The 72,089-nt window shown below is 35.2% G+C and overlaps 1 protein-coding gene across 1 annotated transcript; it reads right to left on the reverse strand.

Annotated features, from left to right (window-relative positions):
- Positions 1-12,975: 12,975 nt before the first annotated feature.
- On the reverse strand, positions 12,976-42,727 carry LOC138694615 (esterase FE4-like). Its single transcript, XM_069818532.1, has 10 exons — positions 42,490-42,727; positions 37,454-37,591; positions 34,712-34,868; positions 30,970-31,155; positions 29,114-29,307; positions 24,920-25,088; positions 21,637-21,806; positions 18,629-18,776; positions 14,982-15,111; positions 12,976-13,375 (listed from the first exon to the last, which is right to left on the reverse strand). Exons 1-10 carry the CDS (start codon positions 42,694-42,696, stop codon positions 13,219-13,221), a joined length of 1,656 nt encoding a protein of 551 aa, XP_069674633.1. The 5' UTR covers positions 42,697-42,727; the 3' UTR covers positions 12,976-13,218.
- Between the last annotated feature and the right edge of the window lie 29,362 nt (positions 42,728-72,089).

The raw sequence follows: 72,089 nt of genomic DNA on the forward strand, positions 1-72,089 counted from the left end.
AACACAGAACTGCACGCATTGTATTCTTCACCTGACATAATTTAGGAACATTAAATCCAGACGTTTGAGATGGGCAGGGCATGTAGCACGTATGGGCGAATCCAGAAATGCATATAGAGTGTTAGTTGGGAGACCGGAGGGAAAAAGACCTTTAGGGAGGCCGAGACGTAGATGGGAGGATAATATTAAAATGGATTTGAGGGAGGTGGGGTATGATGATAGAGACTAGATTAATCTTGCACAGGATAGGGACCGCTGGCGGGCTTATGTGAGGGCGGCAATGAACCTTCGGGTTCCTTAAAAGCCATTTGTAAGTAAGTAAGTAAGTAAGTCTGATGTATTATTCTGTATTATATGTTCTGTTCTGTATTATTATATTAATTTGTACTTGACCATGTTATAGCATCTTCCGATGCATTTGAAATTTGAAAATTTAAAATTTGAAAAAAAAACACAAATAGCATGTAAATTCCTTATTTGTTATTCGTAGTTTAATAATAAACATAGCGAAACAAACGGAATGAGACAATTTAAGTAAAGCGTTGTGATATTAAATCCTTAATATTAAATTATATATTTTATATACAAATTATTTTAAGAGAGCCTGCGTTGTTTAAAATGTGTCGTGAATTTTGAATAATATTTAAATGTTACATTTAATTTCTACGTAGCCTACATGCTTTATTTGGATAAAGATACAATGACATAATTAACGTGAATTGGTACAAAAGTGTAGGACCCGAAAATGTGAAAGCAGTGAAAAGAAATATAAGATAGCCTATAGGCAGAAGTGAAAGTTTCATTAAGTTTCATTTTGAGGTTATGTAGGAACGACGCCGCTTAATTTCGTATAATTTCAAAGTTTGAGGAAACTTTAGGCATTGTGAAGAAACGTTGAGGGAGGAAAACAGATACTAATGCGTTGTGGACTTAGTCATATATTAAAAAGATATGTCTGTCTCATGCAATTGAGCGATTTAGCACATTGACCTTTCTCATGTGTGTAGCCATTTACTATGCTATTGTTTGTATTGTGTAAGCTTATAATGAATTGCATAAGTCACGCTAGCCGTTCTCCAAACAGATTGAACATTAGACACAGAATGATATGCTTGACAGTTGTCCGGACGTAATATAATTATTTATACGTGGCATTTGCTTCATTAACCAAGTTCACTTCGTTATCTAAATTGTTAATTGGACCACATGGCCGTGAACTCTGTCATCAGACTCATAATTAAAGAATAAGCAACGCAATACCTATCAATTAAGCAATTACGATACTAATATGATTGTTGACATCCTAGTAGATGTCAATAAGTACTTTGCTGTTGGCATTAATGTGCTTCCGTTGAGCGTTACTAATAATTTCAATCGATTAGCATACAAATACCGGTAACACTGATCAATAAAATTAAACCCTTGGCTATTAAAAGACAAAGGGTGCTATTCATAGACATTTCGCAGCACGCGCTACGAGCGTACTAAGCTAGCCCCGACTATCCACTGGTTACTTGTACAGAATTCAAATCATATCCTATCACTACCACTGGTTTATGAATACGAAAAACGCTGATCATCCATCGGAAACCCGCGCTAAAAATGCCTATGAATACGGCCCAAATAGACTATTATTGATCTTACTGACTTTTCCATCACTCTATGTTCTTGAGTAATCGCAACTCCAAAATATTACAGGAATATCTGCAGGGTGCGAATTATGATATCTGATGAGAGGGGATAGAATCCTAGATAGAGAATACCATACAAAACATTATTATCATTATTATTATTATCATTATTATTATTATTATTATTATTATTATTATTATTATTATTCTCATTCGATACAGCTCAACGCTTGGTCGCACAGAGTCGCTTGTCTTGCATCTTGATCATAACAATAATTATATCTGTGAATAGCCTTAAGATAAGATGTGTAATTCCTAGTTAGCTATTGATTGTTTTCAGCTTCCCAGTGATGATAATACATCAATATTATTTTCTTTGCTTACTTTATACTTTATAAAGTATATTCGTATTGAAACAAATATATATATATATATATATATTTCGTGAAGGGGGATAGAAGTTATCCCTGGCAGGAATGTTAATATGAATTAATGAGACGAGGATAACTTTCCAACAGGGAGAAATCCCCCCGTTCCCCCGTTAATTCGCACCCCGAATATTTGCATTGCTTTATAGTAGTGATTCTTAAACTCAACAAGTTCGAGGACCCCTTTCATAAGATGTCCAATTTGCCGAACTCCTAACTAATTAATATCATACATTTGCTAGACCAAGGTAAGAAAACATTTTCACGTATAGAAACTACACTATCTACCAAAAAGTAATTGGGCACTGTTTTTGCCCCTTTAGAACCTCATGGTACCACCTCTTGTTGCTATAACAGCAGCCACCCTGTCAGGCATGCTCTCCACTAGTTTGTGTAGGATATCCACTGGAATGCGTCGCCATTCCTCTTGCAATATGGCACTCAGTTGGACAATGGAAGTTGGCCAAATTTCCCGAACCTCAATCGCCGGTCCAATTCACCCCAAAGGTGCTCAATGGGATTGAGATCAGGACTCTGTGCAGGCCAGTCCAACCGGTGAACATTATTGTCTGCATACCACTGCATAGTAGCCGCCGAAACATGGCACCTAGCACGTAAAATCCTGGGTGCCCAATTACGTTTTGGTAGATAGTGTATTAATTTACAAACTCAAGTTTATTTTACAAAGTTAAAAAATTGTCTTCCTTAATAACAATAAAGTTATAATTAGCAACAACTAAAATTGAAATTAATAAATATATAATTCATATGGAGCTTCCGGGCTAAGATGCCGTGTTCTACTGGTGTAGATAAGTTGCCACAGGTACCTCTAGCACAGCGATATCGAGGTCAAGAGCACGTGGACAGTTCTGCGTTCGATCAAGCGCTCACTGGTTGCAATGCAGACAGCAACAGAGAATAAAAAGGGGGTGAGCAAATTTAAGTCTATTGGCCTGTCACGCAAGATGAATTAAACTGTTTTTAAATAATAGATAACGTGTTACATTCATACAAGGCAACAAGAAATCAGAACGTGATTTGTAGAGTGTACCTCTATAATAAATGCAAAGAATTATAAACTAGTAGGCTACAATAAATAATAAGCATAGCTTCTCCTTAAGTTACTTTTTCAGATAATAGCTACAATATGATTAATTTTTATATAATTATCTAATAATCCAACTAATATAAAAACACTGTCTTCCTATTTTAAACTTACCAATACAAAAGTGAAAGAAATTACAGGACATTGTGCATACGGAAAAATGAAATAATAGGGTTGCAACAAATAATAAACATAGTTTATTTTTTATCTTAGAGGTTTTAGTAATGACGCCTATCTAATTAAATGCTATGTAACTGTTACACACTTAATAATTTACTTATTATATGAACAGCACATTTCTAGAAACAAATTTAAATTCCTGACTTCTTGTCTAATACAGAACGGTTTCTTCTTGTTTTACCCGACACCAACCTTCTTATGTCCGGCGAAATTATGTTTCCTGCAGCAAGACGTAGCATAGCACGCATATTATCTTAGATAATCTTGGTATTAGTCTTGGTTTTGTGAGGTTCACAAGTGAGGAAAATTGCTCACTTACGTGCTTACTGCCGGATATAGAAATAAGTTGCGCCGGAAATATTCGTACCCTGGATATATTTCCAGGCAAAGCGAACTTCCAACTTGACTCTGTTCACGCATTTCAAAGAACCTGGAGAGAACTTTTCCTCGGCTTAACTAAAGGACATCGCAATGGTAAGGACCATTGTCAAACTGAAAATCTATAGACGACATATCTTCACAATTTTTTAGGCAGAATTCATAACGAATCTATGCTATTAGCATCCATACTTTTGTACTTTATTCTGTAAACTTAAATGCAATGCAGCGAGGAAGAACCTCTACAGTACATCTAAACATATATTTATTACTATTTAATGTCAATAGAATACATTATGTACATCAATTAATAATTTCAGGCGTTTCACATTGCTCCTCTTCGTAACTAAATGTTTTCCATATATCAGCCAAAGAACATTTTCACCTCTTTCACTCATACGAAGTCAGGAGTCCAGTCAGCCTAAAACTTACTGAACGACTTCTTCCTCAATGTGTAATGTACAACCCTCGAGTTCATCAGTTATTTATTACGTGCTATGGGAAAAATGGGGGTGCCGTTTCTTTACCACTAGAGGTGCAAAATCTATTTCATTGTTCAAATATGTAAGTTATATGTAAATCTGGTTTGACATTCAACAGATTTTGATACTTGTTTTCAATGTATTCAAGTCTAGAAGAATACTTTCGCAAAGATATATTGTGCACAAAAAAAAAACTATTAGCCTGATAGGTTTTTCTGCTTCAAGCACAACTAAAATTTAGAGAGATTATCCTGCTTGAAAGTAAGTTTGATAGAACCATCGCATATTAAGTTCTAATTCTGACCCTGTCCTGAAGAAATCAAGGTTTTGATTTTCTGAATTTTTTCACAATGAAATAGATTCTTTATCTAGTCATTTTCTGATTTGGGAGACGGAAAATGAAGTCTGAAACATTCTTTTAGATGTTTACGGTGCACAATAAAATTAACAGTAATGTCAGGCGACAATTTATTATAGCCTATTGTATTATATTTATTTACATTCCATAGTATTCGTACATAACTTCACAGCTACAATATGGAACATGTAAAAAAAATCTTAATGTTAGGCCCTACAAAGTCCTAATTCATAGTCAGAATCTAGTTAAAGCATATACATAAGGATTTTGAAATATACTGAAGGACTTAATAGTACACTAGTGCAACACAAGGGGTTAGTATTGATCTAATTGAAATATACAGGGTGTTTAAAAAATACGGGGCATAATTTCAGGTATGTATTTCTGACATGTACACAATCAAAATAGTTCATTACAACATGTGTCCGGAAATGCTTTATTTCCGAGTTATGGCCTTCACAACATTGAAATTCACCGGAACGTTTTCCTTTCCGCAGGTTGTTGCCGTCAAAGGAGACATTAAGAGGGCACTCTGACAGTTCATTCCGAGGCGAAGGTTACATTCAGAGTTGTGTAGGCGTTAGACTGTGCGACATGTATTCAAATCAAGAGCTGGCAGAGATACACTTCATGTACGGTAAGGCGGACGGCAATGCTGCGCTGGCTCGTCGTTTGTACCAGGAGAGGTACCCACAGCGACAATGTCCAGATCGGAAGACATTTGTACGTCTCCATTACCGTCTGTGCGAGTATGGAAAATTTAACTCTCAAATTTAACTCTCCTGGTTTGGAATGGGGACGACCAAGATCTACAACTCCAGAAGTACAGGAGGAGATTCTGGAGGCTGTGAATATGACTCCTTCTATTAGCACACGAAGGGTAGCGTTGCAAGTCAATGTTGCTCATACGACTGTCTGGAGACTGTTGAAAGAGTATCAATTGTATCCTTATCATTTGCAACGTGTACAGGCCCTATCACCAGCAGATTACCCTGCACGAGTTAGGTTCTGTCAATGGTTCCTGCAGCAGTGTGGTGTAAATCCGAACTTTCCTGCCTTAGTATTATTTACAGATGAAGCACAGTTCACACGAGATGGCATAACAAAATTTCCACAATCAGCATGTATGGGCGTATGAAAACCCACGTGCAACTGTTCCATCTCATCACCAGGTGCGGTTCTCCCTCAACATGTGGGCCGGTATGATTGGTGATCGATTAGTTGGACCCCATGTACTTGTAAACGCCTGCCCAGGCGAACACAAACTTCCTGGAAAACACCATATCTCATGTCTTAGAAGACACTCCACTGATCAATCGTCAACACATTCACTTCTTGCATGATGGCGCTCCTGCACACTTCAGTCGTACGGCTCGCCGGTACTTGGATCGAAGGTTTCTTGATCGATGGATAGGTAGAGGTGGTCCAGTTGCTTGGCCTCCACGCTCACCTGATCTGAACCCTCTCGATTTCTACTTGTGGGGCCATTTAAAATTATTGGTTTATTCGTCTCCGGTGCCTGATTTGGAATCCCTTCGGAATCGAATTGTGGCATGTTCTGAGGACATACGCAATACTCCTGGAGTTTGGGATCGTGTTCGCAGGTCAATGAGACATCGATGTGGGGTCTGTATTCAAGCAGGAAGTGGACATTTTGAACATCTTCTGTAATGACAACGACCTGCGGAAAGAAAAACGTTCCGGTGAATTTCAATGTTGTGAAGGCCATAACTCGGAAATGAAGCATTTCCGGACACATGTTGTAATGAACTATTTTGATTGTCTACATGTAGGAAATGCATACCTAAAATTATGCCCCGTATTTTTAAACACTCTGTATACTAGACGTTAGTAAAGAAAATAATCTTATTGCCACGGGACTGATATAAGAATTTCAATTTTTATCTCATAATGTCATGTGACGATTCAGAAACAAGGAATACTCAGTGCGCAGAAACCAACGGGCCTGATTGTCTCGCGCAGATGACGTATGCTCCAGTTCCCAGCATGCTCTCACGCTTACTGCAGGGGGGTAAGAGGGGTATAGCATGCGCGCCACGAGAAGTTCGAGCTGAGTTTTGCTTGTAAGATACATATAGCTACGCCACGCAGTACTTTTCAATGTTACCTGAAATTTTATCTCTACCGCATACAACGTCTTCAGTCATTGCGCGATGTGAATTTCCAGAAACGGATTATAAGGCTCCAACGGATCACAATAAGTTAGGGCTATATGCTTTTCATACTACAGCTGCAACAGAGAAACAACATGAGCATGGTGTTCTAGCGGGACGGCGCATTGTCTCATTGAGAAAAAATGTTCGTGGATAACATTCAACGTCAATTGGTGAGGTCATGGCTGCCAATATCATGGCGTTCTAATTCTCCAGACGCGACGCTACCCGAGTTCTTTTTTTGGGGTTTAGTGAAGATTGTCTATGCACACGCCCCAGGGATACTGATGATATTAAAATAAAATGTATCGGATTATGAAAAAACTACCCCTGAGATGTTACATCACATGGCGTACGGGAGAAATAAACTTTACAATTTGAATTGTTTTGTGTACGCAATGGTGACACGTTGAGGTCTTATGTGGAAAAAGCCCCATTGTAGAATGTATATTACATACTGTAGATTAGTAAAAAATTAATAGCAACAGTTTTTGTGTTAACAGTGTTCTTCTATTACGTCTTCCCAAATGGATCATCCTGTACTTAGCAGGAGTAAATATTCTAGCGTGCTTAATTGTACATTCTTAAGAAAGACAGAGGAAATATCGTTGTTCATTATGTAGTCGTGGGAAACAAAAGCAGTTGAATATAATGAAGTACTCATAGCAACACTCGTGTGAAGTAATTTGTTAGTCGGCAGCGACATCTGCGTCTTACATTAATAAATCCTCCTCGTGACACTGTCGTTTTCCCAACCCAACTCATTGCAGTTGTTTATGGAGTTACTGTCAGAAAAGTTCTTACATTTTTCAAAATTTCTGTAAAAAGAAAGAAAATAATGTAAATATCACACGTTTAAAAGTGTATACAACATTTTATGCTACAAAATTTTTTCAAAAATTATGGAACTACAAAAATTGACTTAGTTATCTTAAAAATATTATTATGTTCATAATAATAAAGTATTCAATGAGGACTTGCTTTTAATATATTTCGAGTCGTATTCGGTGCTCTGGTGATCCGTGATAGACGTTAGATCTCATATTTTCCGGTTCAGACCCAGCCGAAGAATGAACAAGAAGAAGTGCTGAATTAAAATTATATAATATTGTGACTGCACCAGTTTTAATATACATATTGAAAAATTGGATGACAATAAAATGAGACATCTTCAAATAAAACAGCAGAAATGAAGTTGTTGAGAAAAACAAAAGTTCGTAGAAAATTAGATAAATTCAAGAATAAAGAAATAAAAAAAAACTATAATATATTCAATCAATGTAAAAAAGCTGAACAGTAAATAAACTGTTAGAAAGCTCATTTAAGAGATATGGAGGAAGATATATTGCCTAAGATTCCTCAACAGTATAATCCTTGTGGCAGACGTTATCGATGCAAACCAAGGAAAAGATGGAGTAACTTGTGATGTTGCATTGCCCATTCCCAGCAGCAACAGTAGTGGCGGTGACGACGGCGAGGAAAACCATAGGCCCTACCACTTATATCTACGAATAGGTATTATCTATTCCCAACGTTATTCGGAAACGAGTTTGGAAACCATATATCTGTGTTATGAGATAATTATCTTCAAAATTACTATAATTTTACTCAGCACGAAAAATAATTTAACTGACTTAATTTTACGATGAATTCTTAAGAAACACAGGAAATATCGTTGTTCATTATGTAAACGTGAGAAGCAAAAGCAGTAGAAAGTAATGAATTGCTGATAGCAACGCTCTTGTGAAGTCATTTGTTAGTCGGTAGCGACATCTGCGCCTTATATCAATAAATCTTCCTCGTAACGCTGCCGCTTTTCCAACTTCATTGCAGTTGTTCGGTTGCTGTCAGAAGAATTCCTGTATTTCTTGGTCTATGAAAAAGAATGAATTAGAGAAACCATAGCATGTTTCAATTTATCCACATTATTTTTCCTGTGAAAAAAAAAAATATATATATAAGAAAACTGTAAGAGTAGTTACTTGAAAATTTGCTTATTTTCGAGGGATATATTTAATTGTGTTCGTAATCGTCCTAAAAATCATGGAGTAATATATCGTGAAACAGATCACAAAAGATCGTAAACATACAGAGTAAAAGGAGTATAATTGCATTAATTTTAAGAAGAGAATCTATAAGTTGTAAGTAACCAAACATTCAAATGTCATTAGCCAAAAAATAAATAAATAAATAAATAAAAATAAAAATAATAATAATAATTTGTGCCTGAAACTTGAATCCCATTTATGGTAAAACTATTGGGTATTGAGACGTATGAGTGGTAAGATATCAAAGCGAAGAACAAGCCGAAAAAAAATATTCCTTTGTCATTTCTTCAAAACACGTTTCATTTGAGTAATAGCGTATAAAATTAACGGATTAAAAACGTATTTACAGTGTGGCGGAAATTTAATCTGTTAATTTTATACGTTATTACACAAATGACGCGTTTTTCGAAGAAACGACCAAGAAATATTTTTTGTGCGAGATCGTGCGTATTTGCTTGCTTTCCGCACACAACCAATACGCGGTAAGTGTGAAATACCACATTCAGTATTCCCAACGTAACACACATAACAATTTCCCTATTCTTACCGCTTAAGCGTCATATTCATTTTACTGCTTTAGGCTTTTAACATATTATTTTTAAAGACGTTCAATATAGTAATAATTATAAATTGGAAACTTACCACTGCAATTTCACCTAAATTGCACTGTTAATTATTGTTTTTGAATATTTGCAAAAATTAAGTAAACACTACAACACCACAAAAGTTACTGCATTTGTAATGCAAGTAACATTAAGGAAGCCGTGAAAAAATCAACAAGATTCCAGACTCAACATAGACTGGGGGGAAAAAAAAGACAGACGTATATCACGGCCTGCTGCATTATAGTAAACACAGAAAACATTTTATAGGAACAATGTTGAAGATAGATATATTTGTTTTCCAAAGTTGCCGTCATTGAACAGGAACCAAGGTGGAGATTTCATTGCAACTAATTAGAAATTCCTCTTTCAGGTATGTAATAAACGATCTTCGCACAAAATAATGTACGATACACGAGCGGTATGTTTGTTTTCATGTTCTCGGAAATTAAAAAAGCTCAACTACGTTTCGCTTTTTCAATCTTTTCCTCGAACATGAAAACTTCAACATACCGCTCTTGTAACGCATGTTACTATTCCGTATTCTTCTTCAAATTGATATCCTACCACTCATTCGTCTCAATACCCAATAGTTTTATCTTAAATGGGAGTCAATCTTCAGATACAAATTATGGTTTTTCTTTCGGCTAAACCGTTATTCAATCAAAATGACGTTTGACTTTTTGGTTACTTACAACCTAAAGATTCTGTTCTTAAAATTAATGCAGTTATACTCTTTTCACCCTGTATTTCAATAAAGGTATTGAATACGAGAATTATGAACAAGAAAAATCTTCATTACTCTCATGAAACCGCCATTTGTGTTATTCTCTTTATTATTTGGCTAGGTAATAATTTTATTATGCATGTACTCATGTAAATTTATTCGTAGAAAACTTTGTACACCATGAATTCTTATTCTCTATCTAAACAAGATTTTTGTTGTGAATGTGTAACTGTAGATGTTTTGTGGAAAATGTAAAGTTAATAAGTATGTTTTAGGCAAACAAAGATTTTATTAGTTAACAATTTAGGAAATATGTAATTATAATAAAGAATTTTAAGAAATTTAAGGGGAAGGACCTGCAGGAAATCTTCTTTCTCATATAATTTAAGTGGAGCCTCTATTTCCCTAACATAGTTTCACATCAATGTATGAAGCCATTTAAATATATTTTCACTTTTTTCCTTTATGGTACAGTCACAGACATAAAATGCAATGATGTATCTGCTCTCAAGAGTATCACAGAATCACAAATCTTATCTTAAATGAAAGCTCAAAGACTGCTAATCAATTTTGTTTGATTTTTTTTAGAAATTTTAATTTTTATATTTTTATTTTTATTTTCCTTATTTATGAACAGAAAGAAAAATTGCACGTATATGTTAAATATATTTTTTAAATTTCCAATTTGACAATTTCCTCTTACAGAATTATTAATGCATAATGTGAGAATATGGCCTGAAAATTTTATTCAATTATCTCTATTATTGTCTGAGATATAAAGGACCCGACCTTAAACAACACAACGAAACAAGACACAGTTTTGCCTGACTCAGCTCCCCCAACTCGAGACAAATTCTATTTTACTGACGTCACTCCTATTGACGTAATGAAAGCCATCCGACGCATCAAGACGAAAGCTCAAGGGCTAGACAACATTAGCATATTACTCATACAGAAAATACAAGACATAGTAATACCTACAATTGCACACATATTCAATAGTTCCTTAATCACTTCAACTTTCCCTAAAATATGGAAGCAAGCTTTCGTTCTTCCTCTTCCAAAAGTCAAAGTTCCCACCGACCCGAACGACTATAGACCAATCAGTATCCTGCCAGCCATATCAAAAGCACTGGAAAGAATCGTACACAGACAAATTACTAACTACATGAACGAACACAAACTATTCGACAAGTATCAGTCAGGTTTCAGAGCTGGACACAACACAAGCACTGCTCTACTTAAAGTGACAGAAGACATTCGTGAAGCAATCGACTCTAATAAAGTAACAATACTAACACTTCTTGACCTTAGCAAAGCTTTCAACTCTGTAAATTTCGACCTGCTCACCCATAAATTGAGAAATCTGCATTTGTCAGAGACTGCTGTGAGTTGGTTCGAATCCTACTTACGGGAAAGACAACAATGTGTTGTATCCGGGAATCGAAACTCTTCCTCGTTTAACATAACTTCAGGTATACCACAGGGTTCGGTACTCGGACCATTGTTGTTCACGATATATGTCAGTGATATTACATCTCATGTAAGGCATTGTAACTATCACTTGTATGCTGACGACCTTCAATGCTACATCTCTTCCCGCTTAGATCGAATAAATGACGCTATAGATAAATTGAACAAAGACATTGACTCGATTGTGACATGGACAAAGAAATTCCATCTTAATATCAATCCTGGAAAGACACAAGCAATCATATTAGGACACAAACGGCAAACCGACGCTGTAAAGCACCTCGACATTTCCCCCGTTAAAGTAAGTACAGTGCATATCCCTTTCAGTTCTTCGGTAAAAAAATCTTGGCATTCACATGGATAATAATCTCAACTGGGACATGCAAATCACAGAAACCTGCAGAAAAGTATATTCTATTATTCATGTGCTAAAAAGGATAAATGTTCATCTTCCCTCTTGCTTAAAAAAGTCCCTTGTGCAGACCCTTGTATTTCCCTATTTTGACTATGCAGACATTTTACTGACTGACCTTTCCAGCGACAACAAAATGAAACTTCAACGTGCTCATAATTTGTGTGTACGTTTTGTAAGCAATGTTCGTAAATATGATCATATTACCCCATCCCTGGAAGCAATAGGTTGGCTTAAACTAGATAAGAAAAGAAATTTACATTCACTTCTCTTTCTCTTCGAAATCTTGAACTCTTCTATTCCTTCGTACCTGTCGTCTCGCTTCACTTACCTTTCTTCCCACCACAATCTGAACACACGCTCTCGCCATGAAACAATACTAACAATACCATCCCATCGCACCTCCTCATACTCATCCTCTTTCACAATAGCCCTGCCAAGACTCTGGAATTCGTTACCTGCTAGCATCAGGGAATGTCGAAATAAAATTCAATTCAAACGCAAACTTACTAGGCACTTGGTCAGTAATTGAGACTCGTTCAGACATGGTTTCTTGTAAATAGTTCTTTTAATCTACCACAAAATATCTCAATATCCGGTAATTTCATCACTATAGAATTTTGTTATTGTAGGTTTAATTTGTAATTTAGTAAATACAAAAATATTCTTTGTTCTTAACTTCTACGATAAAATGTCTAGCTTTCATTAATCAGGTATTCTTGTCGTACTTTAATTTTTATTGTAATTGTAAATTTAATATTAATTGTAATCTTATTGTTCATGTTATAGTTGTAATCCCCTGGTAGAGGGGCAGAGAAGGCCTGACGGCCTTATCTCTACCAGGTTAAATAAATAAATCTAAACTAATCTAATCAATACTATGAAGTACTTTTAAGCTAAAAATAAAAAAAATAAAATAATAATTTTGACACATATTTGGTCATTCCTGTAGGTCCTTCCCCTTAATATTCGTAACATATTGTAATACATTTATTAAAATCTGACATGTCAATAGAGGTTTCTTTACAAGAGCTACCGTTACAATAAAATCACGAATAGGTCTAGCCTATATGCGATGAAGCTGGACGTAAGAGCAATCCAATTACAAAGCTGTGTATTGTGTAGATGCAAATGATTATAGGAAAAGTATACTAATTAGAGACTGATACGCATTCTCATTTGAGACAAACAACTACAAACACTGAAAATTTCTTAGCAGTTTATGAATCGAAAACGGAGCTCCATAACTTTCTCCTATCCTCCTTCAGATCCCGTTTCATGCTAAGTTCCTTGTCGATGTTGAGGTAAACAGGATCTTGCTTTGTATATGGCTCCCATTTCACATTGAGCATATCATCCATTGTTGAAGATGGATCCCTGAAAAAAATTAAATTATTACAATGTTTTTAAAGTTGTATTTTATTATTTTTTTCTGGATATATGAGTGGTTAGTATTCCTACATTAGGCGTAAGATTGCGGATTTAAAACGGGATGAGGGCATGTCTATAAAATACTTCGTTATTTTCAAAGATAAGCAAACCCGTAGATGTTTAAAATATTTACTTTACAGAAAATAGCTATGCTACTCATTGAGAAATGTTGAGGCAAATATTTTCGTCCATTTCTTGGATGTGTCAAAATATATCTGTCACTTTTAGTGTTGGTGGTTACGACTTCCGCTTTACGGCTTCCCCTAGTGTAGAATTAAATTCTCCAAACTGCCAAATTAACAGTTCAAAGAATTTTAAATGGCCATAGGCCTATCTGAAGATGTGTTCAACAAGGAATTTATGAGCAAATCTAACTTGATTTTCTCTTTTGCAGTGTGATGATATGACTCATAAGGAGAGAATTTGGAAACCAAAATAATATTTTTTTGTAAACCTAATCTATTCTTCTTTATTGTCTATATGTATATGTATTTGTATGTATATGTATATATTTGTCTTCAAGCAATATACCTTTCGGTGAGGCGGCACTTCACATTATTAGCAAACAGTGCCGTCTCCCCGTTTTGCACGCCTCTCCTGCAAGTCAATTGGGACAGTACAGTACTTATTTTTAATTTATAATTGCAATTCTTCCACTAGTCTTTTCTTGTGTTTCATCAATTCTTCTTCTACTTTACTCCTATATTACTCCTATATTATCATTATACAAAAAAGACTGTAACCCCCCCCTCACTACATCTCTAATTATTTGCACTTTCCACTGCTCCCTTTTCCACATAGCTACTTTTTAGGTCTTAGTTTTCTTCTCTCACGATTTATTTCCCCTCCACACCATTTCCTTAAGTCATTCTGTTTTTTCACCTTGTTTTCCCCTCTTCCTTCATCACTGCTCCCTGAACTATATCCTACTTGCGTTACTCTACTTCTCTTCAGCCTCGATTTAGATCTTAGTTCCTTCACCCGCTTCGGAATTGCTCCCATCTGATGTCCACTATTTCCATTCGCATGCATTGAGATCTTGTACTGCTGAGTTTGCTGAACTTGCTGAATACCAGTTCGCATCACTCCTGTTTCTTCTTCAGTTGACGTCATGCCTGCTTTCCGGAAATTTTTGCTGAGTTTGATACATTTACAATTGACTCGCGTACACTCACCACACTTGTGTCACTAACCTCGTCTTTAGATACAATATTCTTGATTTTTTCTTTCAAAAATTTTCTGTTCCTTTATTTTTCTTCTGAGTCTACTATCGGTTCCTTTAACGTTACTAAGCACTCCTCTACACTAAAGACCAAATTGTTTATCTTAATTTTGTCCTTGATGAGTTTCGCGAATTCTCCATTTTTTCGTGCTGCTTTAAGAAAAGGGATTAAAACTCTCTTCTACTTCTCACTTCGTAGCTCCAGTCGTCATCTATTCTGATCGTTGTGTTCCCTTGCATCCTTCTATTCTTCATAATCCTCTCCTTCGTAACCACACTCTTAAATTTATTGTCTATATAAATTATAAGGACCAATTCATGCATACTTACCCTGTTCTTGCAAAGTTTGCCAAACATTTGACCATTCTTTTTATTGTCTTCATCTCATTGGAATCTTCTTCTACAGGGTCGCTGATGGCAGTATTAAACATGTACCCTAGTTCATCGCAGTGAGCTACTCCTGGAATTTAAAAGACAGTATAAGAATACAATGCATTAGAGAAGTTTTCGAGGAAACAATTGAAAGACCCTAACCCGTCAGATCAAAGAGCATGAGGGAGGGAACAAGCATATGGATTAAGGGCGGTAATTCAGTTTCTGAAGCCCTCCGGTATACAGTGAATGCTAAATATATCTAGTGACCGTTAGAAACTTAATTTACAATTCATTTTGATAAGGTCAGCTAAGCCAAATACTAATGTTATTATATATCAATATATTAAATCTTTCAATCTTATGGCTTAACACAAATATAAAACAAATTAACTCAGTGTTTTATATATTTACATAATGTTATATTATCTTACAAAACGTGCATTCTTGCAATCTTTGTGTTAAAATACTGTCTACTATAGTAGATATGCTTTCCAAACCATGTTCAGAACACAAGGTCCTGTCCAGAACATGATGAAAGTTTCCTCCCTTCCAAACATAAATTTTAAAGAGACCCTCGAACCGACAAAAGAACAGTAGCGGTCAAAGTCCTCTCTTACACTAAGCTGCTGTCAAACATTTTATATTACTTCAGTTGTGTGAAATGAAACCTTCAGTGGATTGAGGGATGGACTTTAGAATCTGTTCCAAACTATAAAATTCTAACTTCATTGTTATTCACTTATTCGGTAGGTAATTACTACTGATCTGTTTGGGTAGAATTTGATTTAACAGACCTATCGGTAAAGAAGAAAGTAAAATGCATTCCAAATGATCTAAAAGTAATTTAAAGTATTAAAAATGACCTATTAGTTCAGAAAAGTAAAAAATAAAAAAAAATTCAATATAAGAAATTACTTTTTTACGTTGATATAAACGTAGAAAGGATAGGCATCGTCCTAATGTGAAAAATACGAAGATGACTTTTCATCAACATCCGCCCCCTAGTCATAACTAATGCTAAATATACGCAAAAGAACAACTTTAAGCCAAACATATCGTTACAGTACGAGGATTGTTCGAAAAGGTCATAACTTGACACAGAAATTAAACTAAGTATATTTTGAAGCAATCTTTATTTCTCAACATAATCCCTCCCGGGATTCACACAATTGGTCCACCGCGCCGGTGCTGCAATGCTGCTAAACTCTCCTTGTACACAGATTCCTCGAGGTCTGCAAGAAACCCCTTCTGCTGCTGTGATAACCTCTTTATTTAACGAAAATTTCTTCTCAGCCAAATGAGTTTTGAGTTTTGGGAAACGAAAGAATTCTGAGGGTGCGAAATCTGGTGAATAGGGGGTTGCGGAAACAATTCGAACCGTAGTTCGTGTAGTTTAGCAACCGCGATTGCAGGCGTGTGAGCAGGTGCATTGTCGTGATGAAACAACACTTTCTTCTTGGACATACCCCGCCGCCTATCGCGAATTTTTTCTATCAGTTTCTGCAGGAGATTTGAATAATATCGCCAGTTATTTTGTCCTTCCTTTTCTACATACCAAATAATGGGTATCCGCTTAGAATCTCAAAACACGAGTACCAAGACTTTTCCAGCCAATTGAACAGCTTTTGCTTTCTTTGAAGGCGGAGAATCACTGTGCTTCCATTGTTTCGACTGCTGTTTTGTCTCTCGTATATAGTAGTGGATCCAGTTTTCATCAGTGCTTACAAAACGCCTCTAAAGTTGGGATATTTTTCTCGAATAGAGCCAGACAATCCCTCGATATTAGATATTGGACGTGCTTTTATTTCGGTGTTAACAAACGCGGAACTTACCTTGCAGAGATTACATTTTCGTGGGGGTACTGTAGAATGAATGCCAAAAAATACGCAAAGGAAAACGCTCTGGATTTGAAGGTTCTGACGAATAATTTGATTTTCATACAAACCCATTTTCAAACTGTGTCTGAAACTATTACACGGTTAGAAAAGTCAGAGCAAGAGATGCCGGAAGCCCTCAAATTAGTTGATGAAACGACACAGAGAATTAATGAGACACCAAGTACACCGGTTACTGACCGTGTAAAACAGAAGTGGAAATCAATTTTATGTAAAAATAACCGATATGGAACATTGTGTAATATAAACAGCAAATTTGTGGACATAGAGTCACTCGAGAATAAAGGACTGTCTCTTAGAGACTGCAATGATGTTAGGTTTTTTCGTTTTGTTCCTATCACGTCATGCAACGTAGAATTCAGCTTTTCACAGTACAAACTGTGCTTGGCAGATAACCGAAAAAGATTTACATTTTAGACACTGAAAATGTATCTTGTAGTACATTGCAATTCGGTACTGTAACTGCACTTCCTAAAGACGACCAATAGGATAAACGAAGAAATTAAAATTGCTACATGTTTATTTCCACCATTAACACTGTGTATAATTAAACACAAATGCTTATAAAAGACAGGAGAATAAATGCTTTTCACATTCTTTTGACATTGTCATTGTGTAATGTATATTTACTTTCAGAATGTGCATATATGCATGTTTTCCCATACTACCGTACTTTATTCTAATAGCAACGTTGTTATCTCAACAAATCTCTACCTTTCCCTACCTGCAGCGAGTCAACAGTCTATAGTACATGCATAGTAAACTTATTGTATCGGGTCCCAAATCTCAAAGCCTGGTCATCTATATGTCAGTCCACGAACTTTTCAAACGCACCTTAAATATAGGCTACAGAGTGTACAGTCTTAGAAAAAAGTTCTGTCGTACAGACACTTTATAAGTCTCAGAAAGAAGGCAGTGCGCATGATCAGAACGCATGTGACCTGGGTCACAAGAAGACTAGTTGAGATAATAAAATTAGTTTTGTTTCGTTGTATGTCTGATCATGCACCCTACCTCCTTTCTGGGACTTATAAAAGTATCTTAGCGACAAAAATTTTTTCTAAGACTGTGCATAAGCTTACTTGTATGATTTAACGTAATACCACAGTCTAGTATATACAGTCACGAAACTTGAGTTGTTGAGAATACAGGAACAATAGACTGTGCCAGTACTATTTCGCATTGTCTGTGATGAGGTGATAGTAGCTATCCTAGTGGTTAACAACTATCCGTGGATGCATATTTCCTACGTATTGAGCTTCGTAACTGTATATACTAGACTGTGGTAATACTTTATCGACGTAGCTTACTTGTCTTTATAATGTCGTAGGTCGTCAACGTCGAGTAGCACCATTCTCAGCTTGCGAGTTCAAGCGAGTTCAAGTCCGTGCGAAAAGAGGAAGTGAAAATTGTCTAACGCTTTTGCTTAGAACAGCTTTGCCACTCCATCATTTAGCGAAGTGTGCATAAGTGGTATTTTACTAAAGTGTCGGTAACTACGCCCATTTCCATGACGGTCTAAAAGTGTGCAATGCCGACACTGGTTCTAGGTTCTAGGAATAAGCTGCTGGACTTGCCATGCTGTTGCCCTTGACGCAGAGTGCAACGAGAGAGGGTATGGTGGAAAGTACATCCTGAGAATTTGTCAAGACCTTTCTTTCACCACACGAATTCCAGTTAAACTGTCCACCACAAATTTTCACTCACCTGGTTGCGTAAGTTTTAAAGCACGTTTTGTTAGTCCAAGCTCACCATCGAATGCGAAGTAGTAATAATAAACGGGTGCTGTAGAGTAGGGGGCTTGCATCTTAACTGTTCTGTCCGCGCCAATGAAGTATGCCATATCTGAAAGACACTGTGAAAGAAAATAATTATATTCAAGCGCAATATTCAGTATCTAAAGGCCTACTGCAGACGATCTCCCTGATTTCAATTCCATACTGTACATGATACAATGTATAACAATGAAACATAGAGCGACTGAAAGAGAACTCGCTAAGTTTTTTTGAGCTACAAGTAAGTGTTTGATGTGCGCCCCCCAAATCATTGTGACACAGGTCGTCACTGTAATCTAACTCTTCCCAGACACGTCAGAGTATATGTTAGTCAATGTTAGTCACAGCCGCGACTGTTAAAAGTAGTGATTTGAAAGTTTTAATAAATTAAATTTTATCACAGTCACATTTACATACTGCTTTCGACGCCCGCGGATGTAGGGCGGAAGAGACAGTGCATAGTGGAGCTTCACATTTTCGCTTGGAAAGATAAATTTTGCACTGTATAATTTATGAAACTTGGGGCACAAATTCACAAGCAACTAAGAGGCTATATTTCGAATTGCATCGAGATACTTGCACAGTTTCAGAATAGGCTATGAATGATTATGATGACATATGTAAAGTTGCCGAAGTTTTGGAAGGGCAAGAAGACTTTGGTGAAATTGAGAGTTTGTGTGCCTGTGTGATGTTGAACGGTCCTTCTCCGGGTATCGTGAATTGTTCCGAAACAACCGACATTGGTTTGTGAAGGAAAACTTGGGAAAAGTCTTCATTGTTCACTGCAATAGCGAACTATTTGGAATATTGTACGAAATGGAAAGATAAAAATTGGAAATTTATCCTTTGAAGAGGTGGAAAAATTCGAATACCTGGGAGCAACAGTAACAAATATAAATATTACTCGGGAGGAAATTAAACACAGAATAAATATGGGAAATGCCTGTTATTATTCGGTGAGAATCTTTTATCATCCAGTCTGTTGTCAAAAAATCTGAAAGTTAGAATTTACAAAACAGTTATATTACCGGTTGTTCTTTATGGTTGTGAAACTTGGACTCTCATTTTGAGAGAGGAATATAGATTAAGGGTGTTTGAGAATAATGTGCTTAGGAAAATATTTGGGGCTAAGAGAGATGAAGTTACAGGAGAATGGAGAAAGTTACACAATACAGAACTGCACGCGTTGTATTCTTCACCTGACACAATTAGGAACATTAAATACAGACGTTTGAGATGGACAGGGCATGTAGCATGTATGGGTGAATAGTTGGGAGGCCGGAGGGAAAAAGGCCTTTGGGGAGGCCGAGATGTAGATGGGAAGATAGTATTAAATTGGATTTGAGGGAGGTGGGATATGATGATAGAGACTGGATTAATCTTTCTCAAGACAGAGACTAATGGCGGGCTTATGTGAGGGCTGCAATGAACCTCCGGGTTCTTAAAAGCCAGTAACTAAGTAAGTAAGAAAATCAATATTTTCAGTTTTTTAGCACTTAAATTCCGTTCTCTAAGTATTACTAATTAACAATAAGAGGCAAATGCCATGGAATTCCTGCATTGAAATAGCCGTACGAGTCGTTTGATCAGAAACTAATGATCAGGGAACAGAACTTGTTGTCCAATGAAACAGGTTTACTGTTACTTAACTACAGATACGGGTTTGTTTACTTGCGCGTGAGTAGTCATTGTCAGCGGCGGAAAGGGATACGTAGAGCCACAGATTTCCACATAATGACATGTAGCGTACAATAAATATAGTAATATACTTCTGGTAATAGAGGGGAGTTGATAGGCAAAGTAATTAATCATTTCATTTTGAATTTAAAGACTGAAATATAAGAATTATTTAAGCATGCCAGTAAACTGGTAATTCAGAAATTGAAGAATACGAGTTACATCATTCATATTCATTGTTTGTAAATTTAAATGAATTATTAAATCCAGCAAATATTCTACAGATCAATGTTGATAATGTTATGCACTCACAAAAAGGCTTACATTAATGAGTTACTTTAGGGGTATAATAAGTAGGCCTACTGATTGCAGTGTAGCATTTGTTACTTTGAAAAAAATAGTTTTGAAACAATCATCCAACACTTCCAATGTAAAAAGGTGAAGTAATTGAAACATTACGAGCTTTCATGGTGAATTACCCTGAATTTATATCTGCTGTGTTCAAATGGGTTTGGATTCCTAGTGCATCTGTTGACGCAGAAAGGTTTTGCTCAGTGTATAATTTAAATGTTAGTGACCGTAGTCGCAGAATGAAAAAAATATATTGTCACTTCTGTTATGCTTTCACTTCACAAATAGAAGCAGGAGATGTTACATAATACAAATAATGTTTTTTCCTCAGTGTTATAAAGTTGTGTTTAATTTTAATATGTATAATAAATTGTTGTATGAAACCTTTCTTTTATCATTTTTTGACGTCTAGTACATAATATAGGGTTAATTTTTCACGTAAAAATCACTTTCAAATTTATACGAAATAATAGCGATTATCTTACAACTAATTAGCGATAAAACGCGAAATATAATATTTTATAATTTTTTTTTCGAAATCAATACGAAATTCTGCGGTCTCTAGCTCATGATATAAGTTACTCGTCACGGTTGATAAAACGTCGTAAAATAACCAATTAAAAAAGTTACTCGTCGACTGCAACACAAAGCAAGTAAACGGCGAACAACTAATTCACAGTAGTTCAACAGGGCACGGCCCACGCTGCCTTCTATTGTACACAGTAGAGGGAGTCTGAAACAGAGTTAACCTGAAACCACTTGCCTCTCTCGGGCATTAAGTTTCGCTCCCCGGTAATGACTAAGTTCATAGTGATAATATGGAATGATATTTATTACGTAACTCGGAAGTTTTGAACCAGAGCATTAGTAAACACATGTTTGAACACAACTCTATTTAACTTGAGTACTTACCTCAATGAAATTGTCCAATGTCTCTTTGGAAGGCTTCTTATCTTCGAAGTAAACTTTCTTAATATTTTGGGATGCTTCCTTAACTTTTGATACATCTTTTTCAGCAACTCTAGCAACTGATTTGTCAAAATTGTTATCGAGTTTATCCCAGAAAGATTCGGCTTCAGTCACTGAAAGCGTGAACAAACGAAAAGTATTAATTAGTCTTTGTATTGGATAATTATTCGTATCATACTTTATACATACATCATTTTAAAAGTATATTTGGTAGTGTTATAGAGTGAATTCATCAATTGATTTATTTATTAGGTTATTTTACGACGCTTTATCAACAGCTTAGGTTATTTAGCGTCTGAATGAGATGAAGGTGATAATGCCGGTGAAATGAGTCCGGGGTCCAACACCGAAAGTTACCCAGCATTTACTCATATTGGGTTCAGGGAAAACCCCGGAAAAAACCTCAACCAGGTAACTTGCCCCGACCGGGAATCGAACCCGGGCCACCTGGTTTCGCGGCTAGACGTGCTAACCGTTACTCCACAGGCGTGGACTCATCAATTGAAGGAATGAGACAATCTATACTATTGTCGACTATAGCACTAGAAGAGAACTGTAAAGTATGAGTTTGAAGTGTATTCCTAACCTATTCTTTTGAGACTATTGCCTCATAGTCAGGCTTCAGCCTAGGGACACAAAATAACCTGTATAAGTTTTAGAGTACACGGAGTATAAATGACGTCATGAACCGTGTGGAAAGGGAACTGCAACAGCACAGCTTGGTCCGTAATGCGCATTACCGTTGTGTGTATTGCTGCTTGGCTGCGGTACGTGTAACAGGCTTCGGCGTAGGGACACCTGATTGAAGGTTACAACTCACATTAATACTTTAATGGTAGATATTTATTGTCTACACTAGGAATGTACTGTATATACTGCATCTGTACAGTTTGAAATATATTTTGTGCCGTACTGTGACGGACTGTTTACATGTTGAGACACGAAGAAACGGCGCCCTCCATCTTCCACTTCACTCGACCAACAAAACACTATCGTCCGTGCGTTCTGAACTTCATGCGTTTCTGCGCCTAGGACCGAAGCCTGTTCATAATAGATGTACGTATCAGCCAGAACCTCAATCAGAGATAATAGAATATAGGGTAAAGTTGCCTAATGCCGTGATACCCCTAATCCAGTGATACTTCTTTTAAACTGAATGTCCGTCAAAGCTTTGCCGTCCGATCATAGCGCCAGACACCTTTCTCGAAAGAGTGCATCTTTCACCTACTTTTGAGACATCGGTGAACTTCCAAGCAAGATACCCAATCCCATGATATTTAGTGAAAAAAGTATCACAGAATTAGGGGTATCACGGTATTAGGCAACTTTATCCTATATGCACGCATATATCAAACTTTATCAATGTATATGTTACTGTAAATGTACGAAGACCGGTAAATCTTAGAATTTACCGGTATAACCTAACATTTACCGTTATAGTGCTGTAAAACCCCAGAATATCTTATTAGATGCATACATTTTGAACTTTTACCAAGAAACGTTGGTAAATTTCAGAATTTACCGATGCGAGCTGGTAAAAGCTAGATCGAAGAATCCAGAACGAAGAATCCCGCCTTCGTTGTGCAGATTCAAACATGTTTGCAGGGGTGAAGCGGTTCCGAGAGGCTGCCAAAGATCTTGAAATGCAAGCGAAGAAAATGAAAGCAGCTACTTAACAAAATTCCAAAATTTTTAGTCGGATAGAATGTGAGAATCAAAGTACCGGATGCAAAAATTGACGCAAAATCAATAATAACATAAATATTTAAGATGAATTTTATCGTTGGAGGACAAGGGTTCAAAAAGTGTAAATGTTTAAAAAGTGTTCAACAAAAAAGTGCTTCATAATGTTTGTTTTACTTTATTTGTGTACCTAGACTGTTTGAGGAGATGTAAAGACATTGTTAATTTTTATATTAAGTATTATAATAGACAATGGTTAAAATTATAATATTTTTCACTATTTTTAATATACAATATTGTTTATTATACTGACATTAGAATGTATGAATATTTAAATAACTTAAATTAAAAATAAATACAAATTATTTCAGTCATTGCTCAGGTGATTTTTATTTATGTTTTTAAATAGATCCTAAAACAACAATAAAAAATGAATTGGAAATGGAGATGTAGAAGTGCGAAGAACGGCAAATCTTAGTAAAGATTCTTTTTACTTCTTTAATACGATTTTACCACAGCTGATCGGTAAGTCCTGAGATTTACCAACATATCTTGGTAAAAGTTCAAAATGTATACATGTAATAAGATATTTGGCGGTTTTACCGCATTGTAATGGTAAATGTTAGATTAATCCGGTAAATTCTAAGATTTACCGGTCTTCGTACATTTACAGTAACATATATAAATATGGGTTGTATTTATTATTATTATTATTATTATTATTATTATTATTTATTATTGTTATTATTACTCTTATTAAATTATTATTGTTATGATATTGTTATCGTATTATTATTATTATTATTATTATTATTATTATTATTATTATTATTATTATTATTATTAAACCAGAATATAATATTTATAGTTCATCGCCGGATTTTCTGCATATGTTAACACCAAATCAAAACCCCGAAAAAGACAAAATTGAGAAGAAAAAATAAGACTACAGATTTCCGTCATAAAACTAGAAATAAAAAGAATCGTCAGACTTAAGAAGCACACGCATTCGTACCACTGAGCAAAATTATTGGGATACTGACTTTTAATATTTGTTAAGTATTAAATATTAATAAAACGTGCATTATTTTATTATAGAACTATATTGATTGACTATTTATTTTTTTGTTATAAAATACCATAGTACAGTACTGTTTATACATCTGTAGTATCAATAAATTAGAAAACGTAACATTTGTACGCATTATTAACACGGTTTCAATTTTGCAGTTAGTCCTACACCTGCTTCAATTCATATTTTAATAATGATGTTAATTTTAATAATAATATTAATAATAATAATAATAATAATAATATTGTTTATAATAGGAAAACAAAGGAAATAGATTAGAAGAGTTTCACAGTTGCTCAATAGGTTAAAAGGTATTTCGATGTAAAAAAAAAGTTTGAGAAACGCTGGTCTATATAAAGATGTAATTACAAAAATCCATTACAAACCAGTTCGAACCGAGTAACAATTTATTAATAATCATTCCTTATACATGTATATTGAATTTAATTGAGGTTTATTAATAATACTCACGTTGTTGGAAAGTGAGGCCTTCTCTAGAGTTAAATCCTATCATGTAAGGAATTGCATGGAATTTTTTATCTGCAATAAGTTTACTTGGTCTGTCTGGAAGAAATGTTTCTGCTCCACTACCATCCTCTCTAGTTGGTGTGAATTCTCCTATTGCTATTCCAGTATCATCCTGAAAAAAAATATTAAAAATGAAATAAAATATGTAACGAGTCACAATCACTTGAACCCGTCTATTTTTCCTAGCGTCGGAAGCAGTACTAGCTGGTACAAACTGAAAATTGATAGTAAATGCTTAAATATTCTTGGTACTATTGTGATGATGAATTCGAGCGATTAACTTGAATATTACACATTTACTACTTATACAACTTTTGACCAATAAAACCATACGATAGGATGTTTCAACCAATCATGGCCGCTTATGGCTACAATTTTATCATTTCTCTAGCATTTGTTTATTTATATCACTTCCCTAGCATTTGTTTCTTTTTACCACTTCAAATGCTGGGTAACTTTCGGTGCTGGACCCCGGACTCATTTCACCGGCATTATCACCTTCATTTCATTCAGACGCTAAATAACCTAAACTGTTGATAAAGCGTCGTAAAATAACCTACTAAAATAAAATTACCACTTCACTAGCATATGTTTTTTCGTTTGCCAACAGTTAAAAATGTAAATTCTTTACTGTACTATCTAACATGCTTTGCGATCGTGATTTGTTTCTCGCATAGTCAACATAAAATGGCGGCTCCGTTCAAACATTTTGGTGAAGCTAACATTAGTGAAATATAATTTTAGTAAGTCAATTATACTATATTTGGCGAGTTTATGGACTACGCTGCACCTTTGCAATGACTTCCATTTTCTGTAAAAAAATCTTATAGCCTAATCCGTTTGCAGAATTCTTCTGGTTGTCACAGCTTAGAAGCATTGTGTAGTTCTTCTATTATTATTATTATTATTATCGCGTCACATGACTACGGCTTAAAATTTGACGCGGGAAAAATCTATCTACTGGCCAAACGGACTATAATACCTATTTTATTGTATTAGAGTACTTTATTTCTCCTAATCTTTATATACTTTCTTCTAATCGTGTAATCATCAATTAAATCCCGCTGGAGTTTTGATTTTTCTAGATAAATCAAAACCTCTAGTGAGATTACTGTTGATAAAATTTTTTAGGTATAATTTATATATGAGCGTTACGTCGATATCGTAGTCCAAAATGGACCAAATATTAGGAACCTAATTCGATTTATTATTCGATTACAGACAAACGAAAATCTCCCGAAATTCATAGTTAAAAATATCAACATTCTGTAACGGTAAAGGATCGTGAAGACTAACTTTTCATATTGCACGATAAAGCGCGCGCGCGCATATTTTGAGTGACATATAAGAGACTGTGCTAAAAAATTCCAAAGGACAGATTTTGACTACCACAGGGAAATGGGTATAATAATATATCTTTGTTTTGCAAAGGTTGAATCTGTGTCAATTCACTTGCGTTATTGTGCACATTTACTGACCAAATAACTAATGTTATTTGATCTATGTTACTTCGCTCCCGTTAACTAAATAACCAATGTAATTGGATTGATATATTGTTACTGGCTAACTAAATAACAGATACGTATTTATGTGCTTTACTCCTGCTAACTAAATACTAAACGTCCCTTTATTTGTATTCGTTTGAAGTTTGCTAATCAAGCCACAATCGTCAATAATAATGAATGTTACTTTACGCTTGCTATTCGGATAACAAAGTCATTTGATTTTATTTACTTTGTCACCAGTCAATCAAGTAATATTTCCCTTGACTTGTTTTTCTTTGACCTGTATTAACTACATAACCAGTGTCACTTGATTCTTGTTACCTTGGCGTGTTAATCAGATACGTAATGTCATTTAAGTTATAAGACTTTGTCTTCTGCTAATAAAATGGCATTTGCCACTTGCTATGTGTTACTTTCCTCTTCCTATCAAACAACAAATTTCACTTGATATATGAAGGGTTCATAACCATAGTGGGCTAAGCACCATTTACTAAAACCGTAGAAAACAAAAGTTAAAATGAAGTTATTACCATAATTCAATGGAAACACATAGCAAGTAATAGGAAAGTATACACATTAAAACTAAATTATATGTCGATCTTCATTAAATTATGGTATTCACTTAACTTTAACCCTTGCTTTCTTCGTTTTTAATAAATGGCGCTTTGCCCACTATGGCTCTGAACCCTTCATATGTTATCTTGTTAGTGCTAACATCACAGTGTCACTTTGTTACTTTGTCTCCTACTGACGAAAAGACCTATGTCACTTGATTTGTTACTTTACCTCTGGTATTCAAGTAACAAATGCTATTTGATTTGTATTATTTTATCCCGGTTAAACAAAGATAAAATGTCACCTGATTTGTGTTATTTCACCGCAACAAATCAAATAACAAATGTTACTTGATTTTGTTTTGAGTCACACCTGCTTAAAGATAGCTATGCCAGTTCATTTTTGTTAATCTGCCACCTGACAATACAATAACCAGTGACACGGTTTGTGCTAATTCTGTCACCTGCTAATTCAATAACCAATGTCGCTTTATTTGTGTTACTTTGTATCATATTAACAAAATACCAATGTTAATTAATTTGTGTTACTTTGTCTTCTGCTAACTAAATTACCGATATCATGCGATTTGTCTTACATTTGCTATCGGCTAACCAAATAACAAATATGTCACTTGATTTGTGTTACTGTGGCACTTACTAATCAAGTAACTAATGATACTTAGCCTGGTATTATCCAAATAACCAGTTTAAATTTCTGTTGCTTTGTTTCCTGATAGCAAAATGACCAATGTCAATAGATCTGTGTTATTTGCCCCCTGCTAACAGAATGTTAAGCATAACTTGATAACTTTTATTTAATTCTCCCCTAATCACATCAGTGCCATTCTTTGATTAATGTTGGTTAAAAATCATATGATATGGGACTCATGAATATGGTCCTAAATTATTGATTCATTTTACAGTTTTTAAAATAACTAATTTCCTAGTCTTGTTTGTAATGGGATTTCTATTATAGTTAATTACCTGAAGTACCATTGTAAGGGCACAAATAAATTAAGTTCACTGCACATAAAAGGTATTTTCATGATTCTAAAAGAATAAAAAGTATTTATTTTAAATTTTGTGTGGTATAACTAGGTTGGACATTGTGCCACTATCACATATTCTGTTACACAGTACATGAGGCTAGGCCACCAAAGGGAAAACTGAGAGGTAGAACTTAAACTGAGGGGATTCGATCCGGCATCAGAACTGAAATCCGGTGTGGACTAGTGGATAAAGCGTAAGCACGTAGAGCCGAAAACCCGGGTTCGAATCCCGGTGCCGCAGAGAATGTTTCTCTGTTCTGTCCTTTCTTCATCATAAAATAGATATGTTACAATAAGCGAATTTCACTACAAGTTTATAAATGGAAAGGTACTTATGACCGAGAAAGTCCACCATTGTGGCTGAGGGGTTAGCGAGGATAACTCCGAGCCCAGCGGGCCCGGGTTCGATCCCCGGTCGGGACGAGTTGCCTGGGCGAGGTTTTTTCGGGGTTTTTCCCTCACTCCTATGAATGAATATCAGGTAACTTTATCAGGCGATTGGAACTCCACTCATCTTCGCCACTTCCTTTCTTCCTTATCATCCTTTCATTCATCATCCCGTTATTTCTTCTGGTTTTCAGATCGCTCTACATGCGGCCCTCCGAAGCTGCTGGCTCTCTCGGCCTGCCTCCGTGGATTGTATTCAAGTAATGATGGATAGCTTCTGCAACTGAACCCGGGGCAGACCTCGGGGGGAGGACTTCTGCCTCGGACCGTTAAGGCAGCCTTGAGGGGGTTGCCGAAGCAGGAGTGGTACATGGACTCTGTTGGCTGTAGGGACCGGTCGTTAAGGGGTTCAACAAGTGGTTAGGTCGGTGGGCACGCAACTCATCTCATATCGGGGGGTGTACAGTAGACCTCATGTCGTAGTGCGTGGGATGTTCACTCCCTCCCTCCTAACAAGTAAAAAAAATGATCGAGAAAATTATAAAATAAGTAACAAAGACCAGAATGATCGATTTTCTTAATACCGAATTATCAATATGGATGAAAGTCTTGTTGCAACTATTTTTTAGAGAATAGCTTTACCTCATGTCCTATTATGTTCACGAAGTCTCTTCCTGTCTTCTTCTCGAAGCACTCTAATAGTTCTTTTGATGTTGAAGCACTACATCCAATTTTGGCTCCGACTTTGAATCCTGCTTCACGCAGGTAGTCTGGCTCTGCATAGGCCCAGTAGTCGAGGGCGGATCCACTCTGAGAGATGGCTCTGTGGAAGAGTCCTGCAATATAAACACACTCTTCCATTAAATTTAATCTTCTCGAAGTCTACATTCTGCAGTGCAATTTGATGGCAACGAAAGTCCACATTCTCGTAACTCTCTATAGACGAATTCAGGCAGTTCATTTTTAGAACTTTCGGAAGTTATAATCCAGACTTGTAGGTGGCCACTAACCTATTTCTTATATAGAGAATATGAAATGAGGATATATTTAATCCCCATAATTTTGTAGTAGGGTGATGATAAGACATTATTCATTGAACTTTTCTTTCATAGAATTTTTATTGAAGTCTGAAACTTCAGTCTTAATTTCACTTGGTGAACGATAACTACAATTAAAAATTATTGTTGCACTTCTTTTGGAAGTTCAAAAGAATCGCCTGATTGATTGAAGTTGTATGTGATGAATACTTCTAGATATAATTAATATATGAGGAGAAAAATTCGCTCCGGCGCCGGGGATCGAACTCGGGTCCTTGGTTCTACGTACCAAGCGCTCTGACCACTGAGCTACGCCGAATTCAATCCACAGCACCGGATTGAATTCTCCTCCTTCAATATTTCCCTTTGTGGCCTGACTCCAAGTTAAGCATATATGTTGACGCATATGTCCAATGTCAACTGCCATTATACTGGGAGCGCACTCAGCTGAGTGATTTGTAGCTGAGTTCGGCGTAGCCCAGTGGTCAGAGGGCGCTTGGTACGTAGAACCAAGGTCCCGGGTTCGATCCCCGGCGCCGGAGCCAATTTTTCTCCTCAAATATAAATTGTCAATATTACAGATATCATTCTGTAGGACAAATTAATAAATCTATAATATTCTTCCAGATATAGTCGATGTAAAATTCGTGGCATAATAATTAAATTTCCGAAGTGAGAGCACATAGAAGTAAGTGTAAAGGGAATTTTTAGTCCACATGTTATGACTAAATGACAGTAATGACTATCGTATTCTCCAGTTGGAGAACATGTCATTTTTTTCCTCTAGAGCTCTCTCATTTTGGGGTAGAGCTATTATATTCCGTAAAATACATTATAAAACGTTTGATGCTCTGTACCTCAAATTCAAGATTTTGTACTTACGTTTTTGTTCTAGAGAACGCCTCAATTATGTATCGCTTGAGTGATTTATTTGTTTAACATTATCTACTTCGTGGAGATACAAAATAGTTGGGATCGCTTAAGTCCATTAATTTGATATCTTGTGTACAGACATTAAACAAAACACTAGAGGTTCATTATAAATGTGTCTAAATTGATTAATGTAGTCTTTTCTTTACTTTCCAAGAGTTAAAAACAAATTTACAATATAGGCTCTTTGTACATTTAGTCCAGAAATCACTGAGCGCTGTAAATTTTAACAACCTGTGGAAATATGGGTCTGTACGTAGTGTCAGGCAGAAATAAATCCATGATCTCTATTTCAAATGGCTGGAATGACTGAGGTGTTGCCTGGAATGACAATTTAACATACGTTATGGCGTTTATCCATTTGTCCAGTTGTTCTTCGGTGATGACTGATGAATGATAAGTGTATAAGTTAAATATCTGGCGTTAGATAAAAAAGTTTTGCTTTGTGTTCTGTACACGCCTTCAAAGCTTTCACAGAACTCCTTTATTATATTATATATCCCTGTGACGTACGGAGTCAACGATCATTACCTGTAGACATAGGTGACAGTAAATGGTATTGGACAGAGGCTGCTCCAGCACAGTTTCCAAAAAGGGTCACTCTATTAGGATCTCCTCCAAATGCCTCGATATTTTTCTTCACCCAACGAAGAGCCATCACTTGGTCTTTCATCCCGAAATTACCGTGAATTCCAATGTCTGGAAGAGCTAAAAATCCTGAAGACAATACGTATACAATTTTATTAATAGAAGACAATTAATTCTTTCTATTATTTATTAATTTTAATAAATCGCAAGATGTAGATTGCATACTACACAAAGTCTAGGCCTATGTGTGCTACCAAAATTATATCCAACAGTTTTTTCTTATTATATTTACACTAAAACATGAATACTATTTTTTTTTCACGCTACTAAAATAATATACTTTACAATTAATATAAACTGAATTTACGTATTGTTACAAAATTTTACAAACTTCTAAGTGTGCTCTTTTGATATAAACCAGACTAAAAATTAAGAAAAGCATTAATTTGCAGAGTAATTTATATATCAAGACCTGAAATGCGCCGAGTTTTGAATTATCTCCAGACTTCGATAAAGAAGACCTTGAATACTAAGGGAAGCAGATGAAATAAAAGTTGACTACAGACACTTTAGTTTAATGGTTGTGGGTGATTCTTTTATTGTTCTGGAATCATATACTGACATATTTTACAGTGAATCCTTTTTTTTATAACACTTTTTAAAGGCTGATACGTTCAACAACGAGCTAAGTTATAAAATGCCAGGCCAAAGAGATAGGGAATACCATATTGAAGTACCTCTTTTAAGCGGAATATCTGCAAGATGGACACGGAAAAATTTCTATTCCTCTTGGCTTAATTTACCTCTCAGTTACGGACACTATTCAGATTGAGTCCCCGTGAAGTCGAAAGTTGAACAGCATGAAGATAAAGTCCGCGAGTATACTATGTTCGCGTTTTATGAATTTTAAATTAAGGCAGTTGAAAAGCACTTACTAGTAGAATTGAAAAATCTATCAAGTAAAGAACTCTCTTAAACAAACAAAATAACAATATGCACGAAGGGACTTGGATGGATGCAGACATTGGACTATATGTTGATTTCCAAAAAATTGTGATGTTCTTCCAAAAGAAAAGTAAGATTTGTATCTAGTGTTGAATGTTTGAGACAAAAGATGTGAAAAATAATGACTACACTATTGTACAGATACTTCTGCAGTGTATTGGAATATCCGAAGTTGAACATGCAAGCATATTGATGTGAGGTGATAGTGAAGAAATTGAAAGGAAAAAGCTCTAATGCTAAAGAAATGGAAAAGTGTGCAGGAAGAGAAGAAAGACATTGGAATAAATAGCTATGGGAAAAATGCATAAATTACATACCGTACATTAGAACAAATTTATATGTCTGTGAAAGATTTCATTGACTTTATATAATAAATTGAAATAACATATAGGAAGTGTATTGTGTAACGATAAGTCTAAAGTGAAAAATAGTGAGTTATAATATAATTTATTTAATCTTTGTTAGAAAATTGAATCTCCGTGCTGACTAGTCTGATGGTGAAGAAATGGAGAAAACTGTGGAAAAAGAAAAGAAAGAATTACGTAGAAGCAGTCTATACGTATATTATGGGCATAAAGACCATTTTATTTGTTGAGTAAAGATTCTGTAGAATTTAACTTCATGAATAAGGTAAAACAATTCCAAAAAGTTTATTGTTAATAAGATTATGTGCTAAAAGGTGAGATAGTTTGAAGTAGGACTAAGTTCTTCCCCGGCCCACTGCTATGGAGTAACTCTTAGCACGTCTGACTGTGAAACGAGCGGGCCCGGGTTCAAGTAATGTTTGAGGTTTTCCGGAGTTTTCCCTCTATCAATTGAAGGAGGATTGCTGGGTAACTTTCGGCGTTGGACCTCGGACTCATTTCGCATGATTAATTCACATATAATTATTCATCCCACAGCCCAGGTTAAGTTCACGGTGCGACGTGCTGTACTTATATACTGTCTATCAAAAACAGTCAGTGTTTCCAACCTTGCATAAATAGAATTCAATATTTCATTCCTCTTTGCAGATTGTAAAACAACACTGGGTTTAGCTGCAAACCGCTGATATTGTCAATTATAAGAATAATTTAAACTATGCTTAATCTACTTTATCATTTCCCCCGGCACATTTTTTAATCGCCTCAATAATGGTGCCACCAGCAGAACTATTTCAAAGTTTGTCAATTTGTTATATCTTTGGTTCTGACTTGTCCCGTGGTTAGAAAGTTCGCTTATACAATCATAAAGTCGTTGGTCAGATATCTTTGAACGTTATTGTATAAGAGCGCGGCCGTTCGGCTACCCAATCATTCGCAGAATAAGCCTCAGGCTGCAGTGTAAGCCTTCGGGTTCCTCTTTCGTACAAGAGAAAAAAAAAGTCCTTTCCCGAGATCTGATGAAGGGATATTTACGGAGTTTCTGATGTTCCAAAAAGTGCAAAATTTGAAACGCTTACTGTACGGAAACTATAACAGCTACATTAAATAATTTACTTACAGTTGGATACGGGACAGATATCGCTTTCTATAGCCTTGGTTTTTCTGAACCGACGCATGCGACGTACGAGGTGCAAGCCCCGCCTCGCACAAATCCTGACTACAGGAGAGATAGTGAGTGGTTTCTATAACTGCGAGATGCGAGGTCTGCGCACCTCGCAACTATAGAAACCACTCACTATCTCTCGTGTAGTCCGGATTTGTGCGAGGCTGGCGTCGCATCTCGCATGCGTTGGTTCAGAAAAAACAAGGCTTTACAGTATATAAATCAGTTGAACCAGATTCGTGAGGGGCGAGGGAGGACGCGGCGAATATGGTCGTGTTTAGCGATCTGGTCGCGGTGCTGCTGTATGAGTCAGAGCGATTGTGTCAGTATCTTTAGATATGAAAACAACCAGTACCTCGGTCTATAGGTTAGAGAACACACTATCAGAGAATAAAATATAATTTATTTGCGATTTAAATTACAAGTATTACATGATCAATTTTTTAAAAAGTGGTATTGAACATTTGTAATATTCCCAAGAAATTTGATGCAAGATATCACCGCGACCGGCGAGATTCATTAAAAGATGTGACCAAGGGTACAAGGATTCAGGAAAGGCCACATATGTTAGAAGCTGGACGAAAACAAGCGTACAGGCCCCGGTTGAAAGCCACGCGCGAGAATAATAATTCCCTTCAGTGTGTACTGGAAGCAGAATTGCTGAGAATATTGATGGCTGTGACATGAAGTGATATTCAGATGTTACTGCGATTCACATTTTGGTAGTTAGGCCTATTGCTTTGTTTTGATTGTTATCATCAGAGAAATTAAATAGAGAGCAAAATATGTTTATTACTTTTAGAAAATCACGACCGCTAAATGTGAAAGGAGGGGTGATCAAGGGTACAGGCCCAGAAAAAAAAAATCGGCCACCTAATTTTACAAAGTACCAGATACAACGTACTGCGCATGTGCAGTAAACAAGAGCGCCTAAAATCTCGGTTCAGAAAAACCAAATCTAAACTGTATGACTTACATTCTGTATAATGTTGGTCTAAATATTATTTACAGTAGGATTCGAAATTTAAAATGCATGACTCCGAAGTCCTTTCATAGAACATAGGAAACACCTGAAATTAATAAGAATCCATATCTACAGTTTGAAATTAGGTCTAAAATGGAAATTAAATTTTCACTTTTAAAAGTACTTTACCTAAAATACCAAGGCGATAGTTGATTGTAACCAAAACCACGTCTTCAGTCAGGAGATGGTCAGGTCCAAACATAATAGAAGTGCTGGATCCCGTCACGAAAGCTCCGCCATGCAACCACACCATCACTGGTTTTAGATCGTTTGAGCTGGCGGGTAGCTATAAACAGAAGCGTAAGTTTTCTATAATAGACGTGAAATATAACTGAATAGTAATTAAATTCAATGCAATCAATAATTTACCATGCGTAATACTACAAAGCTTTTTTATGAGCTGTGGGGAATTTATATGAATATATAGCGTCATATTTAAAACGACTATTACAAAAATAGAATAACGAGAAAATAATTAACAATATAATATTAATTGAATGTGCTCACGCAGAAAGGTGACTTCTCCAAAAGGACAAGTTTTCAGGAGAAGGTCAAAACGTTTTGTACTGGATGAGCAGTATAGAGCAGAATAGGTCTCACGGCGGGCCGGCCGGCTATGCGCGAGGAGGTGGGGGACTCAAGGCCGCGCGAGGCTGAAACCTGTTCTGCTCTTTACTGTTCACCCAGTATTTGTACTTAATGAAAATAAAATTCATTGCTTCTGATACCTCAGAAAGGCAGGCATTACCATTATCTATTGATATCCTGTAATAAAGAAGTTGTGCAATGAGACATATAACTACAAATCAGTTTTAACCTTTTCCTGAAAACTTGCTCTTTTGGAGAAGTCATCTCCTTGCACGCGCATGTTCAATTATGCTCACTATTACAGGAAAAGATATTTGATTTATTTACATTGTAATATATATGCATTCGTAAAAAAAAGAATGAAACATTTTGTCTATTTACAAATGCGTAGAGAACAATCTAGTTTAGACATGGGAACAAGGGTAGGGAGTTAAGGACGATCGAATTCACTTCCACCACAATATTTCGGACATAGCTTCTTGTATATACATCAAGGGTAACTACCTAAACTTGGCTACTCTTCCGCTTAGGGGTGCGCAAGAATAATAAGGCATGCCATTACATTAAACATTTTAAATCAAGTCAGATATGCAAAGTAGGTATTTGTATGAATACTATGGTTTGATACTCATTATTACTGACCGTTTTTTGTCACAGGGCTTACGAGATAAGGTTAGTTGTTCATAGACTATATTGTCGTGACGTCATGTTTCGCTCGCGACTCAGGTACTATTAGGGAACGTTTCAGTGTATTCCGAATCTCACCCGACCGGTGGACATCAATGACGTCACTCTGCAGCGAAATAAGAACTAAACTTCTGGAAGGTTAAATGGCTATCATAGCAGCTGTAGGAGTTGTATGTACTATGTTAGCAAGATTTTGCGAAATTTTCTTAGTGTGATCTCGAAAGAACAGAGAGCACAAACAATTTATTTCTTAAACCAGTAGTAATAACTGGTCCGTTGACATGTTCGTTCATACGCCATTAACATATTTTTTTTTCTTATGTTGTGCTAATTACAAACACAGCAGAACACACCACCATGACACACTGGTGCACATTGTCATAGATTCTGAATACGCTGTTTGCGTCTTGTTTGTGATGTAGTTGACATTAACAAAATTTGTCTAACGGTATTGAGAGATTCATTATCCATTTTACACAATCACTTGTATAATACTATGTAATTTTTTTACTTCATTTCATTACTCTTCAATGTATTTTCATCTCATGTTTCTCCGAAATCAAATTGTACTTTATTTTTAAATTTATCATTGTTCCGTATTCTCTCCGCAGTCATATTGCATTTTTAATCTAACCTCTGCTTTGTATTCTGGATCCTAGTGATCAGCCGTAGATTTCGGCCAGATGTCCCAAATTGTGGAACTTGTGTGTACTCAAAAATAGACCTAGCAGACTTCTTACAATGCACTCTAGTCATGAAGAATGATCCTACGATGGCCTTTCCTACAATTTTAAATTATTTATTCATTCATTTAATTGATTTAATTTTACTGGCAGAGTTAAGGCCTTAGGTTTTCTCTGCCACTCAACCAGTATAAAATACGTAGCAAATATTATAAATAACAACAATACAGAAAACAATGTAATGATAAAAATATAAATAAGATAATAATAATAATAATAATAATAATAATAATAATAATGATAATAATAATATAATTCAAATTCTCTCGTCATAAGAGATCAGTTTTGCATGTAAATTGCTCATACCACTGTTTTAGTGATGAATGATTTATATTATAAGTTCGTTTTTGTGCGGTTCTGAGCGTTCGAAGTCAAGTACATCCCTTGTTAGTGTACTACTCAGAAAAAACCTGCGATTCATCAACGCGACATGACAAAAGCGTGGCAATATAAATTGGACAGTTTTATTATTTCGTAATGATTGACGACTCTCATTGAAATTTAACGGATCTTTACACTCTGTTGGTGAATTGGTGTATGAGCGAAATAGGTAGTTATCGGTATTGAAACTCTTAAGTTTCTCTTAAAATTTATTTTTTCAAAGAGTTCGTAATTTCTTGCACAGAACAAGATAGATTATAGCACACACCCGTGTTTGACTTTTCTCAATCGGACGACAAATGAAACAAAGTGAGTCTCCTGTTGGTTTGGCATGACAAGTCTCCGGTGTGCACAGAAGATAACACAAGACATATTATTAACAGAGGAAATTCCAAACAAGTGACAGTGGATTCTATGGAATATTAAACGTGAACTGTAGTAAGATAATGGATACGGCTTAAATGGCATTTACCTTGTTTGTGAAGACGTTAAGGAACAGACAGCCCTCGTCACCTTCCGTTTTTCCAGATAACAATCCTACCTGGGGACATATTTCTCCTTCTTCGAATGCCTCACGTATTCCTTCCCAAGGTTCCGGTGGTTGTGGATCCTTTGAATATAAGAAAAAATTAATGCTTAAAAGTATGAAACAACTGTAGACCATCATGATGAATAGATCTATACGCAGTATATAAAATAAGATATTTTTAATGGCAGATATACCTTTTTTCTAGGAAGATTATTTTGTTCTTTTGTAGCTACAAATTAAATTTTCAAAAGACACACGTAGGTATAAATACTCTATACATCAGAGGTGGACTTTCTTCTGCATTTGTGACTGAGTGCATTCACTCTTGTCAATTGTGAAGATCGTGTAACCTCTATACCCTCTCATGACTTTGTCTCGCTGAAGCCAGTGATCATTAGATCAACAACTTATATTGATTGCAGTACTTAAAAAGCGAAATAAAGTACCTAATCAAACAATGCTGTGTATAAAGAGCTTTTGTGAGTTAGTTACAGTATGGCTAGCACGAGTGATAGGCTATTAAACGAAGCTAAGGATCTCAATTGGAACCTCAGTGAGAAAATAGGTAATCATTTATTTTCAGAGATAGTGATCATTTATTTTCGCAGGTAGAAAGTAGGTCACAGAATTGACTATCTGGAAAAGTTAGTACCATTCTTATAAAACTTCATTTATAGCACCATTATAAAACATACCATATTAGGTAGTGTAAAGATGTTGTAGAAAAAGATCGTGAACTCTTCTGAATGGTAAACTTGAGATAGAAGTGTAACATTATTATTTAATTCTTCTGTATACATGGATATGTTATCTATTATTAGAGGTAGTTTCTTGTAGAGATATTTTCTTATAGAGAAGAGACTTTTTTATTTCTTTTTCAGAGAAGAGTTTCTGTAATTTGTGTCCTTTTTAAGTTTGCTCACATTTTTGCTTCCAGTTCAGATATTTGAAATTTAAAAAGTGACTACTGTATAAATCATTTCATGGTTTAAATTATAAAGCTGCTTATTAGATGTGTGATTTACTTTATTTTGTGTTCATCATGGAAACAACTGACTATTTCTTAACAAATCCTCACATGTTGTGCTACCGATTCGGCTGAGAACCGTTTCCACGTTTCAGTCTTGCAACAGTGCATTCATGCATAACATATAGGTACAGAACCATTATTATCAATGGTCCCAGAAAACAGCGTCCGCCCGCGCCCTGCGTGGTTTCCGACGTGCGCGTAACCGTTTCTCCCGGACAATCGACCTCCAGCAATCATATGGTATTCAGTGCGCTTAGAAGTCGTGTTACGAAATTCTCAATTATTCAAATGTACAACGTTAGTGTATAAAGTTTAGTGATTATTGTGTATTTAGGTAATGCCTAGCAACAAATTCTCATTGCGTGAATCTGTTTATATGTACGATACGTAAATAAAAGACAGAAGGTCGTGTGCGAAAACAAGACGAAAATTTAGAATAAAGTTTCCAAACAGACCTGTGCCTTCACTGGCTTCTGTGAGTTGTATATAGTGATAAACAAGTAGTTTTAGTTTACAGCTACAGATACTTTGAACATGAAAATCGTTTGATACTTACCTGTAAGCACTACGTGTTACAAATATAACACACGAGAGGTCCAGATTAAAATACTTTGGAAAGGTACAATTTCCATAGTAATTCATCCTTCATCTGTCGCATGTTAAGTTGGTAATTAGTAGAGGGGGGGAGCGGAGATGTTTTTCTTTTAGTGTAACTTTTCTGGAGAATCTACCTCTTTCCTCCACTAATTCCAACATAACATGTGATAGGTCCAGGACGAATTACTAGGGAAATGGTCCTTTTCCCCAGTATTGTGTCCTGGACATTCTCGAGTGTTATACTGGTTACAAGATAGTAGACCACGGGGCATAACAGTGAATTAAAATATATGCCTAAGTTTCAAACGATTTGTACTTGAAAGTATTTGTGGCTGCTGAGTAAATCCTCTTGTTTATCACTATGTTCATCTCACAGAAGCTTGAAAAGCAAAATGAAAAAAAAGGTATGTCTTTCGGTGTAGATTTTCTGGAGAATTACGAAACCATATTCTACGTATCTGAAATGTCACCTGTATAATCCTATGTGAGTAATAAAAAGTAATAATTTTTTATGTCTCATCATTTCAAAGCAGCCGTGGCGAAAATGTGACTCGCGGGCACATTGTGGCTCGCAATGATAGCTATGCATTTCTCTTGCTCCCTACTTGCCACAACCCCCACCCTCTCACTCACTGGAGTCAAACTCCGTTCCATTTGTATTTGTTTCTTACTTGCGAGTAGCGTATCGTCGCAATGTCTCTCTCGAAACCATGTACCTCTATAAAAACGAAAGTTTCAAGTAGGATGGAAGGACGCATTTTGTTGCTGCCAATATGTGATTCGTTTACGAGTATTACGAGGAAAACGGTTATATAACATAAAACGGCATTATACTACATTATGTTACTCATGAAATATTAAAAGGTTAAGTGTTATTATTATTATTACTAGCCTATTATTATTAGGCCTACTCTTGTTATTATTATTATTATTATTATTATTATTATTATTATCTCTATACGTCGATCCTTTTTCAGCAGAAATGAAAGAAATGAAAGCTAGATGTAAGGACTTGACAAATGTTGAACTTTTCAAATCTTTGCCAAAAAGTAAATATCCGAAGCTTCGTTCTTTCCCTTGCTCTGTTGAAGTGATGTTCGCTACAACTTACGTTTGTGAAAAATTATTTTCAACAATGAAAATAGTAAAAACCAAATTTAGATCACGAATGACAGACAAATACCTTCGTGTTCAACTACGACTGGCAGTAAGTGACATAATTCCTGATTTTGAAACTCTGTCGCAGAGACATTCTGAAGACAGTTAATTTTAGGTTGTGATAATGTTCCTATGTTTTCTTATTCATTTCTTTCTTCGTTACACGTACTAAACATTAGTTTGTAACAGTAGCGGCTCGCCGTAAAAAAAAGGTGAAGTGCTGTTCACATACACAAATGCATGAACAGTTTTACCAATATATGAGTAGGCCTACTATTCGTAAACTACGCACAATTTTAATAGCTGTAGAAGACATGCAAACAGGAAAATTAATTTATTTCAGGACTCCCAATTTTTTTGCATACCAAGTCAATCCTCCTATATTTTAAAGCAGGAAACCTGTCGATGATGTCTGAGTTTAACTGAGGGTGGACAGTATATCTCTAAGCAAACCTATAGGGCTAATGATGAAAGTCTCTCCTGTGATGTAGCATTCAGAGTGAAATTTTCAATCATTTAAAACAGAAAAGCTTCTCTCATCGGAAGAATTTTTTTTAAGTTATTTTATACAACTTCTATATTTTCTTAGCACTTTTTAAAACAAATAACAAATGGAACTGTAGGTCGTCCAGAATTTAAAACATCTTTTTTATCTTCATATTTAAGTCTACAAAACAGCATTTTTAATAAATTACAAACCATGTCATTTTCGGGATACATATTTCACACTCATTTATCAACATTGTTTATGTACTGGTACCTAAGTATCTGTATAATAGCATTATAGTGATTAAACTTATAATATACACTATGATGTAGAATTAATACACTATATACACTTATCATTAATATACTCTAAATACATTAAATAATAAGTTAATATATAGGTACACAATATTAAACTACATGTGTACATTTACGCGCGCGTTAAACTTTCAGATACAAGAGCTGGAACAAAACTGGCAAAGTCATGAGCTCATGAGAAGAAAATAATACACGCCATGGAAAACAACTTTTAATCTTTCCGAATGTATGTGGGGTTATTCCTGATAAAATTACATAGAGCTACGATGAAAGAGTAATGGAACGGAGAAAAATTCTCTCCGGCGCCGGGATTTGAACCCGGGTTTTCAGCTTTACGTGCTGACGCTTTATCCACTAAGCCACACGGAGACGATTCTTCCGACGCCGGGGTGGAACCCGGTGTGGCTTAGTGGATAAAGCGTCAGCACGTAGAGCTGAAAACCCGGGTTCAAATCCCGGCGCCGGAGAGAATTTTTCTCCGTTCCATTACTCTTTCATCGTATGATGACGCAGAATATCTGCATGGAAATATCATATGTACTTCGGTACATTAAAAATAATATATAACATAGAGCTAGCTAATTTACCACTGCAGGGGTGGCTGCTTGGAAACAGGGAATGCGGGTACTATTCTCGAGTCAGGTAGAATATACTGTAAAATTTCACAGCCCTTAAACAATAGCCCCCGGCCTTGGAGACTATAAAATAGCTTCAACTCTTCTCTATTATTAGTACTATTAGATCTGCAAACTGGTTACTCTACCTAGAAGTCTTGACAGTTCTCCGTAACTGAAAGACTCTGAAACGCACTTCACTCATACACTCTTTCTTTAGTGCGTGACGTCACGTTACCATGGAAACCAAGTGCTGTATGAGAATGGGAGCCCAAATAATTTCACCTGTACAGTATTGTAAGTTCCAACAGGCACCGCTCGGCGCTCGTAACAGTTGACATTATTCTATTCAGCGGACGGTTACAGGTACTATTTATACAACTAAATTCTGTTCATAACGACTGAAAAGAAATTTTTTATTTTATTTTAGAAATACAGTATCAGTAGTAAGTAGAATTAATTATTAATACGAGATAAAATTGTGTTTTACACGTAAATAGGTGAAGTGGTACTTCACCCACTTCACCTGAATAACCGCCCCAAGTTTGTAACCTTATACTGTATAAAATTATATTTAAGTGCTTGACGTAAGGAAAATGAAATCCGTTAATAAGTCAGACAGTTACTTCACTCCCCTTCGAGTGTTCGCCTCCCTCCATAGGTGCTATGCACGTTGCAGGTTACACAGTGACTCGGCGCACGATCACATTTTCGCCACGGCTGTTTTACAGATATGTTAAATAAAAGTTAGGAAAGACTATGAGCTATAGGCCTACCTTAAACCTCAAATCTCCAACTGGGGGTTTGGCATAAGGGATGCCCAAGAAAGCTAGAAACGGTTTCTCCCTGATAGAAAACCCATTGAGTCCTTTGAGAGTTCCCTGTTCAATTTTAACGACAGGCGGCTCTTCTTCTTCTTCGGCTGTTGTACACTCAAAGATGATGACCAGGATGAGTACAGCTATCAACGACACTGACGCCATTGTAGAGCAGTTCTGACGGACTGGACCTGCCTAACAGTAATTATTCCTAACCAACGACAGCCTTGCAGTTTGCTTCCTCTGACCATCACGCACCTATTCACGAGTATTAGATCACATTTCTGATAGCTGAAATCCAACTTCCGCAGTTGCTGGAATTGGTGAAAGAATATAAACATTTAGATATTCACATTTAGTAGTTCACATGCAAGAGCAGAATCATTTACATCATACAGCGGTCAGCCATAACTTAATTAGCCAATGATTTTTAATGTTAATTTAATATCGTGCAAGTATTTTAAGATTTGTGCGTAACAGAGCGGGATGTGAGGCAGAGGTTCTCCTACTATTTCGGATTCCCTACCATTTTTATCGCACCACTGTTCCATTATTTGACGATTTCTCACCAAACAACACCAGAGATTTATTCTGAAGTAATTGTGTGAGATTTGTGGTGAAAAAAGCAACTGTGAGTAAGATTCCCTTATACCAGCGATGTCATCCCTTTCTATTACGTGCTGCGCTCCAATTTCGTTCCAGCAACAGCACGCTTTCAAACCTTCCTACAGTACATCACTCGACCTCGTGCTAATAAAGTTAACAGCAGGGCTGGGCGTCGAGAGCGGATCTAGACTCTAAACGGGGGCGCTTAATATTCATCCGTCACTGAATCAACGCTGCGCGGTGTTCGGCGGAGAAGAAAGGGGATGAAGAGAATCATATGACTTCCCGTGAGAGAGTAGAATCTGCTCTTGCTGCCCAGCCCTGGTTAAGAGCGTTGAAGTCATCACAATATCCTCAATTACTTCAATTTTTCCTTTTTATTTGAAATACTAAAATAAAATTTTGTTTCAGATATAATATCAATGTTCGGCAGTAGGCCTACATATAGGTGTGAATACCTTTTTTCTTCCATGACACTTAACTAATCTAGGCTAAGGAGTCGACTGACTGTAATTTATGTTCAGTTTTAAGGATTGCAACTACTAACGTAATATCAATATGAAGTCAAACGTCTGCAGCAAGTCCTTCAAGTGAGAAAAATGAACTCTTGTAATTTAAGAAAATGTGTTTTGGCATTATACACATTGCAATTGCAATAGATGAGCAATGAAATGAAAGCTGAGAAAGTAGTTACTTTTAAAGTTTTTTTTTTTTTTTTTTTTTTCGTTTCATATGTCTATTTACATACCAGTATTTGTTTCTTTCTTTCAGTGCTTCGTGACACAATATAATTCAAGTACAGTACACACTGTTTCCCCTCAGAATAATATACTATATAATTTCACGTGAAGTACTGTTAATTTATAAATAAATAATTATAAAGACATAATTCTATATCACAAATATTTCAATATGCAAATAATATTTGTGCTTTAATCTTTTGCTTTTTGTAGAAGTTGTTACATATATTTTTACAATTTATTTACTGCTGATGATTATTATTGTATATGACGTATGAAACTTACAGCACAGCCCGTATAGGCCAGCTTCTTTCTGATGCTTTTCCAATTCACTGCGGGCTAAAGCAAGGAGATGAACTATTGCTTTTACTTTTCAACTTCGCACTAGAATATGCTATTAGGAAAGTTCAGGATAACAGAGATGGTTTGGAATTGAACGGGTTATATCAGCTTCTTGTATATGCGGATGACGTGAATATTTTAGGAGAAAATCCACAAACGATTAGGGAAAACACGGAAATATTACTTGAAGCAAGTAAAGTGATAGGTTTGGAAGTAAATCCCGAAAAGACAAAGTATATGATTAAGTCTCGTGACCAGAATATTGTACGAAATGGAAATATAAAAATTGGAGATTTATCCTTCGACGAGGTGGAACATTTCAAATATCTTGGAGCAACAGTAACAAATATAAATGACACCCGGGAGGAAATAAATGCAGAATAAATATGGGAAATGCCTATTATTATTCGGTTGAGAAGCTTTTATCATCTAGTCTGCTGTCAAAAAATCTGAAAGTTAGAATTTATAAAATAATTACATTACCGGTTGTTCTGTATGGTTGTGAAACTTGTACTCTCACTTTGAGAGAGGAACAGAGATTAAGGGTGTTTGAAAATAATGTTCTTAGGAAAATATTTAAGACTAAGAGGGATGGAGTTAAAGGAGAATGGAGAAAGTTACACAACGCAGAACTGCACGCGTTATATTCTTCACCTGACATAATTAGGAACTTTAAATACAGACGTTTGAGATGGGCAGGGCACGTATGGGCGAATCCAGAAATGCATATAGAGTGTTAGTTGGGAGGCTGGAGGGAAAATACCTTTGGAGAGACCGAGACGTAGGTGGAGAAATAATATTAAATAGATTTAAGTTAGGTGGGATATGATGATAGAGAGTGGATTAATCTTGCTCCGGATAGGGACCGATGGCGGGCTTATGTAAGGGGGGCAGTGAACTTGCGGGTTCTTTAAAAGTCATTTTTAAGTAAGTATGACGTATCTCAGGCACTTATCACATAAATTGTCTAATTTGTGTGATTATAATTTTCCTAAAACTGCCACCCCTTTCTGTAACACTTTCTACATCCTTGCCTGCGCGCTGAATAGTCGTAGCCTACATTTACATGCTGTATAGTACAGCATAGCACGCGGCGTATCGAATATCTTCAAAATTATAACTTGCCTTGCTGATTACGGGACACCACGGCTTTATACGGAGCGTTCACCAGGAACCAGGTTTCTTTGAGGTAAATTCCTTCATACAGTAGATCGAACGCGACTGCCGTGGAAATACTTCGTACATTTCCCCTGAATGGACTGTGGCAACGCTTTGTGTTGCGTAATACCGTACGGAGATATTACATAGGCTGAAGGGACGTTAATGTTAGGACATTAACTGATTTCCATTCAGTGTAGTTTAATTTAGTTCGTAGAAATGCAGGGCACATTATAACAGGCAAGATCTGTATGCTATAGGACGAGGTAATCGTACATTATGTGTCGTGCTATATTTTGATTCTACGAATCAGAATTTAGTGGAAAATTGCGAGAAACTTGCTCACCTTCAAATAAAAAAGTCTCAGAAATTGCGCTTCAACCGAAGAAAACTCTGTGACAATGCTACAGATTACAACAGTCTCCCTGGAAATCGCTGATAATTTATCTGAACGACATGTTTATCCAATAAAATAATCTTCGAAAGCGAAGAAAATGTTTAAACTAAAGCCTTATAAGACCCTTTTCCTAGGTGCAGTTCTAGCGATAGACACGAAATTCAGCGTGTGTCTAGAAATCTTTACAAATGATGTGAAATGTAAATTAGAGGGGATGGTCGATAGTCCTAACACTTCTCTAAATAATAATAATAATAATAATAATAATAATAATAATAATAATAATAATAATCATCATCATCATCATCTCTCTGTATTATAAGACTTACTCCAATACTATAGTTTTCCCCTCAACCAAACTATCATGTTGTTGATTTAATTTTTTTCCTCCATTGTTCCCAATCTAATGTATGTGTATCTTGCAGTTGTTTCAGTTGCATATTTCTTCTTATTCTGTCCATCCAATTTTCATTAGGTTTTGTTTCCTATTCATTTCTTCTGATTCCCATCGCATGAGTTCCTTTGAAATTCCATCATCCTTTAACATGCCCATGCCATTGTAATCTTCTTTCATTTATAACTTTATGATGCCTCTCTCTACATTCATAATCTGCCTTATTAGTTGTAGTCTTTATCTTTTCTCTTCTTGACCTAAGTGATCTCCTCAAGAATTCCATTTGAATGGCTCTTAATTTTCCTTGTAGTACTCTATTTACAGCTAACGCCAGCGTTTTTGACGTGTGTCCTAGATATATAGTGCCCAGTTTGTGACCATGTTACTGGTGCAGCTGAGAATGGTACCACTTCCTATACACGCCACATCAGCCATTTGCCAAACACAGTTGTCAGACTGACTGTGGCAAATGTAAAACACTCGCACTTAACGTTGCCATTACTTACTTCACATGCCAAAAACGGTGACGCGGACTCTACTGTCAAAGTTTCTGACCCATAGAGAATTACAGTATACTCTCTAGTATTGTTTTATAAAATTATTTCCTTTGTATTAACCGAAATGTTACTAGACCTAATCCATAGTAATCAATATAATGTTCCAATAGCTCGTTTAATAATAATAATAATAATAATAATAATAATAATAATAATAATAATAATAATAATTTATTTTTATTTATTTATTTATTTATTTATTTATTTATTTAATGTGCTGTACAACAGCCAGTGGCCAATTACAGTTCAGCACAAATATAACAAAAAACATAAAACAAAAATAATTGTTACACATAAATATAATTACAATTAATTACAATAATGACGATGAATGGATAACTAAGAATACTATGAGACAATGTTAATTGAGTATAATGCCTAAAATAATACATAAATGATAAATCGTTGCCAAGAGCAAACAAAGTCTATACATTGAAGGGATCGAATTCGCAGCCATGCATGTTGGCATTTTTAATGCATCTGGAGACTGGTGAAAGAAATTTCGAATTTCTAATATAGAAAAGTTTGTGGGCTCTCATATCTTTTGTTGGAATACGTAAGGTAATATTGTTTAAGAAAGAGTCACAGGATATATCACCTTTGAGGACTTTACAAAAGAACAGATAATCTAGCTCATGGCGTCTAGCATATAGATTTTGACAATTAAAATATTCACATTTTCTCTCATAACTATACCCGGAATTAATGGGCAAAAATCTGAATGAACATAAGGATATAAATTTTCTTTGTATATTTTCTAATTTAGCCGAGTCCGTAGTTGTAATCGAGTTCCAAACTACAGATGCATATTCGAGTTTCGATCGCACCAATGTATAGTATAGCATTAAAAGAGAATCGGGCTTGGAAAAAGAATAAGTTATTGATCGTATTATTCCTAGCATTCTGATTGCGTGATTGTAAATGTAATCAACGTGACTATGAAAATACAATTTACTGTCAAAGAATATTCCCAAATCTTTTACGCAATCCGTTCTGTTAATTAGTACATTATTTAGATAATAATTAAATTTCAGTGAAGACGTTTTTCTAGAAAAGGTTATTACCAGACATCGGATTCTAGGGCAAATGCCTATTTTGTTTCTTTAGGAGAAAAGTAAAAATAATTATTAATATTTGTGTTTCATGGAAATTGAAAGGTATTCAAAGAGTTTTATAGTGCCCTAAAACTCCCTAAAACGGTTATTAGAGCCTAATTTGTTAATATTCGCCTAAAAATGCCTAACTCACTGTAAAGTTTCGCATTTTACTCTTACTTTTTATAATTTATACATGCATTCACTGCGAAATTTAAGGCATTTAAAAAGTGGAAAGTTTGCTTCACACCGGCCATGAAACCACTGATAAAGGAAACAAAATGTTTTGAATCTCACAATACTCGCAATAGACTTCACCGAATTTAGCATGTTTGGAGGCATAAATGCCGACAAAGAACCAACCTTAGTTTTGAAGCAGGCAACGATCACAACATGTGCTGCTACCGATTCAGAGATATACTATACTATAAAAATGACTGTTTTCGGTCTGAAACCGATTAGCTGTACTGCCCTTCAGAGTGTCATAAAATCACAATTTTTGGAGAAAGAGTGTTTTTGAAATATTTATGAAAAGTCGTAAAACTGCGAATTAGTAGGGTAAACCGTTACAAAATATTTAAAAGAATGGCCCTCCTAGTGTTAACACTACCAGGAAATGCAACAATAAGTGGAACTTTGTATTTTTGTCCAATTGAATCTCAATAACAACGGTTCATTTGAATGCTCGTTAACAGTTGCTCTTTCCCCCACCTTATTTGTGTCGAGAAGTTTTGAGCGGTAGGACGTTTTCCTGTGAAGTTTAACGCGATAATGCCGAAAAAATATAAGTGCAAAATCTACATTGATCCGGCAATGGCTAACAGAATATTCAGAATTCACTTATGATGGAAAAATAATATTCTGCAAGATTTGTAGCAAACAGGTATGTAACAATAGTTGAAATATATAAATTCTATTAATTTTAATCAGTAGGCCTATAATATTTATACACTGACTGAGCTATCCTGAGGTATAATTCTTTTTAAGACCACTAAACTTTAACCTTTTAAATTCCGATAGTTAAAATATTTGCAGGTCATTAAAATTTTGATTGTTCGAACCCACTAACTTTGTGATAGAAATACGGCAATACAACAATTAGGATTTTATTTTAATTCAGTTTACTTTACATTTTTAGATTTCGCAAGAAAAGAAGTGCCACCTAAAGCAGCATGTGCAAGGAGCGGCTCATAAGGCTAAAGCTCTGCAGAAAAATCAACTGCAACAAACTTTACTAACACAGCCTACTTCATCCAATCTCAGCAGCAATTTCTATGCTGATTTAACCAGAGCGTTTGTTGCTGCTAACATTCCCCGGAATGCAATTGAAAATCCGGTTTTAAGATAGTTTTTACAAAAATACTGCAAACAAAATATCCCATCTGAGTCGACCCTAAGAAAAAATTACTTAGACAGAATATACAATGAAACTTTAGCTTCCATTCGGGAGGATATAGGTGATTTTTACATATGGGTCTCTGTGGATGAAACCTCAGATCCTATGAATAGGTATACTCGTATAGCAAATATGGTAGTAGGAAAACTTAGTCCTGATGGACCTTCGATTCCACACCTCGTATGTGTTAAGGAACTTTCGAAAGTGAATAGCCAAGCCATTGCTTATTTTGTAAATAAAGGCCTACAGTCTTTATGCTCAGGTAATATAGACGATTCTAAAGTTCTGTTGTTTTGTACTGATGCTGCCTCATACATGGTTGCTGCAGCTCCACTTCTTAAAACATTTTATCCTAACCTCACGCATGTAACCTGTCTAGCACATGACCTTCACAGGGTTTCTGAAACAATCCGGAATGAATTTCCTCTTGTCAATTCGTTTATTTCTAACACAAAAATATGTTTTTGTAAAGCCCCATCCAGGATTTCAATATTCAGAGAGAACTTTCCAGATATCCCACTCCCACCTCAGCCGGTTGTTACACGATGGGGAACCTGGATTCAGTCAGTGGTGTATTATTCTAAGTATTTTAAAGAAGTGGTCACAGTTATTGATAAATTACCTGAAACTGATAGTGCAGCGTGTGTGAAAGCAGTGAAAGATTGTCTGAATGACTCACGAGTGAAAAACAATATTGCCTACATAACATCAAACTTTTCTTTCATACCTGCAAGCATTGAACAATTAGAACGTGAAAAACAATCTCTTTGTAGCCAAATAGCAATAGTAAAGGAAGTTCAAGTGAACATACATTCTGCTTTGGGCGAAACTGGGAAAAAAGTTAAAAATAAGTGGGACAACGTATTAAATAAGAATGTAGGATTTTCATTGTTGGAAAAAGTATCAAGAGTGATATCGGGGGAAAGTGTAAATGTTCCAGTAAGTATTGATGTTTCTATTGTACCTAATTTAAAATTTGCGCCTCTCACATCAGTTTCGGTTGAAAGAAGTTTTTCTGCTTTCAAAATGATTCTCAGTGACAAAAGGCAAAGGTTAACTGTGGAGAATTTAGAAAAAATTCTGGTGGTGTACTGTGCAGATAATTATAATAAAGTCTGAGCATGGAACTGAATTTCAATAACTTAAAATGAGTAATCTTGATATCAATAATCATTATTTCATTAGTTTCAATATATTAAATTTGTGCAGCTCTGTTTATAAATATAATATAGTATTCTTTTTTAATGTTTAAACATACTTTTTTGTGCGTATTTTAGTGTATAACTAAAAATTTCAGTGAAAGAAATAAGTATGATACCTTGGTGTGCCTAAAATGCCTATTTTCATCAAAATAGAGCCTAATTTTACAAATTTTGAGCTTATTTTAGGCGCCTAAAACTGCAATTTTTAGTGCCTAAAAATCCGATGTCTAGTTATTACATTAGTTTTGGATACGTTAATTTTCATACCATTGTCTTCCGACCATTTAGCGACATTGAAGTGATTGACAGTCAGTACTACTTTTGATTGTACGAAAAATTTTTAAATCGTCTGCAAATAATAAACAGAACTTATTCTTTTACATATATCATCTATGAATATAATAAATAGGAGAGGTCCTAAAGTAGATCCCTGCGGGACTCCGCAATTTATATTATAAGAATAAGAGTGTATATTAAACAGTCTTACACATGAATTTCTATTACTTAAATAATTTTCGAACCACTTTACGTAGCTTACAGAAAGGCCAATATTTCCTAACTTATGAAGAAGGATATAGTGCGGAACTACATCAAAAGCTTTGCTGAAATCAAAATATATTGAATCAGTTTGTCCCTGCGTTTCAATTATTGGTACAATTTGATTTAGATATGTGACCAGGTTAGTGACAGTGGATTTAGTTTTAGTAAATCCATGTTGTGAAGAATTGAGCTTGTTTTTCACATAAAACGATATATGTCTGTGAATAATGGTTTCAAAAATTTTTGAAAAGTTATTTAGGATCGAGATAGGTCTGTAGTTTCTGACATCATTTCTTTTTCCGTTTTTAAATATAGGAATAATTGCAGCTTGTTTCCATAGTGAGGGAAATTCACCATTTTTCAAACTAATATTAAATATGTGGGCTAAAAGAGGAATAAATATATTAGAGCATCCTTTAATTATAAAATTTGGAATACTGTCAGTGCCAGTTGTTTTTGTTGGTTTAAGTTTTTTAATTGCTTAACGAACGTCATCATGTGTTACTTTAGGTATAGGTAATGAGTCTGTTATATTCGTAATAATGTTTTCATATGTATGGCTGTGTTTAGTCTGAACAGATTTGAAGTGATCAGCAAAAGCATTGACAATGTCTAACTGATCTGTGATGTGTTTATCGTTAAGAATTAATTCAGAGGGATAATTATCAGTCTTCCGAAATGATTCAACATATTTCCAAAACTTTTTTGGTTCCATTTTAAGATTTTCATTAATATTTTGAAGCCATGATAATTTATCCGATTTAATTTTAGATTTCACAAGTTTTCTATAGTAGGAAAATGTTTGATAATAAAATTCAGTTTTGAATTTTTTATATTTTTTATGTGCATGGTCTTTCTTTCTAATAAGTTTACGTAAGGTGTTAGAAAACCATTGTGGATAACTAGACCTTTTGACTCGAGTGACAGGAACTGCCTGGGATATGACACTATTAACTACTGAACATAGTGAGCTAGCTGCATCGTTAACATCGACAGCTTGGTAAACACAGGACCAATCGTAATTATATAGACTCCAATATAAATTCAAGTAATCACCTTGAGAATAATTTGGGAAAGAATTTTGTTGATTCGGGGGAGAAAAATTTAGTGTGACTTCAAGAGTTATTGTTAAGGGAGGATGATAGTCATCCTGCAAGACTAGCGAGTGAGTGGCCAGATTGACCTCAGTCTCGGTTAAATTTGTAAATATAAGATCAAGTAAGGTTTTGTTATTAACTGTTGAATTTACTTGTTTCAATCCAAGAAAGCAAGAAGATGAAAATAACTCTTGAGCCTTAATTTTGGAGTAGTAATGGATATTATTAGCACAACAACCAGATAACCAATTCATACCAGGAGTATTAAAATCGCCGAGAAAAACTACTCTATTATTGTGTGTATCGAGATGATTTTCAAGAAAATTTAGATAAGATTTTAGAAACTTTGGATCAGTATCAGATGGAAAGTAATGATTACCAATTAACAAATTGAATCCGTCTTCCATAGGAATCTGAACCCATACACACTCGCTAATGAATTCCAAGTCATGTCTCCGGTATACTACAGGTATTTGATTGTTGACAGCTATTAAGACACCACCACCACGGGTTTTATTCGTATCCTCAAATTTTCTATCACCACGAAAAATGGTATAATAATTAGGGAATACATTATTATACTCAACAAGCTCTTGAAGCCATGTTTCTGTCAAACAGATAATAGTGTCAGCATTACTAACAACATTACCGAAAAATTCATCAATTTTAGTGTTTAAACCTCTGACGTTTTGATAATATATTTCAAGATGATTGCTTGAACTATACATTGTATATCAATGGTAAAACTAAGAGGCATTCCCGTTGGATCCCTCAGGTTCTCTAGCAGTAGAAGCATAGTGTTGCTCCGGTTTCAATTTACCATAGAAAGGTGCGATAAGACACCCGACTGGCCAGACACCAGTGTTGTTAATTAAGTGGAAATCTTTTTCCTCAACCGAGATATGGAAAGAGGAATAAGTTTCATATTTTGTCTTTAATTTGGTTACTACCAGAGAACTTAGCGTAAGTTGGTTCTTTAGAGAATCCTCAATACTTTTACCATTAACTTTCGGACTGAATCTAGAAACAAAAAGAGATTTCATTTTAGCTCTAACTGGAACTGTTTCCAGCGCACTAGATGTTAACACACCCTGAGTGACTTTACGAACTTTGCGCTTTTTTGCTACAACTTGAAATCCCTCATCGTCAATAGGAGGTGAAGGGAATCCGACCTCATTAGCCGTAAGTTGCGTAGTCACAACATTTGAAGCAGACGCTGACTTAGCAGTACCTGGATTACTTTGTTTTGATGACGCAGGTGCTGATTGAGACAACACCTGACTGTATGATTTTCTGATGCAACTAGCATTAACCTGCTGAACTACTTTCGGATTTGATTGATCCGAATTTGTAGAGCAAATTCTTTTGTCCAAAATTTCGGCCATCTGAATTTTCAGTGCCGCATTATCATTCTTAATTTCTAACATTTCACTATGAAGACTTTTAACATAGTCCAATATGTCACTAAGAGCATCCAATATGGTCACACTATTCAACCTTACAGTCTCTACCTGGACAGATAGAGAATCCACAGAAGGCAGAGAAGGCAGCTTGAGTTCTCTTGTAGGCGAGATAACCTTCTTCACAGGAGAAACTAGTTTTTTAGAACCCACAGGAGTTTCATCACCACGCGACGTCTTCGAAGCACTAATACAACGCTCACAATTATAGGATGAGTTGCCTCTCTCCATGTATAAGTCATACTCTGCATCTCCCAAATTGATGCAGTCAAGATGATATCTAAAGCCACAAGGCCCCGCACACTTCAAGAATTTCTGCCTTCCGAAGAACGCAGCACTACAAGCCGGGCAGGTATCCTTGCTTGCCGGCATACTGATTTTCACCGTATAACAATATGTAGGCCGATTGACGCAACTATAAACACTGTTACCAGCGCAGATACGAGCAAACACGTCTACCACGCATTATTATTATTATTATTATTATTATTATTATTATTATTATTATTATTATTATAGCTATGTTTAATCTGACAGTGTTAAAGCCATTGTAAGATAAGTCAATAAGTTACAACGAATATAATGTAGATATAGGCCTATGTCTCGAGATTTTCATGCCGAAATTTGACGCGTTTAATCTTCGCCATCAGACTGTTACTTACGAATATCACTTTTCGAATTACGCCTTGCTATGTGCAACCAATTTTCGTGAGTACATTCTTTATTTCGGATCTCATGCTGTTGTATTTCCAGTTTTATTCCAAGACCTGCGTACTTCTTACCAAAGGAGATCAAAGATATCTTTTGAGCAGACATTGAAACTTTTTAGTGCGGTTTTGGAGTAATTTCTTTCTATTACTTCAAATTTTCTGCTTTTGTTTGTTCACTATTGCTTCATTACCTGAAGGCTTCTTGTCGAAGGAGATCAGATTGTGTTAAAGTTTTGTAGGACAGTTTACCTCTTACTACTTTGGATTTTCTACCGTTTTCATTCTACCTTTACTGAGTTAACTAAAGATTAATTTTTGGTCCTACAGAATTTATCTGTTATGGTAACAATGATTAGGCTACTAGATTAATTTTTGGTCCTACAGAATTTATCTGTTATGGTAACAATGATTACTAGAGAAGAAAAATTTGTTCCGGTGTTCCTGGGTCCTTGATTCTACGTACCAAGCGCTTCTAACCACTGAGCTACGCCGAAGTTCCTGTCTCTGGTACTGAGGACCAATGATCCGGGTTTGATTCCCGACGCCGAAGCGAATTTTTCTCCTCTAATAATCATTGTTATCATAACAGAGCGCTTGGTGCGTAGAACCAAGGACCCGTGTTCGATCCCCGGCGCCGGAGCGAATTTTTCTCCTCTCATAATCATTGTAAAGATGTCTTGCTAAGTGAGATATCTGGTGAAAAAAGCGTTTGTAGGTTGATTTTCCTCATAATACTTGGGATTGTCTGCTATTCTTGTACCAACATTGCTGTCCTGGATCAGGGACAAACTGTAGTACTTTCAGCAATATTTTTAATGACCACAGAAGTTGTGATACCAGACATCTTCTAGCAATTACCTGTGGTTGATTGTTGTTTTAAATAGGGCTACTTTGGTGTTCTCTCACTTATATCGTAAACCTTTGCTCTGTGTTCATCCCATCTCAGTTGGTTAACTGGAAGTGTTTACAAAGAGGCTAGAGTTCCATTTTCATTTGTCCACAAATACACAAAGTTATATCTGACTCTTTGTTTGAGGAAAAACTTTCTGTTGCAGAAAAAATGACATGGCGCCCTTTCAAAGATATTTGCTCAAATTTCCTTGGAAATTCTAGGGCAGACAACTACATAGAATTTGTAATGGAAACCACGTTAAGCACATATGAGAAGATGGGGTGTAATAAGTCTCTCAAAATACACTTTTTACATTCTAATTTGAATTTCTTTCCTCCTAACCTTGGAGCGGTAAGCGACGAGCATGGGGAAAGATTTCATCAAGAAATATTGGATATGGGAAGGCGATATAAAGGAATATCATCATCCAGCATGCTTGGAGACTATTCTTGGTTCCTTGTAAAAGACAGTCCCGGGTCTAGTTATAAACAAAAATCATCCAGAAAATTCTTTTGAATTTAAGTTCAAATTCCGATATTTTTCTCATTTTACGCATAAAGTATTTTTATTGTTACTGTGTTTTAAGCTATGTAACATCATTTTTGTATCCAGTACACATTTTGTAAGTTATATGAGGTATTTTGAATCTCTAGTGTGCTGTAATTTTACCAGTAGCAGTGAAAAATAAAAAAAGAGAAGTATTTTTATAAAAAAATCAATTCATTTTCCCCGGGAATTGGTACGTGATTGGGCAATTTTGATTTTAAATAGAGATAGGGTACAAATATTAGTAATATTTACCTATTTTTATTTCGGAGCAAGACAAAAAGTAAAAATTTGTTCTTCAGTGTTATTTGTTAAGAACAAAGCGGCTGTGGACTTCAATCTTTTTGTTCAGAAATTCGGTATTCTTTGTTGTTGTAACATCTCTATTGCAACGTTACCGCCATCATCAAACGTCTCTATAGCTAAAGACGATGTCGTGATGAAACCATACCAAGTTACATAGTTTGGAAAGTAGAGTATTACTCACATTGTTTTTTTTTTTTTTCGAAGACGATCAGCTATTTTGTCAAAAAGACATGAAACTTAGTCCCTGTTAGGTTTCCTGCCTCAGCACCAGCTAGACCACAGTTTGCCCTCCATTATTCGGGATTTTCGAGAGGGTTACATCACAAATCATTTCGTATGAGGCAATGCGATCGAATTCCCATATTGCATGCATTTTTCTGCTTTCGATTTTGCAGTTTCTGTCGTTGTTTAGTAATGTTATATAATTATTACATGTATTGTAAATCCTTTTTTCATCCACACATATTTATACCCATTTCCTGTACAAGCTATGCATGTGAGTAGTTTGGTGTAAAAGAGAAATACTATGTTGATACATCTGCAGAACAATAATAAATTTAAGCACGCCACCGAACAACGCTGTATGGCACTTTTTTTTAAACATACAGGAGCCAAGAAAAACGTTTCTTCGTCGCATATTTCAGACTTTGAAACAATGAAACATAACAGTGGTCTGCATGGGTATTGTTTTGAAAAAAAAAGTGTTTCTGAATCAGAATTTCACGCTGATTGCAAAAATGAACTCTATTTTCGTGTACCACGCCAGAATTTTTCACAATTCAAAATTTTGTTCCTAATATTTTATAATATAGTAAATAATTATTAAAATAACTACTGAAGCTTTCCTGGCGACGTGATAATTCAAAACAATCTCGGGCTCCCAGCGAGGTAATAAGTTGGTTATCCGCCGACGCACAGTGGGGTATTTGGCTGCTTTAGGAGGCCAAAAATCGATTTTCTAAAACTCATTCTAAGTAGAAAAAAATACCATATGGCAAAGCTGATTAGTCAGGGAACAATAAACTTCCCTACTTCCACCGCTTTGCGCAAACCTTGAGACTGTATGGCAGTCGAAACTTCATCTTCTCTTTTAATGCCCATAGCTTTCCTCGGCATTGTCTATATAAGCTTACATTCTACAATTTATTGGGTAATATTATTTATTTGGTGTATGGTTTGAAGTGAATAGTTACTGATTCTAATGAAGCTGGCAAGTGTGAATACATTTGAAATATTTTCATCGATATTGTAATTATTTTGACGAAAACAAAGCTCTCTGGATAAATGTCATATTTTTCATTATTTTCATAGGCTAATTTTAGCAAACTCGAGTATATCAGTTCACTTCCGGGTATTTCCCGGTATTGCTTTTTACTGTAATAGAAAGGTTAAGGCTTCTGCTTCACGATTTCGTAAAAATCAGCCGCACAATCGCGCATTTTTCCAAGATATAAGTTCATTAACCCTTTCCAACCCTTTGTGCATAATTATGCACATAATCAAAATTTCGTTTTTTTTTTTTCTGCAATAAGTGCACAGATTTTATAAAACTGTTTTTAGTTTAGAATGCTGAAATAGTAATTTATAAATCTTATATATAAAAGTCAATGTGGCTATGTATGTATGTATGTATGTATGTATGTATGTATGTATGTATGTATGTATGTATGTATGTATGTATGTATGTATGTATGTATGTATGTATGTATGTATGTATGTATGTATGTATGTATGTACTCAATACAAATCTACACGCTTTGACCGATATTTGCCAAAGTTGGCACATTTAGTATTCATAACCCGGAGAAGAACATAGGCTACATTAAAATTGAACAGATGGACGTTAAATTATTGAAAACAATAAAAATTAGAACGAAATGGCATGTATTATAATTACAATGGCTCCAGAAAATTACAGACCCATATCACTTCTACCAGTCTTCTCCAAAATCTTTGAAAAAGTAATGTATAAAAGATTATATCATCATCTAGAAAGATACAACATTTTAGTCCCAGAACAATTTGGATTTAGGAAAAATAAAGGCACAGAAAATGCAACATTTAGTTTAACTGACAAAATTCTGGAGGCAGTAAATAAAAAATTACAAGTCGGAGGGATTTTTTGTGATTTATCCAAAGCATTTGACTATATAAATCATAAAATGCTACTGGATAAATTAGATTATTATGGAATTAAAGGTGTTGCACACCAATGGTTTCACTCATATCTCATAGATAGGAAACTGAAAGTTGAAATCAATACAACTATGAAATCTGCATCGACATGGAGAACTATTAATAATGGAATTCCTCAACGATCAATATTAAGTCCCCTACTTTTCCTAGTGTTTATAAATGATCTTGCCCCCCTAATAAGAGATGTAGGTCATCTCATATTATTTGAAGATGACACAAATATAGTAATTACAGCCAATAACTCCAACAATTCCAATCTTCAACAGAGGAAATTCTCTTCAAAATATGTAACTGGTTCTCAGTCAATAAATTAGTATTAAATTGTAACAAAATTAACATAATTCAATTTAAATCCTGTCCAAATTCAACGTCGCAAATTTCTAGCGCAATAATTAATAATAGATCCCTATTAGAAACAACAACAACCAAATTTCTTCGCTTAAAAATCGATAATGTGTTAAATTGAAAAAAATCATATTAAAGAAATTACCCCCAAACTAAATTCAGCTTCTCAGCCAGGTGAGTTGGAGATTAGCTTCCAAGCTTTCGACGGCTAGCTTTGCCATCTTCTTCGTCCCTGAAGAAGATGGCAGAGCTAGCCGTCGAAAGCTTGGAAGCTACAGCCAGGTGAGTTGGAGATTAGCTTCCAAGCTTTCGACGGCTAGCTCTGCCATCTTTTTCGTCCCTGAAGAAGATGGCAGAGCTAGCCGTCGAAAGCTTGGAAGCTAATCTCCAACTCACCTGGCTGAGAACCCGAGAAGAGTTATTCTATACCAAACGCTGGGAAAGCCTCAAGTCATACATAAATTCAGCTTGTTTTGCTATTAGATCTATGCAAAAGATAGTAAATATCAATACCTTAAAAACAATATACTTTGCATACTTCCACTCGGTAATGAGTTTTGGAATAATATTCTGGGGAAATTCCACAGATAGTAACAATATATTTCTATTACAAAAAAGAGTAATTAGAATAATAGTAGGTGCCAAATCTAGGGAATCGTGTAGGACTATTTTCAAAAAACTACAAATAATGCCCATAGCTTGTCAGTATATCTTTTCATTAATAATCTGCCTCGTACGTAATCGTGAAAACTTTGTAACTAATTCAACAGTTCATAGCATAAATACACGTCAAAGAAATGACTTTCATACTCCATCGGTAAGTCTATCGTGCTATCAAAAAGGAGTGCGTTATATGGCAGTAAAAAGTTTTAATAGCCTCCCTATCGATATAAAAAATGAAACTGAAAACATGAAATTATTTAAGGCCAAATTAAAGAAGTACCTAATTTCTCACGCCTTCTATTCTGTAGATGAATTCATGACATTCAAAAACACTTCATGAAATTGATACTAAAACTATGTGTTGTACTAGTAGACTATATTGTAAACCTCGTCTGTATATATTTCATCTAGACAATGACTATAAATTAAGATTTTATAATAGTATTAAGTTTTTTGACTTGTTCCATATTTTAGCTGTAAGCATGTATGAATACCGTGGAATGTTAATAAATACAATACAATACAATACAATTCTATTCTATAGTCAATTGTCTTTTATTGGCGTCATCCAATTACGTCTTCTTCCGTTGTAAAAGCGGCCATATTTTTATTGAATTAATATCAAATAAAATAACATTAAATTAACATTACGTAAGTGAGGAACGATTTCTTGATTGAATGTGTCATGGGCAATAATATACATACAATACAAAATAACATAAAACACATATTTGTTTAGTTTTTATAAATTCAAAATCAAACACAATAGACAGCAAATGTGAAACATTTATAATACTTCAATTCAAGCACTTAAATTATGTAGCTGTCTGTAGCGTTGTGGTAAGATGAACGACTTTAATGTATGGGGACCCAAGTTCGAACCTGAACTAAACTTTTTTTTTATTATTTGATAATTTATTTACATTATTTTAAATACATTATTTTATTTTAACCCGCAATAAAGGGACTTTTACTACATAAATAATATATCCGTAGTATTTTATTTATGCTGTCTCAAACAAAGTTACCATACAAATACTGAAATCTTAATATATATAAAAGTGAATGTGGGTATGTATGTTCTTTATACAAATCTACACGCTTTGATCGATATGTGTCAAAGTTTGCACATTTAACCTTCATAACCAGGAGAAAAACATAGGCTATATAAAAATTGTACAAATGGACGTTACATTAATAAAAAATAGAAACAAATACGATCAAACATTCATGTGTAATATTAAAATGCTATCTTCTATAGTCAATTGTTTTTTTATTATTATCTTTTGTATTCAACATCGACTTTCACGAGGCCATGGAAATTATAACACGAATAACTTTGTTGGTACACATCATGAAGGCTAAAACTAGATAATTCGTACAATAAATATCTTTACGCAGTCCAGGACCGTATTACAAATTTCTCGATGCAGTTGTAGATAGTGAGCAGGCTGTGTTTTATCCAACTGAATTCTAGAATTCCTTCGAACTACAAGGATTGCTACCACATAATTTACTTAATCTTGAATAACTAGAAGTACTATTGCGAAATAGGCCTATTAACCCACCAAAATTATGCACCAACATGAATTGGTGTGAAGAACTCATGCGAAACGTAATAGAAGTCGCAATATTAACTGGAAAAACGAAAGGAGAAGATGTTTTTATCTCACGTATTGCTATGATGCCCACTCCATTTAATGCAATTGCAATTTCAGTGCGACTAGCATTTGTAATGACCATATTAAAATGAAGCTCAAGGATTGTACCTCAAAGTTGACTTAAAAACTGCGTGTTTTTCACATCCTCGACTATATTTTATACAAAGGAGTGAAAAAAAAAAAAGATTTTACGCATATCAAAAAGCAATTCAGTGATATTTCTGTTATGTTGCTAATGTAGTATGTGAATGTACAGTACGTAAGCCGACTGAAAATAGCATTGTATTAATTCTAAAACATACGTCTCTCAAAATATTGTTGTTCACGTCCGAAAATATGTTAGTGCGAAATTCTATCTGCATAATCACGTTGCAAATGTAGTATGCGTTGTGGAAATAACAATCTCTTAATTTCTAAAATACCGTTAAGCCTATATGTCTCTCAGAATATTAGTCTTTATGTTAAAAAAAATGACTTAGCAAGTTTATATTTTATCTGTATTCTGTGTATAAAATAAGAATTATTATAATACTATGTTCTGAATTTGTGAGATATAGTTTTCCAAGTCATATTAAAAAAAAAACTGGGTATGATATAAGTGGGTGTACAGCGCTCAAGGGGTAAAAAATCTTCCAATATAAATTAAATTATATATGTACATATTGATTCGATGCTAAAACTGATCAGAAAGAGGAAAGGGAATCATATTTTCGTTGGGTTTTACTTTGTTCATAGTTTGATTTTTCTATTATTTTATTTGTATTTCTGGCGGTGTGGAAGAGAAGGCCTAATGGCCTTAACTACATCAAAATAAATAAATAAAGACAAATAAATATATAAATAAAAAAAAACCTTGAACGTCAGGCACATGATATGTTTTCTTTTCGGTGCCTGATTTACAACTGTTTTAAATTGAGTTAACACTGGCAGGCATTTCGCTAAGGAGTTCATCAATTCATGTAAGTGACGTTAAATGAAGATTAATCTTAGCTTAGTAAAGGAAATTCGTTTTGGTTGTCTATAGTTAGGTTTCCGAGATTTCTGAAATTGTAATAAGCAGTTTAAATGAAAACAGAAGCAGAAAGGAAAACCCGTGCAACGCCGGGTGCTTTTAGCTAGTTGTCTTATAAAAATATATATACGTGTTGAAGAAAAACGGAGGGGAAGTTAAAATCAGTTTTCAAAATTTGGAAATTTAAATTTTGCAAGAAATAACCTTTAGAGCTCTACATGTCAAAATATGAAGGGGGAGGAAAAAACATTATGTAAAAATGAAAATTCAAATTTGAAGGGACGAAATAGGGTATTAATGAAAAGTAAATTAAATCCGTTAGTAGAAATTTAGATTTTTCGACCCTATGTTTATTTCTGTTTTATATTATTCGAATTTTTAGGGCAACCGGACGTCAATACAATGACTCGAAGGAAGTTGTCTAACATGATGCAGCGGCAAAGTTTACCAGACATTAACGAAATATTAGGAAATTTGTGAAAAATTACCTATTAGCCTATGAAAATTGCTAAGACAAACAAATACGAGGGTGGATCGGAAAGTAACGTACAATAATTTTTTTCTGCGTTAATATTGCGGCTGGGATGTTGACATTTTACCGAGATATAGTTTGAAGTTTTCACTACAGACAAAATTTGTTTTGCATATGCGAGAGAAGCATGAACTACTACAAAGATGGCGCGCATGTTACTGTGAAGAGGAGCGAAGTGTTTTGCGATTTTTGTGGGCTAAAGGACACAACCCCAGTGAAATGCACAGGGACATGTGTGGCGTGTACGGGGAAGACTGTATGGACCATAAGCAACATCTCCAGGTGGTGCGCATTCTTTGCAGACGGCCGTGAGAACCTTTGTGATTCGCCACTTTCTTTCGTAAAAGAAATAAAGCTTAAATATTCTAATTTTAAGTCTGCGCTGGATATGTCCATGTGTATCTTCTTCGCTTATGTTATTGGAATAATGTATTTCCAACAATCATTGCAGTTCTTTTACAAAAATTCTTTTTCCCAATCCATATTTTCCAACTCTTCTTCCATCTTGTCCTTCTCCTACAACTGCGTTCCAGTCGCCCATTAGGATTATACATGCTCCCTTCTTCTCCTTCTCAACTATCTCGTCTATGTTGTCATAGCTTTCTTCCACTTCCTCGTCTGCCAATCCACTATGTGGCATATAAACTTTCACTAGCACTAAGTCCATTTTCTTCCCTTGTAGTCTCACCATTATCATCCGGTCATCTACATAACGCACTGATATCACTTTGTTTTTCAAACGTGGTCCCAGTAATACACAAACACCATGACTTCCTTTGCATTCACCATTTGAATAAAACAACCTAAATTCATCACTCACCAACTCATCACTATTTTCCCATCTCACTTCTAATTTTCCAATCACATTCACTTTGTTTCTTCTCGTTTCTTCAAGTTTTCCAACTTACCTGCTTGCAAAAGAATCCTTACATTCCGTGTTCCTATCTTCAATTTTCTTCTCATCTCTCTGTTAGGTTGCTTCATAATGTGTCCTTCCCCAGCATTTCTCTCCTGGACATCCGAATCGGGAGATAGTTTACGTCCGGAATCTTTTACCTTGGAAAGACTCATCATGCCATGATTTCAGTTTTTCTTGGGAAAGATAAATGCGGTAGCTTTCCGTTGCTTTCCGCACACCACTCTCTCTTGTCGTGTCCCAGGCTGCAGTCCCAGAATCGAAGGACTCCCTTCGAAGACGTAGGTTGTACGACCCCAGATGTTGGAAGATGAGTTGAGTTGAAGAAATAAATAGAAGGATTACTGTGCTAGCTTACTTTTATTAACTGTTCTAAGTATATCAGTTCGAAATGATGGCCGAAGCTTAGTCACAGAATTTAAATCAATAAATGAGAACGGATACAAAGTTACAAAATTTAAAGATACAAAGTTACAGAATGTTAGCGTCGACTAGCGCAGATTGCGCGTCAGAAAATAGACAGTTCGCAAGTGAGCGATAAAATACAGAGTTCGGAACTGAGAGTTCGCAAGTGAACGGTGGGTCCCGGCGAGTCAAAACTTATATATAGAACAACAGTCGTTCACAGAGGACACCTGTTGTGCAGGCGTTCCTCACGCGTTGAGTTATGTGACATGGGACATGTTCCCTTCAAAACATAAGAATTGTGAACAACAATTAAGGTATACAAATACCGATAAATTATGACTAGTCCAGCCCATCTGTGAGCTGTGAAGTAGCTTGAATTACCATTTAAGTTACTTTCAAAGCCTTTTCAAAGTTTCTGTACAAAAGCTGAAATAATTTTCAAAACATGTGAATGCTCCTTAGAATTGTCTCTCGTAGTCTGTCAGTTTTCCATTCGTCTTCATAAATGTCTGTCACACTAAAACGATATTTCACTTGAAATATTCCAACTTAGAATGAACGTCAAATATATTATCCTACAACATAGGACTAGTGACATTTAATGCAAAAAAAGGGGAAACAACTATTCTAAACCTTAGACACTGAGGTCACTTTCTGAAGTATTCACTACACTCTTTCGCGTCTTAAAAAGATTCCAGGGGGCCGCAGCGTGAAGGTGAGGAGAATGGATTTGACTAATTGGGCCCTCCGGACTTCACCGAAATTTACCAAAAGGGTTAAATATCAGTTACATCAGGGTTTTTGACTTGATCAGAAACCGGGAAATCCTAATTAGTCTTTGCCCCCTTTATATATTTGTCATCTAATCACTACACACACGCGTTAGATTTATTTGCTCGTTACTTTCAATTGTGAGTAGTCTATTAATAAATTCAACATTCTAATGTAAATGTTATCACATGCAAGATCCCAACATCGATAGCTTATCCTGTGAAATCAGCCTAGGATCGCATACAAGCTTCTGTATTGAGATATCATGCAGTGTCGTTTGCTCACATGTCACTTCTCTCGTTTTGTATAGACTGCAATGGCTATCAAGCAAGTAATAGCGTAATCACCGGTCACTAATTGCGTTTTCTTCATTACGAAGTTTGGTCACACGTTGCACTGATTCTGACTGCAAAATTACCAATGATCTATTTAAACCATCCCTTGTTCAAATCAGGTCCGTGCTAAATCAATTTCCTGTAGCATTACTATTCATTGTTACAATCGAGTTAATGACATAAACAAAGATAATAAATTAATGAGACTTCAGGATTTGAACATATCATATCAATCAATAATACTAAAGCTATAACATGTCGTGCATCCCTTAATAACAGAATAAAAGCAGGTAATCGATATAAGAGGTCATGAGTTGCTGGTATTGCGGTTGTAATTCAGAAACAAAATCAAGCACATACTGAGAATGTGTGAAATAAAGATAGAAAAGCAATTATAGCAGTAAATATATCTAATTCGTATTTTAATAATAGTAACAGTTGCTGCAATAATGCATGTACTCACAAGAAAATACAAATCTGCTGAAATGTACATTCACGGAAATAGAAGGTGACCGGTCGTGTTTTCTTAATTGACCGCCAAACGATACAATTATATATAAATTCAACGTGAATGTAAGTACATTAATAAAATTAAAACTAATCGTGATGTTGTAGTATACAAGAACATGCATAGCAATCAAGATTTAGAACAGTGATGTCAAAGCAAGCGCATTTTTCTGACCTTGACGTCGTGCGCGAGTATCAAGCGCTAGGTATAGAAGGTGGAAGGGTTGTGTATATGAATAAGAAGCCTGTTGGATTCAGAAAACAGTGGTGCACAAACTTCAAACGGAACGTGAAATTTTATGTCGTTATTTTTATATGGCTTCTTTCTGTTTTATATTATCTATTTTGCCTGTAAAACAAAAGTACTAACATCAATTTCTTAATATTGCAGTTGTGTTTTAAACGTTAATAACATAATATAGAGTTAAGAAGGAATATTCACATAAATTCGATAGTAGTACATATGTACTAAGTGAATGAAACACATTATCCATAAAGTGATATCCCACAGAAAGTGATTATGACAGGATAAGTTAGAATTGATATTAATGGTATCTTTAGCATTATAAAGGTAATCTATAAACTAATCAAAACAATATTATAGTACAAAGCAAAGTTACCTAAGTATATATTTTAACTGTAACTAATATTAGATAATAAAACTCTTAACGCTTTATGCTTTTAACGTGATATTGGTGCGCAACTTCCTATCATGAGAATATTAAATTATTTCGTCGAAATCTGCTGAAGCTATAGAGCTGACATTTTTACAACACATTGGTACATATCCTTTGTTTATGATGTAACAGTAGTTGCTTTGTTAATTCATTTCCTCACAAACATTTTCCATGCGAATATTTTCAAAATGTTTAATACACTATCTTCAGTAGTACGTATTTGCCTTATATTAGATTTACGAAAACATAGTTTCAGTACCTGTAAGGCTACTAAATAAACATATCTGAAAATTTCGCTTTCCTATAAAAAAAAGTTGAAAAAAAAAAAAACATTCCTTTTGAATTAAAAAGCAAACTTGTGAAAATTGAGCATTAAAATTAAAACTTACTTTCTTATAATGCACTTACACTTCTCAGACAAATCTAAAAATTAACATGGATATAGTTTTAATAAGTTTCTTCCTTTTCCATTGAATCAGTGCTGGCCATCCCTGTATATAGCTCGACCAAGCGACATATACTACCTCTCTCGTCTGTCTCTTTCCTTTACTATGTAAAGCGCTCAGTCTCTTCTGAGCTCTAAAGCGCGCGCTTGCGCTTGTGGGCATCAGTTGACATGACTGATTTAGAATGTTGAGAAGCAACATTTATTTGTGTAAATGCTTATTGATCGAAAAATAGATACTAGAGATATTAGTATATGCCAATTACCTTCAACGTTATACGCAAGAATCCTGTATCTACTTCGTAGCTGAATGGATAATATGTTAGTCTGCTAAGAAATGTTCCGTGTTTAGTCCCCGGCCGTGACTCTCTCTTTTATTAGGCTCTATTATTACATCTTTGCAATTTGAACGTACATATATTACTCAGAATTATTGTTTGTTAGTGATTTCTTTCTGATAATGGAATGGAGCTCCGGCAAAATTATGTTCATGACTAAATTTTGAAATGTGAGAACTCCGAGAAGAACCCCATAAATTTAAATGATAATTAATATTGAAATGGAAAGTGTAGGTGTAAAGGAGAGAAACGAGAGAACCAAGCGAGAACTTTGGACGTGGGAACCTCAATTACGACTCCTCCAAAATCGGAATTTAAACTAAACATGGCCATTCCTTTGCGTAACATCCTCGATAATTTTTTATACTGCTGTCTTCTTATGGTGCACGTGTAGTTTGAGAACTTACACGCTTTACTTTAGAAAACCAATCACTCGAAATTAAAGTAATGAAAATAACAGCCACATATAGGCTAGTAAATGTAACAGATAAAAGCGGAACATAAAGTTCTGAATTCATTTGTCTTGTTCACAATTTCATAAACTACGCCCAACGACCCTATCCGCAACAAGTATTACTATAGAATTTTCAACAGTAATCTCACTAGATGTTTTGATTTATTTAGGTAAAATCAAAACTCGAGTGACTATTTCACGATTAGAACAAAGTATATAAAGTTTAGAAGAAATAAAGTGCTCTAATACATTAAAATATTGACTTACTAAAATTCTATTTCACTAATGTTAGTTTCACCAAAACATTTGAACGGAGCCGCCATTTTCAGATAACTGTTTGGGAAACGAATTACGATCGCAAAACATGTTATATAGTACCATAAAGAATTTACAGTTTGAAATGTTGGCAAACAAATAAACAAATGGTAGGGAGGTGATAAAAACAGAAGAAAGTATACAGTATAAAGATTAGAAGAAATAAAGTACTCTAATATAATAAAATAAATGTATTGACATACTAAAATTCTATTTCACTAATGTTCCCTTCATCAAAAGTTTGAACGTAGTCGCCATTTTCAGTGGACTATCTACGCGGGAAACAAATGACGATCGCAAAGCATGTTTTATAATACCGTAAAGATTTTGCAGTTTGAAATGTTGGCAAACAAAGAAACAAATGCTAGGAAAGTGATAAAAACAAACAAATGCTAGGGAAGTGATAAAATAAACAAATGTTAGGGACGTGATGAAATTGTGCCATAATCAACCATGATTTGTTGAAAGTCGTCCTTTCGAACCGTTTTATTGGTCAAAAGTAGTATGACGTAGTAAACATGTAATAGTCGTAGAAAAATCGCAAGCCTAACCGGGACTCGAAATCTGTCTACAGGCAATACTTTACACCACACAGCCATATGTAAGAGAAATACTCTGCACTAGTTTCCATTGAATGCACACATTCAGCATATACTGTACACATAACAAAGAAACTAGAATCTAATTTTGACTACTGTAACTTCATAACGTTAACCGCTATTATTATTTATGTATTGATGTGAATGTTGAATTCTTTCTAAATTGCATCACAGTAGGAGTAACAGAATTATAGTGATGTGAAATGACCGAGCTGTCCAGTGATCCAAATTGTTAGCAATGTAACGAAAAGAGGCATTTAAACTCTGAATTATTACATTAATGAATGGGTTTTCAATATAAGCACGCTTGAACAATAAAGTAAATTAACTGTATATTACAGGTGATTTTCATTAATTGAAGAAGGGAAAACATGTTCACACGAGCCACTTGTGTCGTTAATTGGGCTGATTGGACCACAGGATCATAAATCATAATATAGGGTAATTATATTCTATTAATTTTAACGATTTCGTGTCCTGTTTTAATTAAAAAGGCTTTTAATCTCTTTTAATGGTAAAAAATGAACCCCTGCAAACCTCAATATTGAAATACTGTATATGGAAGTAACATGACACAGATGATGGCCAGAGTTACCGTATGTTTCAATTAATTCTCAGATATGTATAATTTTCTGCAGTCTTCTATAGGCCTAACGATTAGGCATTGTATTTATTGCTCTTCGCAATTATAATCACCAGAGAAAATAGTGTTCCATTGCAGACCTGCATTTCGGCAAATTCATATTTTTCGAGTTGAGTCTAGCACACCTACAGTACATTTGATGCACTTAAACTACCATTTATGAGACGGCCTTCTTCATACGAAACGTATTAATTAAAAATTTTTCTCAGTTTGGATTTTTATTGTTGGTTCGTTATTCCATTCAAGTTATCAAGTCGTAAGCAGAATTTTATAACTGCTATAGACATAGTCAAATATACAGTACACATATAATAAAATTAGTTCAAAATGGTACTGAAAGAGTTGATTAGAAGACAAAATTGGCCAAATGAAGTAGGCACTCCAATATTAGTATCAAGAATTCTCTTAAATCATAACGATACTAACATAAAAATTCCTTATATTATAAGGAATAATTATATAATTATATTATCGTGTATTGAGATCAAATGGAGCAAAACGACATTGTTGAATCAGTCTGTGAATCATCGCACTCTTAAATGATTATACCTGTAATATCGGCTGATGTAGCTCTATTGTCACCAATGTATGTTCTAGTAGGAGAAACAAAAGGAGTATTTCCCCAGCATACAAACTCGTTATTAGGAACTCTCCCTAACATTAAGATATTTGCAAGTAAAACTGCAAATAATATGCGTTGACTCGTTTCATATAAAGGTCACTGAATACCCTCCTCTCTTTCCAAACCACGCCAATTTTCTTTAGGATCCCCATCAGTTTATTCTAATCCACTTCTTTAGGTCCACAAATACTACATACGCTACACTTCTTTATTCTTCCCTAGGTATCTTTCGTAGATTGTTCGTAGCAGTCCAATTGCATCTCTCGTACCTTTTCCCTTCCTGAAGCCAAACTGCTCTTCTTCCAACTGTTCTTCGATCTTAGAATATAAACGCCAATTCAGTATTCGCAAGAGAATCTTCGCCGAGTGCGATATTAGACGGATGGTCCTGAACTCCTTTCATTTATTGACATTATTTTTCTTCCGTATTGGAAGCAACACTGTATCCGTGAAATCTTCGGGCCAATTGCCTTTCTCATATTTTTCGTTACATAATGATAGAATTTTCTTCTTGTCTTCGCCCATGCATTTCACTAATTCAATGGGGATTCCATCAACTCCTGTTGCTTTCCATTCCTCATTTCCTTAAGCGCTAGTTCAACTTCTTTTCTTAAAATAGAAAATCATTTTTCGTTTTCTGATACGGCTGCTTCATCTTCTACAGCCAAGTAATCTGGACGATTCCCTGTCTCATATAGCTCTTCTACATATTTCGTCCATCTCGTTAGTATTCCTGGTCTGCCTATATTTCATTTCCGATTTCGTCCTCTATCAACCACATGGATTTGCTTTTCTTATTTGTGAAATCTAAACATTTTACTTCGCGGTACATTAAATCATACGTATCTTCCTTTTCTCTCTAGATCCTCTATTTCTTTACATTTATCTTTCGTCCAGTCTTCCTTCGCCTCTTCAGTCCGTTGTTTAGTTTCCTGTAGTTTCTTCTACCTTCTTTTGTGTTCATGTTTTTCCATTTTCTCCTTTCCTCCATCTTCTACAACATTTTCCCTGTAACCCAAGGTTTCTTAATTCTCACACCTTCTGTGCATCCTATTGTTTCTTCTGCTGTTGTCTGTATACAGCTTTTTAGATGAGTCCAGTACTCATTACTGTTGTATGTCAATTAATATGAAATATTACTCCCTACAACCACCACGATTCTAAATTCTTCACTTTCCTAGCGGATATGGTAGCTTTTTCTATTTGAATCTACAGAGAGGGCCTGGAAAGATATAATAAGCAGTTTGAAATAAGGACACGTTTTAAAATTGATCAAGAAATGAAGTGCATGTAGTAATTCTAATTTTTTTTGGACAGAAATCCATGCGGTGACAAAATTTCTATATAATAATTATTAGATATTTTCGTTCTGGATATTCTGAGTTAAGGCTGATACACAATAAACTGGGAACGGAAACGACAACGAGAACGAGAACGGAAATATTGTTAAATAAATGTATTTATATGTGAACATTCACAGTTAACTGTTGTGAATGCTCACACTTAAATACATTTAATTTAATATTATTTCCGTTGCCGTTCTTGTTGTAGTTTCTGTTCTCGGTTTATTGTGAACCAGCCTTTATTCCGCTGGTATGAAAGATTAGAGGATCGTATTAGTCAAGTAAGGGATGCAATTCGAGTGCTTAATAGTGTCCTTTGGAGTCGGGAAATTCACCAGAAGGACCGTATTAGTCAAGTAAGGGATGCAATTCGAGTACTTAATAGTGTCCTTTGGAGTCGGGAAATTCACCAGAAGGACCGTATTAGTCAAGTAAGGGATGCAATTCGAGTACTTAATAGTGTCCTTTGGAGTCGGGAAATTCACCAGAAGGACCGTATTAGTCAAGTAAGGGATGCAATTCGAGAACTTAATAGTGTCCTTTGGAGTCGGGAAATTCACCAGAAGTCAAAGAATTTGATTGTGAAATATTTTAACATACAGATTAGAAGGATGGTCACTGTCTGAAGGGCAACATCTAAAGTATTTTCAATGGAAGTAGATGTATTGCGAAGAAGTTGCCGAGTTACGATGAATTCAAAATAAAATTATGTAATGTGATGAAAAAAAAATATAGCCAAAATGAATTGGTAGCTGAAAAATTGGAAGGAAGGATATTGCAGTGATAAGTTACGATCACATTTGAAAGATGCCAAAAGAGATATGGCTAAAATAGATCTTGTCATGGGTATCGCAGGAAAAGAACAAGATCACGCCTCACCTCGAGAGGCGGAATTGCCACGGCAATAGAAGAACGGAAACGATGAGGGCCAATGGAGTGACAGAAGGATTTGGTGGCAAGCAATAAAAGTCAACCCCTGATAAGGGGAGAAATATTTAAAAGTAAATATTATTTCTGAAGATAACAAGGAGAATGTTAATGAACGTCGAAACTTTCCATTAAACAGTATATAGGCTACAGATCTCCACATCAGATTGAAAATTGTAAAAAGTTAGTTGTTCACGCTAACTGTAAGGATATGAGAACTTAATCTGAATGTTGCATTAATAAACTATGGAGCATATTTGGAGAGAATAGTTGAGTCGCCATCCTCTGTGAATCTCTATGCTCTCATGTGGACTTCATGCACTCACAAGCAAACATTCTAATAATAGCAGATAAACATTGTTTATTTTTCTTCCACCATGTTAATAATGTCAAAAAAAGTACTTATATAAAT

The sequence above is a fragment of the Periplaneta americana genome, chromosome 2, assembly GCF_040183065.1.
Source record: "Periplaneta americana isolate PAMFEO1 chromosome 2, P.americana_PAMFEO1_priV1, whole genome shotgun sequence".
Taxonomy (NCBI): Eukaryota; Metazoa; Arthropoda; class Insecta; order Blattodea; family Blattidae; genus Periplaneta; species Periplaneta americana.

Coding starts and splice junctions, on each gene's coding strand:
- LOC138694615 (XM_069818532.1), bottom strand. CDS start 42,696: ATGGCGTCAGTGTCGTTGATAGCTGTACTCATCCTGGTCATCATCTTT. Junction 37,592..42,489: donor TTGGAGATTTGAGGTTTAAG/GTAGGCCTATAG, acceptor TTATATTCAAAG/GATCCACAACCACCGGAACC. Junction 31,156..34,711: donor CTATCGCCTTGGTATTTTAG/GTAAAGTACTTT, acceptor TATTGTCTTCAG/GATTTTTAGCTCTTCCAGAC.